Genomic DNA, 72,089 nt, shown 5'->3' with positions numbered 1-72,089 from the left:
AATTCTGCTACTGATTTAGCAAAAAGGCAAAGACCATTAATGTCATAACATTACTAACTAATTCAACACTAAATTAAGGGAAATATGATTATGTGTGAATATAGAACTTTCAAGGATATACATTACAACTGGAAAATAAATTAAGCATGGCAACGTTGTACACGTTTTTTCCACTGGAGTTCATTTATATCTTATATAATTTATATCTTAATTCTGTACATGTTCTACACTGGAACTACTGATAAAACAACCCTGTTTAGTCTTTATTTAACAAGGCCACCAAGGCATTACAAGCAAGAGAAAAAAAACTTCATTCTTGTTGTAAACTCCCTTGACGTTACATGCAATACTGTGTCTCCACACTTGTAAGAAACCTTTCTAGTTCTGACATGCTTGCTAGCATGCTAACATAGTAGCCCAATGGACCTAACTAGAGTAGGAGCGTGTAGCTGTGGGCCATGGTGGGCAGGAGACTGAGTCTTTTAGCAATATTTACAGAAATAACTGGACACTGTGGGTATATAAATGGATCCATGACTGTAAGAGGAAAAAAATGTTGTTTCTCAGCCAGGAGTGACAGCATTTGAAAGAGCTTTGGTGCTAAAAACATAACATTTAAAATTTGTTTTTAACTTCCACATTTGACAACATCAGTGCAAACAAGGAACTCTTAATACCTTTTTTTCCCGGTTGAATGACACTACATTATGTTTACTGCTGTTTTAGATGGTTGAAACATTTTCTACTGTAGCTTTGATTGATTGTAGCTGTCTACAGTCCACTGCAATTTTGCTTCTTTTACATTTGACTGTTATCACCATGCATACAAAATCATACCATTAATCACTGAATACATAAGCGACATGCGCTACATAAGGGGTATTTGTGTTTTAGCACTGACTCTACATTTTTCTAGATTGAAAATACTATTTGAATATACTTGCATTTAGATTGAAAGCTCATTCTTGACCTTCAGTTTAACCACAAGGTCCATTTAGTAGTGTTTCTTGAGTTACAGTTATAGCTGATAGAGATCATACCTTTGCAGACTAGGCATTCATATCATGACCATCTTATTCAACACCAGTCCAGTCGTCCTGGAATTGTATATGTTCAAACTTCCTTATTGTTGAGCACATTAATAATATTTTAAAAAGCAACTAAAACACTACATCCCCAAGTCTTTCTTTAATGCTTGAATTAACTCATCTAACCTTATATTTCCAATATGTTTTGCGTCAACAAACGATATGATCAGTTTCTTAAGCATATCTTAAGGATGTGCTGAATCCAAGTATAATATAGGATGTATGTATACACAAAAAACTGAATAAATTCAGTAAAAGCCTTTTGCTGTTCAAGATTATTGAAATGTTAGACTCATCTTCCAATTCAGAAATACTTGTGTGTGTGTGTGTGTGTTTGTTCAGGGGGATTTTGATAATTAAATTGAGTTAACTTTATGCATCGATTAAAGAGTTTAGGTTTACCTTGTAGGACGTACAGCAGCTTTAACTGAAAAAAGATTTTTGCTATTGTCTCAGTACCAATAATGTGCCAGCCCCGTCAGATGGGGATTACGCTGACAGTGCCATCTATATCCCCTGGATTGAAACCATCCTCTGTGAAGAGCACACTATCCTCAGCGTCACGGTTCTTTCAGGTACACCACTCCAACATCCCTGCCTCCATTCTACTGTAATCCCATGAGTTATCATCCTTTATCAGAGGTGAGCTTTCTCACCTTGGCGCTGCAGTGTGCAGCACGTTTCCTAATCCATCAAGGAGCTTTCTTTGGCTAACCAATACAGCGCTCCTACTGTGACTCAAAGTTACATGGCAGACAAGAATGAAAACACAGGAGAAAGACGGTAGTCGGAGTAGTTGTTGGTCTGTTGTTTTTCTCAGATACTCACCAGTGAGAATACATTGTTCGGAGTACATTTTTGGGTCATTTAATTGGACAAAACAATGACCTTTTAAGGTGCATTCAGATTTAATTTAAAGTGAATTTTAGAGATGGTGCGATTGCATGTCAAGGCAATGCAAAGCCATAAGTGGATGTAAAATTGCGTCCACACAAGTTAAAACGTTTCGACTTTTTCACACTTGTCCTAGTCGTCATGATTCCATTTTATGATTGTTCAGAGAAAAACATAAAGAATAGGCTCTGGAGGAAAATAACAGAAAGAGTTGGTTCCTGATGAGTTTTCAGATCAGAGGCTGAACTGTGAATACAGGAAGTCAGTGCGTCGGCACTGTACATGTTGACAGGTATTGCAAAACAACGCAGGGGTCAAATTCGTGGAACTAAAGCAAGTGTAAGTCTGAACAGACCTTTAGAGCTGCAGCAGGCAAATAGTGGCCCTTGGAACAAATCTGGCCCTCCAGCAACAATTTTTTATACTTTTGAACATATTAAGTTTTGACTTTATACTTTACTTATACTTTAATCTACTGTAGGTAACAAAATAAATTCAAGGTGTGTGTAAATACCAATGAATACAGTATTACCTTCTTACATCTGATACTTCCCCCACTAAATGAAAGGCGTCAAAATCATGTTTGTGCCATGCATTTCAACAGTGCATGGTGCTGAAATTAAGTCCAATAAACTTACCAGAAATTACATTTCTATTTGTGAATTCTAACAGTATTTAATACCACAACATAAGCCCATGCGACATAACAGAACACAAACAGGTGGCAGTCTCACAGAAATGGTGTTAACTGTTAACAGCGTGTGGATCAACAGTAAAGTACATCTAGTCTCGAAGTGCAACACAGAACATTTATTCGTGTTTGAGTCATTTTGAGCCAAATTAAAGTATTAAAGGAAGCAGTAACTCTGTCAGCCTTCACTTATTAATGGGGTAAATTGATATTTGCCTTCAGATCCAATCCTAAAGTATTTAAAATAAATTTTATAAGTAAATTATAGAATTAAAGAAATTATAGGCCTGCATTTCCACTGCACCTGTCAATGTTCTTCCCACAGTCAAAACACTTGCAAGTCAGATCAGTCAGAGTAGATTAGATCAGAATGACTATCCGTCTATCTGTATCTGTTTCCATGGTATCATTCTGTCTTTGTTCAATATCTGCAAGGATCTGATTGAGTCAGTTATGACCCTGAAAAGATGAAAATGGTATAGAAAATGAATAAATAATTGAGTAAGCCTGTAAGGTCGCCGCTATTGGAAGCATGCACGTAACAAGACAAAGAAGCTACTGCTGTGTACAAAGTTTCCAGCTGTTCCAAGCCGTAGAAAGATGTACATTTCACCTTGTTCTCTCTACATTTCACAGTATGACCTCACCAATTTAGGAAGATGTCCAGCGGTCATTCTCTATTAAACTTGGAGAAGAAATAGCGTGTGGTGTGGTCTAACTGATGGGAATCTGGAGTTCGGTCAGTTTTCTTAATTAACCGCCTTATCCTGAGAGAGTGGAGACTTCAGTGCTCTGCCCTCGCTGTGGAAGCTAGGAAGCTTTGGCAGGGAGGCTGGCCTGAGCCTTTCTCTCTTAATGGGCTACCTTTAATCCTAGTCCAAGACAGAGAAGTCAAAAGTCTCGTACAGTCTAGTGTACGTCACCACTGGACAAGCGCCAGTGGTGAGCTCAAAATACACCCCAGTTTAATCCCATTTCATTAAGTATTTCTTTCCCATTTACGCAAACAGCACAGTCCTCCAGACGGTGAGTCACATGGTTGTGAGCTCGTATACAAAGCACGGAGACAAGTTCAGAAGGTTCAGTTAGTCACTGACTAATTATTAGAAAGAACAAAACCTGTGATCAAAGGGCCTCTGAGCGTATTATGATTACTGGTGACAGCTAATTTAGCATCTCAACATATTCACTTAGCATCAGCACTACGGATAAAACTGGATACTTGATTAGGGGTCAGAGAATAGAATAAAATAGAATATAAATTAACATGTCATGTTTCTGTAACAGCCACTATCAAGTCCTCCTCTTAGCTGACACATAAGGAGTCATCGTCTCATGTGTCCCAGATTTGTGCAATATTTTCTTTGGTTCTCAGGTTATCTCATTTCTTTTACTTCTATTTGTGCTGAGTGTTTAATGCCAAGTCATGGAGTTTCATTTCCTAATGTCAACACCCACACAAACTGTCTTAACAGTCTCTGAGGTGGGACAACACCATGACTCAAATACACAACAGAGAGACACTATTTCCCAGCAATGGATTTCAACATTTTACCTCTGTAGAATACATTTTAATGTTGAGGGAACCATCAAGGTGTGCTTTTCTTTATGTTGCTTGGAGAAATTGCAAGCAGCAGTCTGTGTGTCTTTTTCAATACTTACAAAGAGGGATAGTTGTATCACCGCCAGTAGAGTGTGTTTTTAAAGTAGAACTGAAATGTGAATTCTCTTTTCTTTTTGAGCAAGGAAACGTGAACTATAATGATACTGCAGCTATTCTGTTTTTCAAAAGAGGAAAATAAACTTTTTTGGACATAGTAGTGGAAACTGCCTCTCCCTCTTTGTCATGGCCTTACTAGCTAGGTTGTGTCAACAAGCATAGCCTATATATAACATTGGTTATGTACCATTGTCAGTTTAAATTGTTAGTCCCTTTGCAACTTTCAACATTTTGGAGGGATGCTTTAAACTTGTATTATGCTGGGAAAGTGCAAGCTAGCAAGCAAGGCTAACTCTCTTGCTAACATTTTCACTGATTCCCATTCAAGGTTACTTTTCGTTCATGTTTTTTCAAAACCTGCTCAATCATTGGCCGCTCCTGCACAATCAGTCGCATTCATCCTACATTAAAGGAGGGAGAATGGTTCAGGCACACACCACATAACCTCAACATCCACAGTTAGACTCACAGACGGGGGACTTTTGTTGCATGTCGTACCATTCTCCTCCTGTCTGTCTTCTCTGACTGTCAAATAAAGTCAAAAAAGCAATCTTAAAAAAAATTCCCTTTCATGCGTTCAGTTGTGATAATAGCAAATGACCAGACTGTCAAAACTCAGCAACAACCTCAGCGCTCTGTTACTCTGATATTTTAATCACGTCATGGAGTAAATGATATACAGAGTCGCTGGGTAACATAGGGATCCCAGGTGCCCTAATCCCAGATAGGAGCAAAACAGCAGCAACATCAGTCCACCTGGTTAACTGCCTGTGTGTCCAGTGGAATTGAAGTGATATAACAAATTATTTTTTAGTGCCCACCTACACATATTGCACCAATCAAATTACCATTACGGAAATTGCACAGTTGGTACAAAAAATTAATGCCACCTGGGGAACACTAATGTGCATTCACGGTAGAAAAATAAGTCAAAACGAACACCAAGGAGGTATTTATACTGATTTAATTGCAAAATTTTTATTTCAGTTGGACTTTACATGTAAACCCAACCTCACCATTGATATAGCAGACCTTGCTTTCAAATAAACTTTTTTATGTACTTTTTATAAGCAATCCTTCCAGCTAATTTGTGAGCTGAAAGGAGACGTTAACATATGATGTTAATAGAATATTATTTTTGCACATGTGCAAAAGCAGTTTAGCCAGCCATTAGCCTGCCCAGGTCAAAAATTGTGGTTTGTACAAATGAGCTTTGACTGTATTCCCCAAAATCTGGATTTGTCTTCTACACTTCATTTATACTAAAATATGTGGAGCCAGAACACATGGCTCTGCTGTTGACCAACACTGGGGAGAGATAACAACTTGGGCTTGTATTTAGCTTTCACCTTGTGGTGCGTGTGTGTGAGTATGTGTGTGTGTGTGTGTTAGAAACTCGGTACCAGTCTGACGCCAGCACCACAGGGTGTCTGGTCTCAGCTCAACCCACCAAATCCTACCCTCCGTCCTCCCCTCCACCTAAAACACAGACGCACACAACAACACACACACACACACACACACACACACTCACACACACATTTCTGCCGGTGTGTTAATCCCATTGCTATGTACGAGGCAGTACCACAGGGACTCTCATCAGCCTACCTGTCAGCCCCCTCCAGATCAACTCTCATGCGGCTAAATGCAAACACGTAGGAGGCCCAGCGGGCAGCCAATACATCCAAGGGGCCGACGGCTCAGACCTGGTCTCTGCTCATTTTGAATCCAAAACAAATGCGTACATTCCACACATACATAAAGTTAGTGCAGCGGGTTCACATGCTTTAGATACATTCCACTGGAGATAAGAGATTTTTAAAAATCATCTTTTAAGCCACCGATGTGTCATATCTGTTTGTTCAACATCTCATACATTATGTTTGCAATAAAAAAATGTCTCCCTAATCTAGAGATACCAAAAATGTCATCAATTATGTTATCAAGAGAAGTAGAAACAATCTGTAGTCACTCAATTTGTAATGAATTGGAATCTTACCCGGGCAAGTCTATTCTGATACAGTACATTTGTTTTAAATGAAGTTTATTTCATGATTATATGCAACAGTTGTGTATTAGAAAGAGTTCCCATATTCCAGAGACATTAAACAAATACAAGATCTGTCATTCAATATCAGTGAAACAGATACAAGGTCTTGTTTGTCTTGTCTAAGCTTCCATTCCAAAGAAGAGAAAGTGGAGGCAGCCAATGCATGAGTGCAAAACAAACACAGTGTTTTCCCTCCCATTGCAGCTAGTGACAGGGAGAACAAACCACAGGGATTTCTAAATGCCTCTCTCCCTCTCTGTCTCCCACTCTTCCACCCTGTCTTTCCTCCCGCCTCCCCACCCTTCCCCTCTCCCCGCTCGCCTGCAGATGGCGAATGCCATATTAGATGTTTTCTTTTTGCACATCAAACCAGAGGTCACAGCTGCACTGCTCCTAAACCAGCCGCAGATGTGTCGACACAGTTACCTGACAACCAGTGCAGATGGAACACTTTCTGTGGATGGAACTGAAAAGCACAAAAACAAGTGTTGTTTAGCCAGAAACTACATTGGCTCCCCTGGGAGTGCCACTGAGATCAGAGAAGCAGAATAAAGACACATTTGCTAAGTTTTCGTTCAGAGTTTTGGCACCTATAGCGGCTGGAACACTGACAGTATTGAAGAACACATGAGACAGGGGAGCGGGGTTAACGCAGATTTGTAACACTTCAGACAATGTTGTGTAAAATAGACAAGGTCTCGCCTGAATATTAATGAATTAAATGATTTATTTATGTTTTGTCTTTGACAGAGCAAAGTGTGCATGCTATTAGGCTTGGCCTAGAGAGCACCGAGGGGAGAAGGCCTTGTCAGCATTATGTTTGGTCTGTCAGATAGATTAACATGTTAAAATATGTACATACTTAAAACACTCAGCGATTTACATGACCAGGCTGTCCCAGGGTGCCGCTGCGAGCGTGATTTCTACACCAGAAAAGGAAGACTGATATGTTCTCGAATACACTCCAATAATGAGATTTACATCCCAATTTTAGCAACCGCCTATTATAATCTGTGGTATGTGGAGACTGTTCGTGACTGAGGCTCCATAATGAACTCATTTGAATATGGACTGGACTTTTAATCAAATATGTGCTCCCACTTAGAGGATGTGTGGACATAATTTTTTTTTATTATTATTATTTATATATTTTCTTTCTTTCTAGGAAATTCCATGGCACTCGCCCTCTAATCACTGAAATATTTACATATCATAGTCAGTTCTTATATGTGTGATGACACCATAATACTTTGTGGGATTTACAGTTACATTATTATTCCTGGTTGAGACATTAAAAATGCATAGACTCGCAGTGTGCTAGTCATGATGGAAAACAGTCATTTTTTATGAGGCTCTTCTCAAGTCTCTCTCTTCATTCTCTTTAGAATAACAATAAATCTCAATGCATTTGATTCATTTGATACAGGCTACACATTTTCTGGTATTAAAATAATGAACATCACACAGCATATAATACCTGCATAGCTCCACAATAATATTACCAATTCTAACATTCTGCTTAAAATATAATATACATTTATGCACTCTGATCCACCAGTTACTGTTGCTATTCGAGCAATGTTCAGCAACGACATTCACTAGGATTTCTGATTAAGGTTGTCAAAAAGTCCAACCTGTTTAGTGTCAAATTTGCAATATATGGTAATAAATGTACAAAAAGGCATGGTGTCTCTGTTTTTATTGCCATAACAATCTCATGGCAAGGTCCATTTAGTAGCTTTTCTGGGGCTTTTGATTATACCGAGCAATCTTCCTCAGCAGATGAAGTTTGCCCAGTTACCATGTTTAAAAACAATGATGAAAATGAAAAAGTTTGAGACTGAAATTGAAATCGAATTTTAAAAATCTCAGTGTATGGTCCATTTAGTGATTTTTTTTATTCTATCACATAATCTTCTTAGCAACGCTTTATTACTTTCCTGGAAAGTAATAAAGACAAAATTGTAAGGCAGAGTTTAGTTAGTTCAGTTGAGGTTATGAGCAGTTGCTGATTTCCAAAGGAATTTACTTAAAATAATTACTCAGTTTATACCCAAGAAAATGTTTATTCATAATGTATTTATTATTGAAAATTTATTCTTCCTGTATGTTGATTTTTATGCTTGCTGATAGACTCATTTTCACATTTTTGGTTGTGTAGCTGACCTTCTGTGCACAGACTAAAATACTCTCTCAATTAATTTGGATTGGAATTAAATGGACATGTAAAATAGCGCATTAAGTTTCGTGTTATTGTTTTACTGTCCAATTGCTCTTTGGATTAAAAAAAATACAGAACAGTGTGTACAATAGTACTAATGAGAGAACTAACTGTGTATTTCTTTTCAAAGTCAGCTTTAGGTTTCAGCAGTTTAGTAGCAGGAGGACATTGTGCCAGTGGCCACATTTTAAAGTTACTACACATCACTGATAGTTATTTCGAATCTGTGCATGAAATTAATGGGTAGCTACAAAGTGCCACACAAGTCACACTGCAGACAAGCATAGATGTTTCAAGAAAGTTAAGTACACATGGCACATGATGTACAGCAACATGATTATGGCTCCTGCACAACTGCACAGCACACAATTTTGCAAAGGAGGAAGGTTCCCTACAATCAGTGAATCTGTTTTTTTTGGTGTTTTTCTTCAAGGGACTCTTCAAGTCCAGTCCATCAAATGTTCAGGAGTTGAAGTTTAAAAACAAAAAGGAAAGAAAATAAAAAGGCGGCAAATAGCACTTTGGCAGAGTTGAGAAGTGCTTCATGTGACAAATGGTTTGGTGGAAATAAAATAAATCAGCACTGCAAAGTTGTAGAGGTGACAACCCGTGATTTCTTTTTAAAATCTTTTTCTCTTTCATCACTTATTGTGTGTTTGTATTTGTGTTGTTGTTTCTGGCCATGTTAAAATGGCATGACTGTAACGAATATAGGTTTGCGTCATCGATGTCTGGTAATGCACTTAAAGTCATTTCTTACCGACTTGTCAAATAATGACACTGAGAGAAATGCATATGATCTCAGACACACTGTGCTGACGGTGTGCATTCATTGATGTCCAATGGAGCCAGACTGGATGTAGTCCTTGACCCCTACAATCCCTGAGGGGCGAGGGTTGGAGCCTGGCCTATTGGTGTTTCCTCTCTGCCAGTCAACACTGCCTCAGTTGCCAGGAATACAACTCTGACTTCAACTCTGACCCCTAACGCTGCTCCGCGGCCGACCGACCAGCCAGTCAGAGCGGCCCGGGCCAGGCCTCCAGAGGATCGAGGTCTGGGTGGTCTGGCTGGAGACTTTGGTAGAGGAGAGGCTTACTGATTTTCTCTATGTATGTGTGTATGTGTGTGTTTGTGTGTGTGTCCATGCGTGCGTGCGTCAGTGAGAGACTCATAAAACAAGCATGCATATATTTGTGTATTTATATGTGTGCGAGATCACATGCAAACTCTGTTCCAGCCGGGATCAGATCATTTTCCTATTTAGTTCTCGCTCTCTTTTCTTTATCCCGAGGCAGACATCCTAATTACAACCAGTTTGGTTAACTGGAAACGTGAACCCAGGAAGCAAGACACTGCCAAGAAGGTTTGTCCTTTGATCGGCTGCACCGGCTGAGTGGCTGGTGGTCTGGAGTACAGCTGGCTTGGGGGCCACAGTACCCTTGACTGTCATGGTTTTACCAAAGGAATTAGTTCAATACGGAGATAATAACTCAACATTTATTGAGTTAGCAACACAGAAAGACTTTGGCATCGTCAACATGTGGCATGTTCACTAAATGAAGGCCTGGAGATCATGGCGGTGATGGGGTCTGACAGGACAGGAACACGAAGATATTCAAAAAGCATCATCCAACAACTGATTGGTTCAAGGAACACAGACAGAAAGATGGTTGGCCAGATATGATGAGGTAAGAATCAGTGAAATGACTGAAGGGGAAAGAAAGCAGCACTTACCTTTTGAAAATCAGTGAACTCCAGTGACCTCTAACTATACAACAGTTAAACTCAGTTGGAGCCTTTTTTTACAGATAGTATTTTACTAACTTTGCATTTCTGCAGCAGTGAGGAAGCTATTTTATTGCACAACTTGTTTAGTGGCAGCTTGTTCTGTATTTATGTGTTTCACCTTTTCCACAAAAACGGCTTCCATGACAATTGTTGTTAAAAAGCCATAATACCCCTGAATATTGCTCCATACTGTGATAAGTGTAGTTTAGTGCTGCTAATGGGAGCTATTGCCTCACTAGTTCATTCATTATCATGGTATTCACTGAGTGTATTACCATTAAAAATGTCAATGTATTCATCATATCTAGTATGCAAAGTGGGAGAGATTCAAATATGCTCAAAGTGGCAGTGACGTAAGGACTCAACAAATTTGCCATCTGTATTAGTCAAAACTGAATGGTATTATCTCAGTCCTCACTCTACTCCACATGTGTAATGAGGGCTGCTGGAAACCTCTCAGACTGCTGAGAGCAGAGCGGGCGCACGTCTCCGTCCAGCTAACTTCTAACTGACATGCCTTCTCACATCCCCCACCCCTCCTCTTTCCACCAATTAGCTCCAGTATTAGCATATGCACTCTATTTGCATGAGCAACGACTAATTCCTGGTGTCATCGCACAGCTGTCGGAGCGGATTAGCCAGGCTAGCAGTCAGAGAGATCCCTGTCTCATCTTGTGTCTCAATGTTGGATCAGGATGCAGCTGCATCGGAAAAATAAAATAAAATACATTGACATCATCTTGTTGTAATCATCCACGAGGAGCTTCACTGGCACTCTTGACAAGATTTCAAGCCTTTGTGGATGGCTGGATTTAGCCCTATCAAGGCCAAACGTGAGGACTGAAGTGTGGATTTCCGCTGTCATCAGCAACAACGTGAGCTGCGTCGTGCTGATGTTGAGACAAAGTTTGGGTATGCTGGAAGTATTTCCTGTTTGCTTGCATGATGAATAAGACCGGTCTGGCCCTCTGCCAGGGTAAACACAAATGAAGAAATATTAGTAATAACAATTCAAGTGTTTGTGCAGGGAGGTTGCTTGTAGTGTGTTTGTTTGAGTCTACTGGCTGATAGGGGTGAGAGTTTCAGAGTGTGTTCTGACACGTTTCTCTCAGTAAAACTGTTCAAGATTTATATCAGGATGAATTTTCTTTAAACAGCCCTCCAACTGTCATGAGGTTTTTTTGTATGGAACCTTGAGATATATGACTGTACTGTATAAAACCTTCATTCTCAGCATCTCACATTAAACTTTAAACATTTGGCTCCATCATGGACAAAACGCTGTCTGAACTCACACATATGGTATCCTACAAGTTAAAAGACTATAGAAAATGCACATATCCAATGGCATCATACTTGGAATAGTAAGTCACTGTAGGTGAATATAATGTCTGGCATCGCAAAGTAACTGCAATATCTCAATTATTCAAGAACATCTCTCTATTATAGAAGCTCATTTCTGCCAAGAAATGGGACAAAAATACATAAAAAGTGTGGAATGATGAAACCTATGACTATAAGTTTGGCATAGTAATTTAGTATCTCATAATTTTGACTTAGTATCTCATAAATTTATCCCATCATTTTACTTAATAAGTTACAATTTTGACTTAGTATCACATCATTTTGACTATCATAATTTTGACTTAGTATCACTTTTTTTCTTATAATTTTGATTTAGTGAGTGAAAACTTACTACCTTATAATTTTATATAAATGTCTCATAATTTTGACTATTACAATTTGATTTATAATTTACAATTTTGACTTTTCTCATAAGTTTGATTTAAATCAAACTTCTTATTTACTGTCAGCATGACATCTGACATAACATCTCATTATTTTGACTTACCATAATTATTTGTATTTCTATCATGCAAAGTTTTTTTTGTCTATTTTGTTTTTCTTTTCATGGCAAAAACAGGCTTCCATACTTTCATGTTATCCTCTCACACATCCACACACATACATGCACGTCTACATGTTTTCATTGTGGTTGTCAAAGCAATAAGGGTTTAAATAAATAAGTGCTGTTATTAATGTGAAGGGAGTGCTAAACGCTACTATGACTGATGACGTTTAGGGTAAGAACAACAGCTTGTAGGCCAGAGGACGACCTTATCACATGAAAGAAAAACAAAGATATACAGGGATATCAAGGGTGAGCCCCCTTGGCTGAAGAAAACACTAACCTATTTCCTGTGTTTGATATAGTATGTAAGTCATAGTGAAGATGAAATATTGTGCTTAATGTAAGTTTCCTTTTGAGTCAAAAAAGTTTTTTCCTTCTTCTCATCAATTCCTACAAACCCATGTCTATTCATGCTGTCATTCATGGGGTGTAAGATTATGTGGCAAATAAAGGAATGTGGCAAAGAACCAAAACATATTTTTGCTTCATAACATTATTATTTCTTTCTGCTCCATTAATTTGTTTTCTAGGACATTTCTTTTTTTATTTTTGTGTTTCTTTGGCTTGTTTTATTCTGGTGAAATTATGTGTACTTTTTCTGCTTCAGGCCTCTACAAAGAATTTCAATTAACATGAGAAAGAAAAATAAATGGGAGACCAAAAAGAACAAACAGAAATGAAAATAGTGTCCGGTGTTATAGCCTTTTTTGTTCATCCTTAGTATTGTAATTTTATCAATCCAAACAGTGGGTGAGAAAAGAGATTTTCTTAAAGTAAATCCGAAGAATCAGGGTTTAGTATGCTGACCATGAACTGCAGATTCCCTGATTTGAGTCCGGCCAGGGACCTTTGTTGCATCCCTCGTTTCCTGCCATTGCTCTATTGTCTGTAATAAAAGCATAGAAACACCAAAAAAAGGAAGAGTTCAATAGTTAATGAGGTAATCCACACTGTGCCAGCTGTGTGTAAAATACACAGGATTTTGGAGGGGTGCATGTGTGTGCCTCTGCCAATGAGTTACACTAACAAGGTAAAAACACACAGGTGTATGTTCCCCTGTGTTTTTACCTTGTTAGAACATCGACAGTGTTGATCACTGCCTGCACAATTTGCACATATAACCACGATATTCTTTATTTTATTATCATTGGCACACCTCACTTTACCCATAGTGCCCAGCTGCCAGCTTTGAGCCAATTTGATTACAGGTTGGGTCTTCCATAAACGCATCGGGTCAGGTCCAGATTTTATTATATAAATCTATATTAAATTTTTTAATTGCAGGTAATGGATCAGGTCTGGTGCTGGGGCAGGTACAGGTTTGCGAAACTGTACTTATGCAGGACTCACAGCTCATAGAAATATGTAACCTTTGATAAGGAGTTAAATTGTGAGCACAAAGAGAGCGTAGCAGTAGCAGGCCATCGGTACACTGATTTCCCCATAGAGCCTCGGAAGTTGAACCTGCCTACAGCAAAAATAAAAGCTGAGATATCTGTGCCAAAGCTTGGTGAGCGTCTTGGCAGATGTGAGGTGATATTACAGGAATAAGTCCTCTCTCATTAACGTAACTAGAGACGGAATGACACAATCCCCTGAGCTTGTTTAACTTGGATCTCTGTGTCAGCACCATGAAGGATTATTACAAGGCACAGTAGTGTCTCTCCATGTCTCTCTGGGTGCCATCGCACTGTAATGTCTGACAATTAAGATCTAATCTTTTCCACCGGCTCTCACAGCTAGCATGCCAGCCCACCGCTGATCAAGGTAAGCAACAATCACTTTGATTCCTGAATTAGAGCGTAAGAACTGCCATTCCCATCTACTCACATTATAGAGTACACTGCAACAATCTCTTATCCAACTAATATTATACTTGGCACGAGCTTCAGGTTGACGTGCAAAATAACGAGAGCAGGAAGCGAAAGCATTCCTTCCCTCTCTGCATTTGGAATGTTTCAGTGTTTTTTACCCTAGCCTCAGCTTTTGTTCTGGGCTTTGCCTTCAGTAATAAATAATGCATCTGGTTCATTAGTTTGTTCACTCTGAGGTGGACTGGAGAACTCTGTTTCCCCTCAAGGTCATAAATCAAGGAGAAAAAGCTGTCAGGAATAGAAACTCAGAGTCACAACATGCCTTCACTGGCTCAGGATTGCCAAATGTCAAATTCTATAGCATTTGGGTACCCACACGTCTTCACAGGCAGGTCAGCTCTCCACTAATGATCAAACCCGTGACAAATATGTGTGTGAGATATTTGGCAAATAGGAGTTGTGTTTGATTTAGCTGGCTTTGAAAGCTGTATTTCAACCTTCAAAAGGCTGGCAAGTTGAGTCTGGCAAGAAAACATTGAAGTTTTCCACAAAGTGCTCACTAATGATGACGGGAAACGGACCAGTGAGGGGGCAGCTCCTCCTTTTATTAGCTGTTTATTCCTCTGATTATTAAAGGCACATTGCTCCCTATATCATATGACTCCATGTGCAGTGTTTGTAGCTACATGCTGTGATAACACCCCTCTTCCCTTAGATGCACCGATTTGTTGTCCCTTGATAATCATTTAGGAAGTGTTTGCCTTTTTTGTCTCCAGCTCTCTGTCTGGCCCCTGCAGCCACTCGGCCACATCACTGCGCTGTCTCAATTTTATATTAGGACCAATGTGATGATGCCACTCTTTCCACGGTCAAAACCAAGCTGTTCTCTCGCTCTGGCTCACTGTTGGTTAGCTTTCCCACTGTGAGTGTATATTGCATGCCTGTATGTGTGGGTGTGTGAGTGCATGCATTTGTTAAATTTATTTGGTAAGCCGGCTTTTTCAAGATCATTCTGTCATAGACATTTTAAATCAAAATGATTTTTTTTAATTTGAGTTACTTGCCGAACGCATGGGTAAGTCAGGGCAGACATCCAGCAACCAATGCATCATACAGCATGTATTCCATTTAATAAAACCTTTGTATGTATTCCATTCATTCAGCGGGAGTGACTCTGTGTCCAAGTTCACTGAGTGTGTGCTCGGGGCGATGATGATCAACTGACGCGGTCCGGTCACATTGCTCTCCATGATTAGATCTTACCCTAATGAACCCTTTCTGGGAATATCCTCAGAAACAAGTCACCTGACCGTCAGGATAAACTAAATATATGTGTGTTTACTGTGTGTGTGTGTGTGTGCTTAGAAGGACAGTATTTTGTGCCTGATTTTCTGTATCTACTGTAAGTGCGTGAGCTTTTTTGGGTCTGTTTGGGTGGCAGCAGCCCAGGGAGTTTTTGCTCTCATTAGGAACGCCTCAGGCCAAGTCAGCATTACTCCATCCATGACAAAAATTCTACACGAGAAATGCACAAAAAATAGAGCCAGCTGCTGGAAACAACACACTCCCGACAGCCTGAGCACAGTTTAAGGTTAGAAGCATTAAGTGGGAGCTTTGTGTTTGACCAAGTATTCGTTTCCCGAACAACTTTTTATAATCTACCATGAATTATTATCCGCATACGGCGCCTATATTAAGAGAGCAGGATTTAGTGTCACGATTAGTCATGTAAATTCACAAGAACCAGAAATGAAATACTGTATACAGTACGAATATGTTATTGTTGTTCTTGACGTGACCTGCTCTTACTGAACTGCAGGGATGTGAGCAGTATAAAAGGTTCAGCATGCTTGAAATGAGTTGTTTAATCAAGTCTAAAAGCAAAAATGTTTATGCACGTTCCAAATGACCATACTCAAAGGCGGGGTGAGAAGCCTGCTGTCATATCTTCCTCCTGGCAGCATCACACTGCCTCCCTGATCTCTCTCCCAGAATTCTTTTCTCTTTTGTGTGTCTTTGTAGTCTCCGAGCGATTAATTGTACAAATATGGACAGCAGAGCACACTTTCAGAGAGTCTCTTCTTCACGGTGTTGCACTCTGTTGCACATGCGAAAAGCGATGGAAGGAGTCATTTTAAGAAATTAAAAAAAGAAGAGGGAGAGACAGAAATTCAATCCCTGCCTTATCTACACACTGGGCCAGAATGGTTGTGGTGAGAGGGGGCGTGATTGTTGATCATTTCAAAAAGTTACAAAAATTGACAGAGGCAACCCCACTAATTTGGACACTGAAAAGGTGTGGTGGTAGGAGGTTTCAGATTGCTGTTAATTCAATTTTTTTTAAAAAGCACTTCTCTTGAAGCATACTGAGGCCCTAAATATATCTGAGCTCTTTCTAAAAAAAGCACTTTGAGGAATTCTCCTCAGAAAATCTATTATTTTAAGTACTGAACACTTAACCTATCTTGGCTTTAACAACTATGGACCCTCCATGAATTGTGTCCTTAATAAAATCTGAATTGAATTGAATTGAATTGAATTGCTCTAAAAAGTGTTTAGCCTGCTCATCAGCCAATGACAGCAGCTTTAGTTAACTTGGATTCACAATGTAAAACTACATCCATAGAAACTTCTCTAACAACTCCTGTAGCACAATCCACTTCTCTGCTGTCTGCCCATATATCACTTTGTTTCAAACATTCATATTTTTGCCCAAATATGGCTACAGCCTCTGCTTGTTAATTGTTAGCTGTTAACCTTTGATGAAACTATGCTTGCTTAGGTTGGCCCTGGCTGACAAACACAAACAACAAACTATAGTCCCAACAAAGTGGTGCATTTACTGTCATTTTGGAACATATTAAGCATACAGAAGGACAGTGGAGAAGGGTCTTGTCACAGGAGAGATTTGAGAAGATGTTTTGATACTTTTCTTCATCATGAAACTGGCCGCAGTCCATTTTAACTTTTGTGCATCCAACTGTTCTTTGAAGGAATGCGTTTGGGGAAATACACTTATTCGCTTTCTTTCCGAAAATTAGATGAGAAGATCAGTACCGCTCTCTGATGTCTGTGCGTTCAGTACGGAGCTACAGCCTGAAGGCGATTAGCTTAACTTAGCATAAAGACTGGAAGCAGGAAACAGCTCCGCTCTGTTCAAAGTGAAAACTGTGCCTACCAGCACCTCTGAAGCTCCCTAATTAGCAAGTTGTAACTGTAATTGCTTAACCCATACACCAACAGATGTAACAACATTTGTGGTTTTAAGGGGAGTGATGTGCTGTAACTATTACTTTACAGGACAGAACAGCCGGGAGCAGTTACTTCCTGGAGTCCTGTTGTCACAGCGAGGTTTAGATAAACTGTTACAGTATGTAACAGTTTGATTCCACCGGGCACGGCTACGTCGCGATCCGGCTGCGATGCGGTCGCTGGAGTTGATCGCGGCCACGCTAGACAAAGCTTGTGATCCCACCAGACGTGTCACAGCACGTTTCAGAAGTGGCTCTCCGCTCTGCTCCGCCAAAAATACGCGCCTACTCTATTTTTGACGGAAGCCGCGTCGGGCTGCACAGAGCAGATCAAACCAGGCAGGAAGTCAGATACAGGAACGACATAGAGCATCCAGTCAGTTTTCAAAATTAAACACCCTGTGCAGACTTCTGATCATATATCACATCACTACATCAAAATTATGTTATAACCGGTGGCAGCAGGCCAGAGGTCAACTGGTCAGAACATTTTTGACACCATGGAGGATGAGAGGTTCATGAGAAGTGGAAAAACACAAGATGTTATATGACACCACAGGTCATTTTATAAGGACAACACCAGAAAGCACAAGGCGTGGAATTCAATTGCAGGGGTTTTTGGAGTGGAAAGTGAGTATAATCTACTAATTAGCTACCATATAAATACATGATTTTTAAAAATATTCTCTGGGGGCATTTTATGCCTTTATTATAGGGACAGTGTAGATATGACTACGAAATGAAGGGAGAGTGTCATGGACTCTGTTATGTGGGCTTTTTGTGTTCGGGGTTTTTTTTGGCGTTGCTCTGTGTGTGTTGAATGTGCTCTGGGTCACATATTGTTTGCGATAACTACATTTGCCATTTGTGTTTCTTTGTGTAGTGCTTGAGCGTGGTATTATTTTTCCTTTGAGTCCAGGGCTCTTGTTTCCTTTAGTTTTATCTCTGCCTTGCTTTGGTTTTATTCTTGACAGTTTGTAACCTCTTGTGTTTCTCATGTGTTGCTGTAGTCCTGCTAAGGTTGTTTTCTCTTGCACACCTGTTCAATGTTTAGTCTCATTAGACTTGCCCTGTGTGTTGCCTGCCACACCCTCGTTGTCTTCAGTGTTAATCAATCCTTGTGTTTCCCTCCTTTTCAAATGTCGGCCCCACTCCACCTGTGTCTTGTTCTGTTATTAGTTCCTTGTGTATTTATATCTGTCTGTTGTTTGAGTTCTTTGCCAATTCTGGGAACAAAAGGAGGTGTGGTACAGGACACACAGAAAGTTCTCCACCATTGTGGAATATCTGAAGGAGATAAGATCATACCATAGAATTTAGTGGGTTTTTTTTTTTAATTAAAACTATCATTCAAGAATTATTTATTTACCTAATGATGTAAAGTAACCCAGGGATAGTAGCTCATTCTACATACTCCGGTACAGTAGGTGGCCGTATGCACCTTATAAGAAATGATTGCAACCCGTCTCTTGTCAGTTTGTGGTTAATGTACATCCTGGTGTTTGCAGCTGCTGTTTTTGCACCTCGTGTTTCAAGCCAGCCAAGTTCTGTTTTTGCCTTCATCTGCCTGTAACCAGAGTCTGGCAATAAATATTTATTTTCTTAAGTTCCTGTTGCTTTCTGCATTTGGGTCCACCTGCCTGACAGAGACAGATGGGGGGCAACTCGCAACAAAGGTCCGCTGCCGGATTCAAACCATGAGCATCGCAATTATGTGGCGTGCATCTTAACCAGGAGGCTACAAGAACAAGCCGTTAATACGTGATTTTGCCCGACTTAATGAATGCAACTCGTACAGTCAATTACTTGTAAAGGACCATTCAGTAATTATCCATTTTGGATACCCATTTAAAAAAAAAAAACTGTTCAATAACCTTGCATTTCACAGGACACGGCATGTGAGATATTATTTGTTACTTATGATGATTTAAATTTCTGCAAGTATAGAGGAGTGTTGAAATAAACTTCCCTTAGCTATGGTGTCACAGGGTTATACCAACTACCCATTGTCAGTGCTGTTCAAATACAGTCTACTGTGGTGGAAGTCCTTGCACTTATGCAAATGTGAATTGCTCATTAATGGCTCTACAGAGTGGCATGACCTCTTTTCCTTTGGATGACAAAGTTTGGGTGATAGTTTTACAACCACACTTTCAAATGTTGTAGGGGGGCTAACAAAAAAATACTTGGGAAGACTTAAGTTCTCAGACAAATGATTTTTCTTAAATAATATTTTCAAAAAAAGACATTATAAAAAGACATTATAAAGACTGAGGACCTTTTCATAAATACAACAGTAACTTGTCTTTGAGAGCCTAATCACATATCAGCTTTTTAAATCCCTTTCCTAGCATAACAAAAAAGAGAATCTGAAAAACAAAAGAGAGCTATTTACAAATTAATATGTACAATTTCTTTCAATAACCTTTTTTGGTCATGTTATCACACCATCCTGTCTTACCAAGACACACAGGAGGGTTAAAGAAGGTGTGAAAGACCTCCCTCACATTACAAGCCTCTCTTGATGCCCTGTTTCCTCTCATGTTTCTTACTGGTGCCATGTGTCTCCCCAGCTGCCCCTCCTCATCCAGCAACCTCTGGTTTTTGCTAAGGAAGTTGGGAAGGGTGCATACAGCCACCACAAGTGTGTCCATATTTTTAGGGTGCAGGTTGATTTTGCGATGAAATATTCTCCACCTGAAGGCCAGAGTGCCAAAGGCAATTTGCATCACCATCCTTGCTCTTTTAAGTCTGTAGTTGAAAATCCTCTTTTGATGAGTGAGGTTCTGTCCAGGTTATGGTCGCATCAAGTATGACTTGAGTGGGAAAGCTGTGTCACCTACCAGGACGCATGGCACATCACCCAGGTAGGGAGGTACCGGGTGGCACATGAAATGTTCTGGTCTCTGTTCCTTTCCCCAAATCTGATCTGGCATACATCCCACCATCGCTGGTTTTTCCAAATCCACAAGCACCAAAAGCACTATGGAAAAAGTCTTCTTGTAGTTGAAGCACTGACTACCAGACAGTGGTGATGCTTGTATGGTTACATGTTTTCCATCTATTGCTCACAGGCAATTTGGGAAATTCATTTTTTCCCAGAAGCCTTGTGCCACCTCCTTCCAAGTGTCTCGTGTTGGCCTGGATAGGAACCTCTCCATCATCGCTTTTTCAATGGCTGCACATACCATATGGACAGAGTTGATTACAGTTGTGCGTAGGTGATAGCTGAATGCTAGGCTGACCAGTGAGTCCCCAGAAGCCAAGTATCTGTGAGGGAGGAAACGAGCAAATATAAGTTACATGTGAAATTCTTTTTATTTATTTAAGCATTAAGGGATGCTTTTGTGAAAAATAAGGGAAAAAAAATCTGCCAAGTGGATCAGCAGCAGCAGCACTCAAAAGGACTGGAACTATGCAAAGATAATCCAAAGTGATAACAGTATTAGTGACTTTAGCAACATTAAAATTTTTCATGGTGTTTTGCAAAGGTGGTGAAAGATTATAAATGAAAAGTTCCTAAGCAAATTGTTCCTATGACGTAAAGGAATCGCACATCACAAGACTGACAGGACCATACATCCAAATGCTGCCCTCCAGCAGTGACCCTCAATGGGAAGATAACAGCACTGGGGGGTCTTACTACACACACCTGTAATACAGAGCGAAAACTTGCTAAATTGTAAATAGTTACTGGTTTTCAAAATGTGACAGTGTGAATTTGTTTTGTAAATGCCTTTTTTTTTTTTGCTAAAAATATGTAAATTTTTGTAAATCTAAATTTTATACTTCCATAGAGACTTTAGGAAGTTAAATAGTTATTTACTATATTTATTATTTTGCAGTGTTAAGAAATTGTTTTTCTTTGGGTGAAAATTTTGTGTATTAAAAAGTTTCAGTGATTTCTTTCTGTGAAATTTGCAGCTTACCTCATTCCATCAGCCAGTCTCTGCTTGGGCTCTATGGCAGCTCTAATTTGCTGATTGTCTGGTCAGTTCAGGGTCAATGAGGGACAGAAGTTCATCCATCTGCTCTGAACTCATCTGAAAATATTGATGATGGCGTTGGCTGTCCAGCCTGGCTCAGCCACAAGATGATAAAAAATCCCCTTGTTGTCTCCTTTGCTGGTTGGGGTGATGCACCCAATATTGGCTCCTTTTCCTTCTTCCCCCTGCACGCCTTATAATTATGAGGATCAATGTATATTTAACAACTAAAACACAGCCATAAATCTTTCATCCATGTCGTTCATAACTGCACTTTTAACTGTATTAACTTTGTCTGTAGGCCACAGCACAACAGAGCAGGAAATAGCAATAAACACAATTAAAACAGACAAAAAAAGAAACCATTTAAGTACGTAGCCTACTTACCCATGGTAGAAGAACAAAAATCAAGGAAAAAATCAACATCTGGGCAAGTTAACAAAATCGGGCTGGCAAATTGCTCCACTTCCAAAATGCTCCCAGTGGGGTATGTAGCCATGCAGAGGACAGGACGAAACCGCATCACAGACGCGACGTCATAGAGCTGCACCCGGTGCAACAGAGATGTAACTCCCCCCTAAAACCTTAAATTGTCATTTTTATATTTCTGTTGGTGTACGGGTTAAACAAATGAGGTAAAACATGTTTATTAAGAGGAGTTGGTTGAGCAGGCTAGCTCTTCCCCCTGCTGCCAGTGTTAAGGTTAAGCCAGGCTAAGCTAGGCTAACAGACATGAGAGTGGTATCGATTTTTCTTTTCTCACTTTCAGAAAGAAAGTCAGTAAGTGTATTTCCCAAAATGTTCAACTATTCCTCTGAGAGGAAATTATGTCAAATTCGATGAAGGTGGTTAATTTATATTGCAGTATGACTAATTGTGAGAACACAAGGAGAAAGCAAGTGCACACAAGCTAACCTGTAGTTGGGTGCATTCAGAGGACAGGAGAGAGACAGAGATTAAGTTACTGTGATAGTAGTGTGGGACTCTTCAGTCTTCAGAGACACATTGTAGCTTGTAAACATTTTGTTGAAACTCGATCAATTGGAAAACGATAAATTCTTTCCCCCTCACATCCCCAGTTCAGTAAATGCATGAATAATTTGTGTTAACAGCAACAGAGGGAGCTTCAAACTCTTAAAATGCACTTCCAGGTGTGTGTCTGGGAAAAAAACAGAATAGGAGGTCAAGACACCTGTTGTATCCTCACTTGATGCTCATTACCTGAGTTCCCTGTAAAAAAAAAAAAAAAAAAAAGAGCCGGGCTGTCTAACATGAAGCGCTACAGAGAATTTGATCTGAGCCAAGCCCATCTGTTAGATCCATGAATTATGGAGCAGACAAGTGGTGAAGGGGATGTGAGCACTGACTAATCAGCCTGCTGATTGGTGAGAGTGTGTACAGTATGTGTGTGACCGTGAGATTGTATGCATATACACGTCCGTCTGCAAATGTCTCGAAACACAATCACATGTGCACAGACAGGGGGCGTATGAGCGGCTCGCACACAAACCGCCGCCTGTGCAGCTGCCTCCCTTCGCCGTCGTGACCCCGTACGGCTGCCGACAGCAGGGAAAACAGAATTTGTCAAATCAGAGGCGCCGCTGATGAGGAAAAACACAGATCTATATCCCACACGTCTCCCAGCCAATCAGAAACAGACCTGCCCTGGGAACAAAGACAGTAACAGAGCAGCAGAGCAGTGTTGAGCACGCGTGTGCACACAGACACACACACCAGCCAGCAGCAAAGAGCAGAGCGGTCCAGGGGCGAATGCACGCCCACGCTCACTCTCTGGCTGAGTCCGGCGGGGTTTCAGGTTGCCTCTGGCTGGCGTGTGTGTGCACATATGTGTGTGCGTATGTGTGAGAAAGAGAGAGAGCTTCGTTCCACTGGCCGGCTCTCAGCTTTCACCCTGCTCAATCCGCTTGCCATGTGTGCATCTGTGCATGTGTGTGTGTGTAAGCCCCCGGCAGGTCAGGTTCCCTTCTCACCATAAGACACAGAATGCAACGACAAATAAGAGTCTGATTAGTTCCTTCCTTCCTCAACAGCACAAAGCCCGACCTAATCCCTGAGCAAACACACTGTCTACGGGGAGATGAAGGGATGTGGATGGGACGAGTGAGTCCAACCTGTGGAGTGTTTGTCTTCAGGATAGAGGGAAGAAGAAGAAGGAGAGTGAGGGGTGGATTGATGGAGGAAGAGGGAGCAAGGGAGGAGTGGATCAAGTGGGAAGGATCGATGAAGTGAAGGTAGAAGAGGGGGTGAAGAAGCAGGAAGGATGATAATACGAAGAGAGGGAGGGGTAAATAGGAGCAATGCAAGGAGGAGGACAGGAAAGGCTAGACAGGAGAAAGATGGAGGAGTGCAAGAAGAGATGGAGGGATGGAAAGCAGGGGATTAAACATGCAGGAGCTCAGGTGAAATTGTATCACTCCTGCTGACCTGTGCTGAGGCTCAAAACCTGACAGGGAAATGAAACAGGACTTCGGCTTGATTAATGCACACCCCTGTTTGCCAAGGCTAATACTCTCTGTTCAAACACCCAGTGGTATGTAGGGTGTGTGTCTTTATGTGTGTGTAAATGTTTTAGGTATCCATGCATGTCTGTAGGCAAACAAAAAAGAAAAATGACTTTGCGGCATCTGTTTCCAACCCCCCTAAAATCCATCCCTAATGTCTTGTGCAATCTCATCCCAGTAATCTGGTAGTTTTCAGAACGAAAGTATCTGCAGTCCAAATGTTCAACATTTTTTGCGGTAGCACAGAGAGTCCAACACCTACATTCACAGCCGCAGTTCTTATACAGTAGCAGCAAATGTGCCCCAATTTTTGATTTGTCAGTGATGATGTTAAGTGACTGCAAAGGTCATCAGACCTTTTTGAAAATGTCTCTCTTGAATTACAAGCACTTTAAAGGGTGGAGAAAGAGAAATCCTAGGAAATTAGCATAAATTAGATAGTAAATCAACTCAATCAAATCAAAACATGTCTTGTTCTAGTTCACAAGCAGGCCACTACTTTTAGAACTAAATTATAATGTCCTTCAAATAATAGAAATAAGCCTATTTGAAAATCACTCCCTTGTTCACCTATTCAATACTCCATATATAATACACACTTAGTGGTTCACTCTATAAGTAAATTGGGATTTCGGACACTGAATTATAAATCATCATCATTTTGCATCAACACTGATAGCTGTAGAGTCCAACAACTCATATCTATGAAATGCAGATCATTACATTGTAAGTGCAATGGACGCTACTTTTTTCGTTCCTTTGCGGTCAGAATTTGGACCCACAAATAAAATGGCGGACAGTAAATATAGTGCTGTGAAAAGTGAGTGATTTCAGATATAGCCTCTGTGTTGTTTTCAGCTCATTTGTAGCAGCAGGATGGCTATTAAGGTAGTTATTTGGACATTTTTAAAAAGGAAAGCATATATTTGTGACCTGTTTGTAAAGATTAATGTCTTCTGTAGGAACCAGTGGGCCTGGGGTTGAGAGCCTCAGGCAGGATAGGGAAGTCGAGAAGTATTGAGATTGGTTTTGTTTTCATGGGATTTGTTTACATTAATACAAATATGGAATGTTGCTAGTATTATCCTTTAAAGGAGAATGCTGATTTTACATATGAAGATCAGTTTATTCATCATGTGCTGCTCAACTTGTGAAGACAGTTTTATGTTGTCTGTCAATCTGCTGGAGCTTTGTGAAGTCTGAGAAAATACCACTGTTATGATGTCATCAGGATTATCTTGGATAGGGCTTGGAGACTATACAGATTTTGAGCAGAAAGCCTGAGTTTACCAAGCCCCCAGGAAGACACAGAGGCCAAATAGTGTAATTACAACATCATGTGATGTTCAACATCATGTGATGCACATTGGCCCAAAAATAATTTTCCCGCACACAATCATTGGAAAAGAAGCTGCTGTGAAACAGTGAATACATTTTTTTGAGCATCAAACCCTGCGAAATGATTCATTTTACTATCAGAATTTGATCCATTCAGTGAGAAGAGCTGCACGATTAAATTTTATCCCCTTTCAAGTGATTTGAGAGCCAACCAGGAGAGCCAGCTTGGCCAGCAGAAGTCTCTAGTGCACATGCTCTATGGGCCCAAATATCAGGAAACGTGAGTTAACATACAGGTAATTTCCTTACAGCAGGAAGCTGATTTTTTGGCTTAATGCGCCACTGAGCAATTTTCATAGTAATGAATGGAGCTCCATCTTATATGCAGTTCTTCTTAAAGGTCCAGTGTGTAGAATTTGGTGGCATCTGGCGGTGAGGTTGCAGATTACAACAAACTGAATACCCATCCCTTCACCTTCCCCTTCCAAGAATGTAGAAGAACTTACAGTAGCTGCAAAACATGGCGGCCTCCTTGGAAGAGGACCCGCTCCCTATGTAGATATAAAGGGCTCATTCTAAGGTAATGAAAACACTATGATTCTTATTTTCAGGTGATTCTACATGAACTAAAATATAGTTATGAATATTATATTCCATTTCTGCAAAGTCCGTTCCGCTAGACACCACTATATTCTGCACACTGCACCTTTAATGCTACATCCATGGAGTTTACAGGAGGCCTGGAGTCTTACAGATATGGGCTGTTATATGACAGGGCGCAGCTAACAAAGAGCTGCTATGCAGTTGCTTTTTTGGAAATGTAGGATCTGTCATTCATGGAGCTTCACAAGAAATAAAAGTCAAGATATGATTTTTATTCCTTTAATGCAACCTTACTTTTGAAATAAAACATATTTTGTATTTTCTTCATTTTACTGATAGACTGTATTTTATTTTGGAGTATATTTTTATTGGTCTGTGAAATAAAGATGAAATATATTTTTCTTTGTGACATTGTGGGCCCCAAGGCAGCTCCTACTTTCTGAATTTAGCCTCTTTTTAATGGTCTTTATTGACCATTAAAAAAAGAATTATCTTCATCTGCGTCACACTGTGCTTGAATGTGTCCTCTGTGTGTTGACGTGTTTTTGTGTGTCCACTTGCACATGCTATAAGTGTGTCTGTATTTACTATGTGCTCGCATGTGCAGGTGTGCGTGTGGCAGGCAGCAGTCGTTAGCAGAGGAAATGAATAGTCGCCACCGTCGTTCATAGTTCCCTAATGAGGTGGCTGGGCCCTCGCTTCTCCTCATGTCTCCTTGTTTTATACGTTCTGTGTGGCCAGGTCTCCTTCTCATCTCATGTCCTCAGAACACCCAGGGGCCTCATTACCCTACCGCCATTGTTTATTTGGAAGGAAGAAAAAAAAAGAAGAGAAGAAAGATGAAAGAAAGGTCTGTGATCGACTGTTTCCTGTCGCACAACCTTTCACAAGGCCAGGTTTGCTCTTGGGACCTGCATTTAAAAACACACCGCACAGTCTTCAAGTGTGTGTGTGTTTGTGTGTGTGTGTATGGGCTGTGAAACTTTTGATGGAATTCACTTGATCAGTGCCAGATTGCTTCTTGGTGTCATCTAATCCTTTCTGAGGGTTATTGTTTTGCTATTTTGGGGAGAACCGGCTACCCTCCTCTGTGAAGTCTTCAGAGTGCACTTTGAAGAAAGATGATGTCATGGCTCGAACCAGAAGCCTCATAAGTTGTAATTAAAAATGAACTGCCTCTGATCACATTACAGGATTATATTGTTACACAAGTACATAGTTCAAAACCTAACCGGGAGGATGAGCGGGGGGGGGGGAAGAAAGAAGGAAGGAAGGAAGATAGAGCAAGAAGGAGGCATATCCAAGAGACCCAGGCAAGTGAAGGTTTTATTGAGTAAGTTTTAAAAGAAAAATCCCCTTCAATAAATGTTGATAATGTACATTAGTTTGCAGTTCTGGGCATTTCTGCTTCAAAGTATAAAGTCCTATTTTCACACAGTTTTTCTAGACTTGCCAATTTCGCCAAAGTTTGACAATCCATCATAGATGAAAAAAACAATCAGTGAAACTTGTGGTCAAAAAAGTGAGACATGATGGATTTTGAGTGTGATGGGTCATTCTTGACCTTAGGAACACTATTTTTTTTGTTTGTTTGTTTGTTTGTTTTTAAAAGATGTCACTCAAGGTCCACTTGCTAGCCTTTTCTGGAGCTTTCAAGCTTATCTCACGGTCTTCCTCCGTGGATGTAAAGGTGTATCATACAGCAAGGACTGCACAAGTTTCATAAGAGTGCATTTACACAAAACGTAAAATCATCACATGATATAGAAATGTATTTCGTAGATATATCATATCATATATTTATGAAATACATGCTCACATCCAGACTGACAGGCTGTTCAAAACTCAAGAAAAAGCTATTAAGTGGACTTTGAGTTAAGATTTATTTTTTTGTCAAATTGCATTTTGAGTAAAAGGAATAGGTGCAAACGTAAACAACCCCCAGAATTCATGAACTGGCTAGCTTGTTTGTTAGTTCAATTTCATAGTTTTTTACTTAATAAAACTTTATCAAACTAGCTAACTAGTTTGCTAGCTAGAATTTATGAAGTAGCTGGTCTGCAAGTTCACATACAAGCTACAAACTCATCATTAATATATTGTCACGTTCTAAAGTTGTTATGGCAAATGTATTAGCAAAGAGTTGCCTATGTACACATTCAGCAGATACTGAACAACATTAGCATTCATTGAGGATCATTTTTCTACGATACTTACTCCCCTTTTAGCTCTGGTTTGGTCCCCACCAACTTCTGATGGAAAAATCTGTCTCTTTAGCTGCTAGATATTCCCCTATGTTCATCAGCTAGTTGCTAACTTTGTCTGTTTGGTGCTGGGCAGGTTGCCTAAAGTTACTGGCCATATAATTAGAACAATGAGGTAAAAAATGCTGAAACACTGAAGAGCTGCAGGTAACTGCGTCGGATAGTAATTCTTTGTGGCTTTGTCACTACCATGACCCCTTTCACATTACATGTAGTCATTCATATTGTTGATGTAAAAAATATTGATTAGCGCAGCTTTAAATGAGAGTCCTTTGGGGGAAAAGTTGTAAATAACTAACAGCAGAGTGTAATGATGTTCAAGCCTGGATTCTCGTCCTTCATTTCATTTTCTAAACTCTTTATTGTTATGCATGGGCTCTGCTGACAAGTAATGACAAAGGTTTAAAAGGGGCTGTTAGATTAGAAGTGGCGTGGTGTAAATTAACGGCATTGTCAGATGAAATAGCAGGCATATTGTCCACCGTCACTGTTCAGAGGTCACCTTGGAAAAACAGTGGGACTGATTATAATGATCACCTTCAGTGAGCCACTGAAAAGGGCTGACAGGACTGACTCATGATGTGCTGTTTTACTGTTCTGTTTGCACAAAGACAAGAAACCAAGTGAACGTATTCAGCAAGTTTTGTTGTGGTGTGATCTATTGTGTGAAGTGTATTAAATGCAAAAACCCACAGGACACTCATTACAGGAATGTTCACAAAGTTAGAATTGACAATGCAGACCAAAGCGACATTATCAGAGAGTCGGATATCGATTTTCATGAATCTTTCCTCCTTTTTTTTTCTCAGATAAAAGCCTCACACATCTCTGGGAATGCAGTAACGTATGAGTCAACTGGATTTAATAGGAAGATTAGCATTTCAATAGCTATTCAGCACACACACGTTTAAAACATTTCAATGAATAATGAACCATGATCAGGGGCAAGGTAGAAATATTGCACTGTAACAATCACTTCAGATATTAATTTGGTATATTTAAAAGTCTGAACCGATACTGTTTACAATGCCAGTAAAGACCATTTAAAATGTTTTTTCAGCTGTCCCTGCAGAGATCAATGCCTTGCTCAAACAACAATTCAACTCTGTGGTTCCAACCTCATTTTGCTTCTGTTTCTCATAAAAGAACACAACAGGGGGGTTAGTGAAAATTTGAAATATATTGTACATCTTTGTTTTAGAGGCATGAAGTCAGATGCTCACTTTGCCAGGATCTCTCCATGCCCTCCTACCTTCCCACCAAAACCTATGAGGCAGAGAGGAACATGTTCCGTGTTGTCCTCCTCCTCCTCCTTTTCCTCTACCTTCTGATATTCTGTTCATGCTTCTGCTGTGTTTGGCAGGGGGCCTTGTGGGTTCCTGTGTGTGTGTGTGTGTGTGTGTGTGTGTGTGTCTGTGCATGTGTCTGTGTGTGTGTGTGATAACAAGTGCTGGGCAGTAAAACCATCGTCTGTAAATCATGTCAAGCGCCAGGTGACTGGCGGTGCCACGCTCCTGATTTAAAGCTGCTACATGATTCAAATGACGTGTTGTTTGGAACGTCACCCAGTGTTACAAAGCCACCTTTCTAGTGGTCAGACTGGAGGTGGTGCGTCTGACCAGTTTTGTAAATTTCCAAAACCAACAACGTGAAAGTCTACACCCACACTTTTAAATGAGCTGATGATGTCTACTTACTGAAGGTGTGAAAAAGGCTCCACGGTTCCAAATCTTTTGTTCAGTACTCAGCTGCTCACCATGAATAGGATCCTGGTGAGTGTTTGCATTTTATCAGCATTTGATAGCGTTGGCACAGCAAAAGGGTTTGCTGTCATTCAGAGCTTTGTTTCACTCCTACATTCCTGTCCTTACTATTCATCTGACAGAAAGAAACCTCGCTGTTTTTCCATTCTAGTCTTCTCCTCCGTGCTGTGCTTCAAACACGTGCTCATCAATTCATGCAGCTGCTTCACAGTACAGGCCTTCCAACTGTTTAGGGAGCACAATTGATTCTCTAACTAAAACCCTTTTTTAGGAATGAATAGTATTGATTTGCATATTCTCTGATTTATATTTGACCAAAATCAAATAAGACCAATAAAAGGAATCTAATGAAATCCTGTAGAATAGACAAAAAGTAAATTCTATTTCCTGCCTTCCTATACATTTATAGATACATCCTAAACATCTAGTAAATGACACATTATAATGACAATTGGTTATCAGACTTTTCAAAATAATGGTGGCATAACAAAAATTAATGAATTAATTAATTTAATTAAATAGAAATGTGATATAAATTGCTGTATTATTAATGCACTAACCCTACTTAAAATTATGATTGGTTTCCTTAGTAGAGACCTGACACTTAATGGTAGATCATGCTACATAGATATTGATTCATCTGGTGTTTTTTAACAAAATTATTAACTGTATATTTAAAAAAAAAAAAATAATAAAAAAAAAAGTTTTTCTTTACCTGGAAAATATGCACAGGGATTGGGGGACTTTTTCCAGCTTGCAGATCTCCCTCAACAACCTTCACCAATCAGCTGTGACAGCCTCTGTGCTCCTTGCCAGGCAAAACCCAGAGCAAAAAAAAGTCTGTAAATCATTTGTAAAAGCTTGATTGCCGGGAGCATTCGATAATAACTGAAAGCAACTCAGATGTGTGTATCAACATTTGAATCAGCTCTCCTCTCTTGTCTGGGTTTTGGCAGCTGGGCAGTCAGATGACACTGTTTAGACAGATTTTAGTGGGTACACCACACTGCAATTGTAAAACTGCGGGGTACAAAATTGAATCTTGTGTGAAGTGATGGACACATGTCCCACACATGTCCCACACATGCGCAGTGGAAATTACGCCCTCGATTCAGCAGAGGCGTACCACTCGGAAAGCTTTAACTGTGAAGAAATTGCAGAAAATGTTGAGGCTACCTTGTTGCTTGACAAAAGTTGGTAAGAATCACAACAGTTACACTTTTGCCTTCATAACCTGTGCAAAATATGACTTACACTGTCAATCAGGATAAAGAAAAACCTCAAGAAAAAACTCAAACTTCAATAACAGCAACAAAATAGGGGTTTTTTTTGGAGGGTGGACTGACATGCAATAGATGTATACGCATAGTGAGCCTCATATCTGTTAGGCGAGAAGTAAGAACAGTTCTCATGTGAACCTCCAGTTCATAGCCCCACCCAGTAACACACAGCCTTTGTCCTCAACTTTGTTTAACTTTGTTTAGCTAGAAAATGCATTTCAGGTTTGGGTTTCTGCTACAGCTGGTCAGAGTCTCTTATGAACTAATTTTTCTGAAGCATGTATGAAGCCTTCATTCCTGTCCCTCTCAGGTCTTATAATTATCAATGAGGCACATGAAAACACATTTTTCCTCATGAACTTTCAATAATTCAAAAAGATTCAAGTAAAAATCCAGGTTACTTCTTGCTGAGGCCAACGAATATCTATCAAATCTTCTCCACATCTGAGACCAGTCGACCCATCAGGTCTTGAACCAAACCCAGGCAGGAAAAGTGTGAAATTTAGCCCAGTCTGACTTTACTCATCAGTTTCTGTCAGGTCCTGTCAGGTTTAGGAGTAAATGTCAAGCTCCAACCTGGATGGCTGCTGAATATTTTTGTGAGTGTTTCTGGGGGGGATTCAAGGAAGTGTGCTGTCCTGCTGGAAGGGCTGACTACGGAAACATGTTCTCCTTCTCTCACTGTGCTACTTCGTATTGGGAGGAGGATGGAAGCAATTACCAGCGCCAGCAGCTGAGAGAGGGCCAAGCCTCTGCACATCAATCAGCATTACTCCTCCACCACTATGTGTATGCGTGAGCTGGAACGTGTGAAAGAGCACCTCCCAGTGGTGACATAATTCATAACACCCAGCCAGTTAGAATACCATCACAACCACAATCTGCTCCAGGGTCCTAAATCTGAATGGAGGGCCTTTTTTCCCTCTAAATTAATTTTCAGCACCTAATTGCTATGTTCATTACCAGGGTACAATAATGTCAAAAAAACACTGTCCTGATTTAATTTCCATGGCTGAATGTGAAATGAGTCGGAAAAAGAGGCAAAGCACTGCGTGTGCTGCTTGGTTCATGTTGGATGGCAAAGCAGAGGCAATTTAGGTTAATGTGGAATGAGGAGGAGGGGAGAGGTTACAGAAAAGCAGGGGTAATTTGGTGTGGCAAATTGATGAGTCATCTATTGTTCAGAGTCTTTGATTGACAAAAGAGTCAGGCAGCATTAGCGTTAGAGGAGCCGGAAACAATTTTGGCATAAATTTGTCATTCTGACACACTTTGCATTGCAATACTCTCTCTCTCAGGCTTTATGTCTCTCCCTCTGTTGTGTGGTTCTCCTGTGTTTAGACTAATTAGAGTTCTACTAAGCACGAGTGTGTCAACTGTGACATTTCCACTGTTGGCGTAGCAACATTAGCACTGCTCTCCCATTATGTCCGCATTAGGGACATCACATATTAGCCAAACTCTCCTCTGGCTGCGCTTATCAAAAAGGAAGGGAGGGTGTTTGGTTGGAGAAAAAAAAAAACTGCCAAATGCTTTCAAAATTTCATATTATCTCCTCTGAATTCTGCATTGGCACTTCATTTAATGTCCCTAAAATTGCACTGTCGAAACATGAGTGGGAACAATCATCCTCCCCTGATTAGTTCTCTGCTCTTGGAGCGTGGTTACCCGAGCACCATCACCTCATGCATACTAAACCAAGAAAAAGTGCAACAGCCAAATGTTTATGCTTTGTGTTTCCAAGGTAGAACAAGTTAAAATAAAAGCCTGTTTGTTGTGCATTTTGTCTATGGAGGATTGTAGCGAGGCGAGGGCGTGTGCATCATATCCAGGTCGTACTTCAAGGCCAAACTGGAGCGAGATGAAACGGAGAGACAGGGCGCACTGTCCTGTGACGAATGATTGTTAGATATAACTAAGCCCTAGAGGTAAACAAATGAGCCGGTTTTCCATGGGGTAAAAGGATTTGAGAGTCTGGATGTCTTATGATGAGAGACAGCAAAGTGTTGCCAGCGCTCTCTGAACTGTGTGGGAGCACTGACATCCATATAATGCTTTTTGCTGCTATTGATTATGCATTATTAAGTTATTGCCTGATACCGAAAGCTGATATGATGCTGCAAAATGTTTCCACCTTTCAACTCTGCACCTCCTGGATGAGGACATACATTTCTCCTAGCCAGGCTCCTCATACATTATAAAATTGTCACTGTAGAGAGGAGCATATTGCTTTTAAAGGGAATGAGATGAGCTGATTTGATTGGCTATGACTGGCGCCAGCCCACACCGCACCTACTGGTAATTTATTCCCCTTTATTCAACCTCTCTTACAACCTTGTGTACTCAGCATCATAGATGACGCAACACATCCAAGGCTGTGGTAACATAGTGGTGAAGAATAATGTGTGTGACATAATGTACAGCATTATGGATTATAGGGACACTAAAAATTACATGACTGATAATCCTAAAAGGAATCAGTGCAGGATTACAGCCACTTCTCTGGAATTTTATGTGTCACACTGCTCTCCATTACATTTAAAGAGGAAAATATAATCAAAGTAAGCTCTTAAAAATCCCTATTCACCAGCAACTAGAGATCAGGGCCCAAATGTATATAGTATGTCAGAATCCTTTTTAGGGATCGCACTGAAAATTTAACTAGGATTACAAACACTCTTACCTCAGAGTAGGACTCCAGAGATATTTAAATGTCCTACTCTTTCACTAAGGAGCAGGAGAGTGTGATGTCACTGTCACAAAATAATAATGACGTATTCTAGTTTTCCTGATAGTCGCTGTTTGTAGTATTAGATGGCATTTATGTGTATAGGAAAATAATTAGGTAAGTTAGCTATGTTGTATATGTAAAAATACAATGCCAAAATTAACATATTGGTAGGCCACTTGTGCGGTTTCATTTAATTTCAAATAGGTCAACTGACTCAGCTGCATGAAATTCTTAGTCACACTATCCAATCAAATAATATTACAATGCCTAGTGCCTTACATCTTCAGTATTATTCTGCAATGCCGTGTGCACAGCATTGTGGTGCATATGTCCACGGGGAACATGTAATCTTCCCCTCGGCTATCCAAATTGCCTATTTAACTACACAACACTGTTAATTTGTGCTCTATACAGGACTGGGAAATCATAATATCACCCCATTTTGGTAAATCCATGTTGACATGTCATTTGAATCTGAATAAATAAATATGCATCAATGTAGAATGTTCACATGGAAAAAAGGAAAAGTTATGGAATCAGTGCATTATCTGAGATGCTGTATGAATGAAGATTGATTGATTTTGCGACAAAATTGTTGGTTGTTGCAAAGTTGCAATTTTTTGCCAAAAAGCAGAAGGCTGCAAGGACCTTGATTTTTGCTGGGGAAGCACGTTTTATCATGTCAGTAACAAAAATTGTTCCGTTTTTGTCGAGACAGTTGTCAGTAGCTCAAGTGTCATCAAGTGTTCTCAAAACATCTCTCCACCTACAATATCTCTGTCAGAATGTCATCTCATGGCAATTCCTTTCAGGCGAGGACATGTCTGAAGCACCTTAACATCAGCAGAGACAGGAGTAATTTAAGATTAGATTAGAAGTTAATAAAATACCTTTACTCCAAGGCCCAAAAGTAGGACCAAATGTGTGTCACTCTGAGAATTTCTGGCCAGTTAGGAAAGATTTCTTTCTCTGAGACTCTTGATGAATACACGTCCAGTTCTGGGCTGAAATCTGTATTGTACTATTAATCAGTGGCTCTTTGGCAGATGCTTCATTTTACAGTTTCTATTAATCACTGACGCATTGGTAAATAGAAAAACATGTGAAGAGTAATGTCATAAAATACTAGAAATTATTACCATCAACATAATTTTATTACACGACATCCATACTGTCTCTGTCTGTGGTAGACACTAGAGAAAGATGTGTTTCAAATAATTATGGCAGACTGTGTGTTCTGTGAAAAAAACAACAGGCAAAAACCGTAGGCGACTGTGACTAACTAATTCATTTGTGAGTAGCACCTTGAAAATAATGTAATTCTTTCTGACATGCTAATAACTCTGTTCACTGAGAAATCATGTTCCATGAAGGCAACACCTTTTCAGTGAGCCTGCAACTGCCCTCCAAATCCTGTCCCTCACATTTCATACCTCCCAGCATCTGCTGTTACAGTCACATTGACATTAAAATGACTTTTGTGTGTTAAATAACTTGTCATGTCATACGTTATACAGTTCCTGTTTAACAAGATGCAAAAAAAATCTGATTTTTTCCCATTTTTATACTTAGTCCTTTCCTTTTACTTTTTTCATCTCATGCTGTTCCACACTTATATATTATTCTTATTTTTCTCTGTTATACCATTGCTTTAAGTTTTTATTCTTACATTCCTTTATATCTCAATCCCTATTACCACAATCTTGAGAAATACATCAAATGAAAATAGCAAGATGTTTTTAAGACTATGTTTCATTATGAATGTAAGCGTCACATTACAGCTGTAAAAGTAGTATGGATGAGCCTGATCCATCATCTCCTCAAAAAATCTCTTAAGACTTAGATTCTCAACTACTTACAACCTACCCTTAAGAATAATAAAGCAAAGCCTTCACAATCATAACTATTGACCCACTCATTATTACCTAACCCAATATAAAAACATAAACAATGCAGCACACTCCGAATTCAACATTGATTTGTCTGTGTGTGTGTCAATCAATCAACGTGTCGTTGTCAAGGCTGTTGCTAGCCTATAACACTTGCGGCTCTTTCTGACAGATCTGTCAGTATGTTAACGGTTAGCTATCATGTCAAAGAGAAAGTTGGTCTTTTCTTAAGAGCTCCAGGAGGCTTACTCCTTCCTTCGTAAGATAACCGGTAACAAAAATGCTGCATTCTGCACACACTGCAAGAGTACATTTTCAGTCACACGTGGTGGAAATGCAGATATAAAAAATCATATCAAGACGGCCAAATATAAGCAGTGGCTACAAGCAGGAAGTACAGCGGGGCAAACACCAGTGACAGCCATCTGAATACTCCTAGTAGGTGTGCTAAACACTAAAATAATTGCTCCCCATCCTGATGAAAATGCCTATGGCGCGTGCATAATTGCATACCTGTGCACATGCATGAGAATGCAGTAACGTACACTTAATGGTCTCAGTTTGGGAGTTTGAAAATAGGGTCATCCTACCCACGTCAGCTTGGTAAGTTGTTCTCACTTAACATACACGCATCTGACATTGGACAGCGTCCCGGGAAATGTCGCTGGTCAATCTCATTCTCACAGACACTTAGAGGATGGGACTATAAATGTGCATCAGCTTGTAAGAGATGTTCATTCCCCTGTGACAAAATAAGCTTTAAAATAGTATCACCACAGGCAGAGGCTATTTTAAGATTCTTTTGAAGAGTGACTGGTGGCTGTAAGTGATAATAAAGAAAAAAGACCAGAAGACGACCACAGAGAGCAAGAAGTAAGGTTTATTCCCATGGTGTTAAGCTGCAGGTTTTTTGATACTTTGGGGCTTTGTTGACAACCTCCAAAACTCCTAAAAAAGACTTAAATTCTCCACCAGACAGCACAGTCTGGGTTTGAGTAGCACCAAAACTATTAACGCTAGCACTGGCTTGAGGTGCCGATACTAAGCCTATCAAGCAGTTCTGGTATCAGCCTAATACAGTTCCCTGTTCCACTTTGTTCATTTACAGCTGTAATTAACGTGCATAAAGCAACACTTTGCCACCTTGTGCATGTACCTCACAATGAATGCATTAATGTGAAGGCAGTGGTAGGCCTTTACTGGGAAACCAGAAGTTTGCGGTTAGCTATAACAATACCTAAGGCTTACTCCATTTAGTTGCTCTAGAAATTTTCTGCACTTTTTGTCCAGTCAGTTTGATACGTAAGAGGAATGAAATACATTTTATTTTGTGTTCAATGTACATGTTGCTGAGGGAGAATGGCCCAGGACAGATAGACTGACATTACAATTTTGAGCAGCTGGAGCTAAAAATCACTGTGGAGGAATGACATTGTTTGGCTGGTCAGTTTTCACCTGAGGAAGAAAGACAAATGTCAAACAACAAGCAATGCATAGGGGTTTGATGAAAAGATGTAGAAGCATGTCATTATTCTGTGGGAAGCCTCTTCCATGAGAACACAGTGGACAGTGAATGCAAGACAGGTCTTGAACAGTGTTTCCCTCCTGTTCAAATACATGTTTCCTGTACTGTTGACCTTCATGGTTGAGGTTGCGTTAGGTTGTGGTTAGGTGCCATAGAGTTAACCGGTTGAGGGTTAGGGTGAGGTTGGGTTGAGGTCAAATTTCACAAAAATCATCTTATCAGGGCGTGGGATATGTTTGGGCTGAGGATAAGGTAAGGGGAAATAAAAATCAATGGTCAAACAGACTTTGACCTCAACAAGAGCACTGGTATCGGATTGGCACTCGATATTGGCCAATATATTGGAATTAGTATCAGATAAAGGATAAAGTCAATCGGTCTATCCCTAACGGGAACCTAAATAACTGAAGGTGAATTAAAATGCAAGGTCCTGAACTCATCAGAACATGCTATATTATTCAATACAATACCTGGTGGACAATGGGAGGAATATTTTGCATGCGTTCAGCCTCTTGACGTGGCGTCATGCTGACTTTACACTCTTAAATTACCTTCATGGTAGTCAGCGATGCTTTTATCATTTCTGTAATCTGAGGCAATGTGATCAAGAAGGACCAGCTTATGGTGCTTGTTAGTCTCACAGAACCCAACGGACATCTGGGAAAATCTGTGGAGAGGTACATACATTATTCTACAGTTATCAGAGTGCAAATGAAGCACGCTCCTTTTAAAAGATAAGACATGTACACGTAATGCATTTTTGATACTCCAAGCACATTTTAAATGTGAATGTATGTACATTAGTTAGTTAAAGTAAGACAGAGGGGTTAATGTGTAGTGTGAATGATGGTAAATGAGCACAGGAGATAAGAGCCGTTCAGACGGGAATGTCCTCGTGCGGGTTTGTCTGTGTGCACACACACACACACACACACACACACAAACACTATCGTATTTCCATCACTTCAGAGGACATTACATTGACTTACATTAATTTCCTGGAGACTTATCCTAACCTTAACCATGGCCACCACATGCCTAAACCTAACCCTTACCTTAACCTTAACATAACCCCAAACTTACATTAACTTTAAACCAAGTCTTCACTCTTAAATTAATGATTTACACTAATGGGACTTGCTTAATTGTCCCCATAAGGGAGGCGAGTCCCCACAATATGACTGTGTAAACAGATTTACGTCCCCACAACGTGAGGAATACCTGGACCACACGTACACACACACACAGCCATCATTTCCAACCTGATTAGCTCTACAAGCAGCAATATCCTGAGAAGACAGAGTGTTTTGTTCTACCCATTAGCAGCTTCACAGACAAGAAGCAAAGCAGGAGATTAAGGGCAACCTCTCTCTGCCTCTGAGAGAATCTTTGGTGAGTACTCTTTTCATATACATGCTATTTTGAAGCTATAATGGATATCAAATGGAATATTTTTCTATTACGCAAATGATCTAACATGAGAATTTGCCTGCGCTTATCATCAATCTAGATCACAAACTTATGCAAGATTTAACTAGTGATGGTGTCTGCAGAAAATGTGCTCTGATGCTGGAAGTCTGGGACGAATCAAAACCACTGAAAATGCAGTGTGAAATTGCATGTTTATTAGCAATGAAGTCAATACAGTCTTCTCGGGCCCTAAAACATTGACTTCAGGGAATATAAGGTAGAAACAGGACAGGAGCTATAGTTAGTATATTGTACATCTAAGAGAATATGTTGAATTAATTTAAATTCATTTGATCTAACAAAAGGCCAAAAATGGACAAAAGAAAATTATCTCTCTCTCTCTATATATATATATATATAGAGAGAGAGAGAGAGAGAGGTCAATCCATAAGCAATCTATAAGATGTACAGTATTTGCATATTAGGATCCAAGCATCACTGATTAGCAAAGTTAATAATGAAACATAAATTCATCTTGCACATACATGCAACTGTTGACAAATACATGTCATAGCATGCATGTGCAAACAGAAGTACCTCCTTAACATAATGCTTTCACACTAATTTAATTCTTCAATTCAATAATTTCTCTCCAAACTATGTGTTCGTCACCACAAATTTGCATATCCACTCACTATGCCAACCTATTTCACTATCATTTTGGTAGAAAAAAAATTGCTGTCACTAGACATTTGCATAAAACCTGCATATGTCACCTCCAAGTCCCCCCCCCCCCCCCCCCCCCCACTTACCACAAATCAGCATAAAATCTCCTGTTACCTTAAATGCCCATAAAAACTTCTCTGTCTCCTTCAATTTGAATATAATTACCTTTACTCACCACAGCTTTTCATGAAAATATCCTAAATTTGCATCAAGTTGCATGCATCACCAAAATGCAATTGCAATTGTCACATTTTGGACTTTTTGGGGTGCTGACTGACTCACTCAGTGATGAAGTTACACCATTGGTCAGCCAGCCTAGTGTTGGAGTTTCCCCATTGGCCATTGCTCTTTCAAAATGAATCAGCACAAACTGTTTCAATTACATCCTCAGGGGGTGTTTAAGCTAGGTTTACGCTCCACTTAGTGTCCCCTGGCATGAGGGTGTGTGTGCCAAATTCGGTTTTGTGTGTAAAAATTCAAGGGGTTCTTCTGACCTCCTTATTCTGAGAAATACCTACCCACAGCCAGTGGATAAATATTGTTCATTAAATACAGCAATATAATGTAACCCTTTTAGATGTCTTCAAGTAAATACATATTTAGTTTTACAAAACAGACAGTAAAGTACAAGTACTTTCACCATGGCCTCAAAGAGGAAGGACATCTTGTTTTAAGGAATAGCTTCACATTTTGGTTATTATGCTTATTTGATATCTTGCAAGAGTTAGATGAGAAGATTGATACCACTCTCATGTTTATATGCTTAATATGAAGCTACAGCTAGCAGCTGGTTATATTAGCTTTGCACAAAGACTGGAGGAGGAAACAGAGGAAAACAGCTAGCCTTGATTTGTCCAAAAATAACAAAGTCTGCATACCAGCACCACTAAAGCTCATTAGCATGTTTTATATTGTGGAAAACTAATAATTTGTTGTTGTATGTAAGGTTATGTGGCAGACTATTTCTTGAGCCTATAATGACTGGTGAAATAACTGGCAAGAGGACTCAATTGCACGACTCAGAGACAGAACTCTTGATCAAAAACAATCTTTACTTTCAAAGGTTCGGTAGGGAGTAGGGAGTCAGTCAGAAGATCATGCAAACAAATCCAGCAACTAGAAGACAAAGGCAAGGTTCAGCTAAAACAAAGCACAGATCAAAAACACAAGGAGAACTAGACACTAGGAAAAAGACTAGAACACTTGACACTGGGTACAAAGATGAACTGGCAATGAGAACACACAGACTAAATACACTAGGGAGGGAAGGATAATGAGGGACAGGTGAAACAAATTGGGGCAGGGTTGGCAATCACACAGGCGGGAAACACACAATGGCAGGAAGAGAAGTATCTGAAACAAGATATGGAGGTGAGTATTTCAGAATAAAACAGGAAATGATGAATGAATGACATGAAACACTGAAAACCATAATATATAGTATAATATTCCCACCTGGAGGCAGGAAACAAGGGACTCTCCTTCACAGGTTTGACAACCTGGAACGTTGTGTGAATCCTCACGGATCTGGGGAATCCAAGACAGGGAAAGGCCAGGGAAGGTCTTGGGTTGACAGCCACTCTCTCTGCCCAGGTTGGTAGGTGGGAGTTGGGGTTTGCTGGCAGTCAGCCACCACCCAGTTCAGGGGACAGCTGTACATTAGTGTACATTCGTCTGTCTGACCCTTTCCTCAATGCCCTACGTCACTGACCCCACCACGATCTCCCGAAGAGATCGGGATGTTGGTGGGAGACATTGCAGCTGAGTTAGGGTAACACAGGCGAGATAGAGGCGAGATCAGGTTTAGTGTTCTTGAACCCAGGACAGTAAGATAGGGAGAAATTGAATCTGTTATAGAAAAGAGCTCAAATGGCTTGTCTGGCGTTGAAGCCATTTGGCAGACTGGATGTACTCCAGGTTGTTATGATCTGTCCAAACCAGGAAAGGACCAGTCGCGCCACTCCACCTTGATGGCCAGCAGCTCCCTGTTCCCAATGTTGTAATTTCTTTCAGCGGAAGAGAGTTTCCAGGAGAGGAAGGCTTAGGGATGGAGTTTGTTATCCCCTTGTGACTGCTGGGAAAGGACTGCCCTAATGCCCACATCTGAGGCATTGACCTCACCAATGAACTGTTGAAGAGGATCTGGGAGAGTGAGGATGGGTGCCAAGGTGAAGCTCTCTTTCAACCTCCAGAAAGCCTATTTAGCTTGGGGAGACCACTGAAACTTGACATTGGAGGAATGTAGGGAAAGTAGCGGGGCAGCAACAGTGCTATAGTTTCTGATAAAACATCTGTAAAAAAAATGTTGTTTTCAAATTGAGGGTGTAGGCCACTCAGTAACCTAGGGAGCAGGGTGGGACGTCACAGCGGCCAAGAAATAATTTTGCACATAACCCTTCATAAACAGCGAATGATCACTTGTACTTTTTCACACAACAAACAAGATGTAACAAGTCAATTCATGAGATTTAGATGATTTTTTAGGGCAGGTTTGATCACCTTTGGACAGAAAGGGCAGCTGTTTCCCCCTGTTTCCAGTCTTTATGCTGAGCTAAGCTAACCAGCTGGTGGCTGTTGCTTCATTTTTAACATATAGACATTAGAGCGCTATCAATCTTCTCATCTAACTCTAAAAGCAAATAGCGCATTTTCCAAAATGTTGAACTATTCCTTTAATAGTATATGTGTGACATTATTCTGTGCACTGCTACAGACACCACATGAAAAAGCGGATCATTCATGGATAATAAAGTATAATACTTGCGTAATAGATTGATGTAAATTTTGGGACATGCTATTTCTTAAAACAGCATTAAGTGATTTTTTTTGGCCACTTGGGAAAACCACAACAAGCTGTAAACACAACATTTGACATATTATTAGCATATAAAATATTTGTGGGGCCTAGTGGTTAAGATGCATACTATATAACCACAACATCACTGGTTTGATTTTGACAGGTTACCTTTGTTACCTCTACTGTCTATCAAATAATGGCAATGTGCCTGTTTAGACATCCAGCAGACACACAGCAAGATTAGCATTCATTTGGAGTTGTATTTCTGTCCACCTGGTGAATGTAAGTCTAATATTGACTCTCCTTTTAGCTCCATTTTAGTCCCCAAAAACAGCTGAGGGAACACAGTATCTGTCTCTTGAGCAGCTAAAAGCTTCACTTTATTCACTAGCTAGTCAATAACTTTGTCTGCCATTTGGTGCTGGGCGGGTACTACTTAAGGAGGCATTTGCTATAAATACATATAAACCCTGCTTGAATACTTAATGCTTCTAGAGAATGGAAGTTGTTTAGATGCTATAAATGGTGATATACTGTATTCATGTTGCTATTCATTCTTACAGACCACTACAGAAACACAGACAAAAGTCTATTTTCTGCCTGCAGGTCAACAATGTCTACTCATGCCATTGATCTGTGGAGTTTATATACTGTACTTGAAACTCAATTGTTTATTTTTAACAGACAAAGCCAATAAAAACAGGCTTTGCTGGCATAACAGGCAACAAGTGTACAATAATCACCAGTGTGCAGTGGCCTTGGAAATCCAACCAAATTATAACAGGTCCTCTGGTAGTGCTTGGTTGTCCTCCTCTCATCGACATAAGGTTCTGAAAGTCAACAGTCAAATTTTAGAAACACTCATGTCTTAGTAGGACTACAGAGAAATATTATACGTTCACTTCAAATCCAGCTACAGTGCAGAGTGGTGAGTATTTACTCACCACTCCTCCTCCTGTCCTCCTCAAAACACACCTCCTCCTGTTCCACATATTTTCATCTTTGACAGCCTTTTTTTTCAATCCTGACCAGTTCCAGTTACTCACTGGTATAGACGGGTCTGAATTTATGAGCCCCGCTTGGCAGCTGACACATCACAGGCCAAATCAAATTAATAAAATCAATTAATTATTCTCTCTCTTTTAAATCTCACATTCAGCAATTGGTGAAAAAACTGAAGTTGAACTTGAGTTTTTATTTTAGAAACAAGTCTTGCTTTTCCTTCGAGCCCAAAAGGAGACTTTTTGCTGTTACCTTTGTGTCCGTGCTGGACTGTGGTGATATTATATACATGCATGCATCTTTGCAATGCCTACACACACTGGATACTGTCTACCATGGAGCACTGAGGTTTATTACAAATTCTAAAGCCGTTACTCATCTCTTTCTACACTTGGGTTGGATGGTCTGCCTTGTCCGCCCATAGATTGGCATAGATTGGCATATTCTTATTTATATAGCTATTCTTAGTGTGCTTCCATTTTATCCTTCAGGAAAGTATGGTAAGTTATTGTCTTTGCTCCCAGGACTTATTCCTACTATCTGTCCCTAAAGCCTGTACTGAATTGGGGGAAAAGGGTGTTTAAGTATGCTGCTCCCTCTGCTTGGAATCAGTTGCAAAATTACTTGAATCTTCAGGAGCCGGTTTCACTGGATGCATTTAAAGTAATGCTAAATGACTTGTAGGCAGGCACATCTGGCTGTAGATGTTTTGACTGATTCATATTGTACCTGATATTGATGACTTGTAACAAATATTGATGAATATTTTTAATATTTTATGATTCTGTAATTTATTCTTTATTTTCATTGTAAACTGTTAATTGTGCTGCTGCCTGTCTTTGCCATGACACTCTTGTGAAAGAGATTTTTCATCTCAATGAGACTTTTCCTAGTTAAAGATTAAAGAAAAAATAAATAAAAAATAAATAGGCCAGGCTGAAGTCAATCACTTTGACTCTATAAGGCTCCTTCAGATAGTGACCAACATCATATTTTCCAGTGTTTCTGCGTGTATATTACCAGCAGCCTTCAAGTTATCAAGTGCGTTGGCAAGCTGAAAGGTTTTCAAAGTCACAAACATTCAATCAATGACAAGGTCAACAGTATTCCACCACTATCCATTTTCATATTGTTTATAAATGCAGAAAGGAATGCAGCGGAACATACCTGATGGACAATAGCTCTAATTTCTTTCAGAGGCAGTGGTTGGAAATATCTTTGCTACATGAAGTCAAAAAAAAAAAGACTTTGGTCCAGATCCTCGAACTCCAGATGAATATGTCCTTGGTCAGTGAAAACTTGTTTCCACTGAACTAAGTTGCATTTGTCTGAGTCCAGCAGTTTTGACAGTGCAGCAATCTGGAGATACATAAGAAGATTTTATATTAGCTAGAGATTTAATACATGAACACATATGTGTAGGTTTTTCCTCTATGGTTGTCCAGCATCCCAGCATCCCACTCTGGTGAACAGGCTACCATTACCAACATCTAGCACTGTTAACCAGCATAACATCACAGTATCGCATGCTGGCCACCAGTATCCCACCACCACCAACATATGCTGTTCTTGCCAGTATAACCAATATCTATTAAGCTGGCCATACTGGTAACCTGTGCTATTTTTTATACTTACAGATGAATGACTTTCAACTTGAACCTAAATTTGAATGAGTTAAGTACAACTCTGTACCTCTCAGGCTTTCAAAAGTATTCCAATATAGGAACTGTCACTTCACCTTTAAGCCTGCCTGGTCAGAATACTGCCTGCTAACAACAGAAGCAGTAATATTGTGGGCTTATTTCTAGATTTCATCAAAATATAAGAGAAAGTCAGAAATGAGACCACGGGCAAATGCTTTGAACAGGGCAGAACAATCACGAATCTCTGAGGAAAATCTTTAGAGTTGGAGAGCATGAAGCCAATTCCAGCTTTGTTTTTCACTTCTCTTTGTATTCTTTCAGATCTGTGTGGCCTCAATCCCTTTGTCTCTCACTCCCCACTATTTCTTCCACTTTTCCTATAATTAATAGGTTATTAATATTTCAGCAAAGCACAGAAGAACACACACTCGCTAAAGAAAGAGTAGTCACATTAAATTTGATTTTAGCTATTGTTTATGAGTTCAAAAGTGGTACAGTTTTAGAAATTACTCTTGAATATCTCTACTGAACTTTAAAGAGAGTGAATGGTTATTGAATGTGACTGTATAGGGGCAGGAGGCTGAACTGATTATCAGTGATATAAGAGGGAATAGGATGATAGAAATTTTCTGCCTTATGGTGGATTCAATTCTATTACCAGCTGCATAATGTGTAATAGAGTGTCCATCAATTCCAATCTATGGGTCAGGATACACAGTAATGCAATAGCTGAGAGCTTGATCAAGGGCATGTGTTCTGTATTCTACATGCATGTGAACCTGGAATACTACATGGACAAACTCATCTCAAGTGGGAGTTGAGCTTCTCTCTAGAGACATAATTAGAGGGAAAATTTTTGATGATGAGAAACGCTTCTAGGCGGATTTTCAGTGCAGTGTATATGGGATTAACTGTACATTACATGGGCTTCTAATCCGTAGGCACACTAAGCCAGGAATTAGCATGCGTGATTAGCGTTTTAAGCCAGCTATTAGATGAGAATAATACTGTAATTCACCTAAAATGGCTTGCAGTGTTTTGACTATTCTATAGTCTGCATGAACTATTCCAACAACCTAAACAGGAGACATAAACAGACTCTTGGAGGAATCCTAGTGGAGCAATACAAGCAAAAATTAACTACAGTATTTTTTTTTTTATGTTTATTTACTCAAGGAAGGCTTTCCAGTGTAACTTGCTTTTTTCCCCCTGCGGCACTCTGATTCTCACTTGCAGTGTTCAATTTTTGGAGCTGCTCAGTACAACCAGGCTTCTTCTTTTGGCCTCTGAACAGCTCCTCAGGAGCAAATGGGGCTTATTAATGTCAGCTGTAGAGAGATGAGAGAGCGTTTCTCATTCTCTTCTCAGGCTACCAGATGGTCTTGATCTGAACTGGCTTCTTTCCGGCCGCAAATCTTCCTACAATCCTTAATACTAATGCTACCTCCATATAGATGGATTTGAAAGGGAATGCACAAAACCAAAATTAAAAAAGGCATCTCTTTTCCTGAAGCAATGTATAAAAGAACATCTTGTTTTGTTGTATTAGTTTTGGTTTCTGCATTATTTTTTTCATTTCTAGACACAACAAGACTAGGAGTTGACAGACAAGCTAGCAGCTCTGTTTATCGCATTCAAAATCGTGGTTTAGTGTGTTAACATGCAAACATTTACATTACCAATAAACACAAAGTACAGCTGAGGGGAATGTCATTCTTTTTGCAAGTATTAAGTCATAAAAGCAAATTATTGGACAGGGGATCACAAAGTTATTAAATTTATCTTGAGGGGGACATGAATGTTGTAACAATTTTAATGGTAATCAATCCAATAGTTGTTGAGATTTCACTCAAAACTCCAAATGTCAACCGCATGGCGGCGCTAGAGGAAAGGTCAGGGGTTCACCAAGATCTGTAGGATTCATCTACTGGGGACGATTAAAATGTCTGTACAAAATTTCATGGCAGTCCATCGTGTAGAAAGTTGAGATATTTCACAGGCTAAGTGAAAATATCGACCTACTGATGGTGCTAGATGAAAAATAAGAGGATCAGTAGAGTCAGAATTCAAAGTGGTGGACCAACAGACAGACATTTCCACCCCTAGAGAAATGCTGCTAGTGTGGATAAAAGTGTCTACAGAATTGTTCTTCATCTGTGGTAAGGAAATATATTTCAATGTCACAGAATTTTCTTCACCAAACTTTATTTTGAGTTGCAACAGATTTTTCTATTAGGAAAATCGAACTTTTGTAAACAACAACCTTAAGGTCATTCTCAATGCATTTTCCCTTTAACCTCTTCTTGTGCAGCCTCTGACAAACTCATACCACCCCCTTGTATTCTTGCTATTCTTCTGATTCCTCCAAGAACATTGCTAAGTCTTGTAGACTGTATCTTTAAAAATTCATCCCCTGGCCTCCATGTTCGTCGAGCCGCTTGTCTTGTAGATGCCCTGCTCCTGCATCAGTATTCCACAGATGGAGCTTGCTCTCCCTCTCGCTGTATGATTGTGTACCTGTGCAGGGAGTAAGATCTACAGGCAGATCAGCTGCGCCCCAGAGTCCTGCCACCAGAGCAAAGCTTAGCCTTCGATTCCTAACATCCGATGGACAGGAAGAGGAGAGGAACAAGATGGAACTGAACTGCTTTCAGGCCATTAGAGCAAAGGACACGCTAACAGGATGTGTGGGTACGGAGTCAAAAAAAGCAAAATATGCTTTATTATCCTCAAAATATTAGGCTGTAGACTCTATGAAGCTGAAAACTTATTAAATCAATGCATATTTTACTTTACTGTTATAATTGTGTTGATCCTATGTGAGTATTATCTTTACAGTAAATAAAGAAAAATCTACCAACTCATATCTATGTTGTATCATGACAGTAGCAGAAACAAAAATGACCTGGAGGCAACAAGGGTATTTAGATAAAAATGCAAAACAATTATTAACACTAGCAAGCACTAAAGTAGTCGAAGTATCAACCAAACTGCAACAGTGAGTCTCTCCAAAGTCAGCAGGCAGCAGTAACAGTATCCTCAGGCTAACAGGCTAACAAGCACTGAGTCTACTGTCTCACTCTTGCCCCCGAGCGGTCTCTTCGATTTTCTTCAGTGTCGAGGGTGGCGAGTATGTACGAGAGTTGGTATCACTAGCAGCTGAATTAAGTCAAGTCAAGTGGAGTCTAGTATACAGAGTTTGTAGTACTGAACAGTCTCAGTGGTGAGCACATACAGCTATGGTAAGCACTAAGGGGCAAATTTGACAGTCACCACCTGCACTGCAAGCTGAACATTGTCACACAGCACTCAAGAAAGCTTTTAATACAGTTTAAGGTTCTATTTTTATAGTTAGCACCACCATCAGTGGGAATGAAGACTGCAAGTTTGAAAATGAAGAAAATCTGGCGGTGAGGAGTTACACCATGTCAACACAGAAAGCGTTGCATGAGGAGCACGTTTAGCAGAGCAGCAGCAACAGCGAGTGCTCCGTCTGTGTGTCTACATTGGAGGCGTTCAGGCACGGTGTTAAGCGTGGGTCACCTGCGTTTTGGAAGCACTGAGAGCCCAATATAAAATGACTGTAGTGACATGTGAGGTGGAAAAATAGACTTGAAACCTAAAAATACACTTCGGGTTGCGGTTAACTCGTGAGCTGGTATGTGGGCTGTGTAGACGGCCGTATTGATTAATATAGAAGCGTACTGTTCTGCCCGAAGTGCGTGACACAGACGGCTGAAAAATGCAGCTGACATGTTTTTAAGTGTAGACACAGTGGTAGAAAGACGTGAGCTTACCAGACCTCTGTAGCCCGCTCATTATCTTTGCTTAACACTAGCGACTGGAAGCTACATTAACCGCCACTAGCATAACACACCTGAATCTCTGAATGTACTGTTGGCGGTTGAGTTGCATTGTGGGTAATATAGGCACCAGGTCTTGACAAGGAAGGGGGAATAAAAAGACCATATGGTGCAGTACTGTTTTTAAAAAAAGTTTTTATCATCTAGGTTTGTGAATAGATGTATACTCAGGTCTCCAACATGAAAGTTAGATTTGCTACACACCCATCCTTACAAACTGCAGAAATAACAACTCCTAAATCAGCATGCATCTTTAATCAATGCATAAAACATAACTGCTTCTAGCAGCAGCTACCGCAGCCCCCGTGATGAATGAAAATAATGATGGTGGGACAGAAATGTCACTCAATGGAGCACAGCGTTAGCTCAGACAGAGCACTGAAGTCCCACTTGTATTAGCTGTTTGGCATCAGCTATTTCATTCATACTTCACACACTGGCTAAGCTGTGTGGCTATCAGCTGACCAGTCACATCCAATCATATTTGTGCAGGTTTACAGCACAGCCAGGTGTATCACTGTCACTATGCTGATGTGCTTGTGCCAATGCTGTTTGCTGCTGCAGCTCCCTTCTTTTTGGTATTATTGATCTAACTAAAGCTTAGTGTTTGTGTACATATTTATCAAGATGAATACTGTTCCCAGCAGAATTCTCATTGTTGCTCGAATTCTTTGAAAGTTCCCTCAAAGAGAAGAGCCTTTTCCACCAAAGCTAACTATATAACCATTTACTATAAATAAAGTCTCTCTTATGAAACTAGTGATTGGTTAGGGCACAATAAAGACCCTTCACAAACAGAAAATGGCTATCATGAACGGGATGTGAGACTGAATAATGAAGTGAAGTAAAATGGCAGTTCAGTTTCATTATCAGGCTACTTCCTTTCTGCTACTGAGTGTTGGTACTGGGCGTAAATAATTCCCTGGTTGTGTTAGGCAATAACTGACAGTGTTACAAGTCAATGAGTGGGACTGCTTTATGACAATATTGGATGAAGTTAGTTCATGTGCTAGAATATCCAAGAACAGACATTCCCATCTGGCTGATTTAGCTGTAAATGAATTGAATTTCCTATATACCACAATACTGTATTAATATCAATTATACATATATATATACACAAATGTACATACATATGAACATGTGCATTTAGGTGTATGTATGCAGGAATGGATGAGTGAATGTACAATGTATATCTGAGGTTGTTCTAATCTATTAGCACTGATCAGCTTCATTGTGCTGTCATGCAATGACAGTAAAGGCATTCTATTCTATTCTATACGTTCACCGATAAAAGGTTTTATCCATATTATCCTCATATTCCCTAGTGTGCAATATATGTGAATGAAAACAAAAGACGTGTTGGCCAGACAATTGTAATCCATACTTCATTGACAATAACAGCACATAAAAGCATAGAGAAAAGTATTATTGGCTTATTTTCTGCCCACTAATGATTCCGTCACACTTAAGCAAGCAGCTAATAATATATAACCCCTCCTACTCACCCCACAAAAAAAAACAAAGCCACAGAGGCAGGGGCCGTCTACAGTACCCTTGCAGGCCCCACAGTGTTGATAATATGCCAAATGCTGTGAAATTAACTCGCTTTCCACCTTTAATTTTGTGTGAACCAAGGCACCGCTGTTGAAGAAACAGATGAGAGTGCACCTGTGAGGAAATGTATTCTGCACGTTTTTGTGGATGTGTGTGTGAGTGGAGGGAAGGAAGGAAGAGGAAAGAAAGAAAGAAAGAGATAAATGTGTTCCATGCCAGACTGTGTTTAATTACATCCTCAAGAATAGAATATGAAGGCATCAATTATGCCCACTCACCTACCGAATGTTCTGCATTAGGTAAACAGGAGGATACTGTTTACTCTTGACAAATGCGCTCCAGAGAGCATGAATAATTGTGAAGGGCACAACCTCTGCCTTACAGAGATTAATATTTATGAAGGCATTTTTGTCTTTTAATTTTCTCTGAGAGCTCTGCAATAGCCAGGGTTTATAGGTGTTTATTGGAGGGAATCAAACCTCTGTGGAAGGATATGATGGTATAATCTAAAATGTTTTGGTTTTCACTCTTTATTTTCCTACTTAAAGCAGGCATGTCCCTGGCCTTTGCTTGGCTGAACCTGCTGATCGATCTAAGCTAACATCACATTTTTATTATCTGAGATGAGAAACTCTCTCTGTCTCTGCCTCTTTCTGACTCAGTGCTTCTGATATTTTACCTTTATTCAACCTCATCTCAATAGCACATCTCTTTTTTTATCTGAACTTTCTTGTATAGAACTTCTACCCATAGGGAACTCATGCACTATGTATGGCATCAATCAGAGAACAAACACAGCACTTCCCTGCCTCCTCTGCTCCTCTCGGTTACCCCTGGAGACATTGTTTATCCAGTTTATATGTTGGGCCGGTTGCCTGGCCTTGGTGAATCTGTTTGTTGCTTCCCCTGGCAAAAATTGCGGACAGCGAAGCATCGAATGGAGGCACGATCAAAACTCATTTCTTCTCACTGTTGTATTTCAGTCAGTCAAATTGCCAATCAACGGTCAACCTGACACACAGAAACACAAATGGAGAGAAAGGAGGTAAGGAAAAAGAAGGTAATGCCCTTCTATGTGTGTACAGTAAGGTGAGATCAAGACTGAAAGAGCATAAAAGTTTTGCTTTTCTGACACGCTGGCAGGTGGAACAGGTTGTTAAGTTTAATCCATCATGCCAACGGTAAAAGGGTAGCACATACACTCACACAGAAACAGCAATAGTGTTAGGCAATATATGGTGGTCTCTCACAGTCGCCATTCTCTGCCTCGCTCCAGAGTCAATAGTCCAGATTTCATAGCCATATAACTCCCGAAGGGACCAAATGAAATCAGATCATTGCAGCTAAGGTTAGTTATAGCTACCAGTTGTGTTCACAAATAATTTCACAGACTTATTAGTGATGTGCTTCTACATGCTGCCCATCATTAGCTGTAAACAAGTGAAACCTCATATTCTTCTTAACAGACTTCAGTTTTAAGAGCATCACTTCCCTCAGAAGAAGAGGCTCTTTTGTAAATGTGTGTGCGTGTGTGTGTTGTTGTTGTGGTCAGTTCATTTCACAGCATGCGAGAAATATGCAACTCAACACTAACATAAATTTGACTGATCACCCGGGCACTCCACTTTTATAGAGGCAGTGAAAACGTCTGTTTCACATATCATCTCAAAATCTCCCATAAACGTTCAACTGAGCACATATCCAGTTATTTAGAGCACCTGCACTGAATGTACAAAATATTTAGGACTCCCTGTTATTGAATCAAAGCCCCTTTTTGCACAATCGCATCAAAGCTTTGAAATCCTTCCTCCTGCCTCTCTTCATTTCCCTCCAAGACTTTGTCTTGGAGAAGTGGGAAAAAATAAGACAAATCATTGAGGGATAATGGCTTTTACCTGGATTCACCTCATCAGTGTGTTTCAGAAGAGGAGCATATTCAATGCATGTTAAATGTGCTGTATATATTTGGCACATGGCTAGTACCACTGCTGTGTTTGCTGGCTACTTATTCCCCATCAATGGAGAGCTGTCTCTCTGGAATGATGAGTCTGTAAGGGGAGAAATGTCTGAGGAAATGAAGGTGATCATCTGGAAAAGTTATGCTGGCAGTGATTAGAATTCACTTTGCCTTCTTCGGGATAATTACACTGATTACATGTCAATAAACGTTCCCTTCATTAATTCCAAAACTCGTACACTGCAGACTGCCTTTGATTGTGTTGCTTTTTATGTTCATTAGTGTTTCTCCCTGGAATACGATTGATGGCACAGTGGAAAAAGCCTATAAGGCAGCATTTAGAGAACAGTGTCCTAAAACTCTCTATAGAGACCCAGATGCCCAATTCTAAAAATATTATTGTCATGAAAGATTTGGACAGACAGATACTACAAGCTGATTTATAGTTCTGGTTGCTAATAGATAATTATATGAGAGTAGAATTACATTTGACATGCAGTCACTTTTATGCCTGAGTGTGCTATGGTATTATAGATTGATATGATTGAAATTAATGCCACAATATTAATAAGAATTTTGTTCTGCATCAATATTTATAGCAATTTGTGCAGCTCGCCAGTTCATTCTTGCTCTTGGAAACAATTCACTCCAGTTCCTCACTTGTTCTGGAGCCTTTGACCATATCACATGATCTTCATCATATGAGTGCGGACCTTGAGTGGAGATTGTTTTGTCAACTGTTGTTTCCAAAGGTCAGTAAGGAACTGGCAAGCTCAACTTTTAAGCCAACAGGAGGAGACAAAGTCCAAAAAGTGCTCAGAACAATGAAAAGTTCAAACATCTACAGTTTGAATACAACTCAGAATACATTTGCTGATGAAGACTGTGTTATACAGTTGAAAGCTCCAGAGTAAGTGGATCTTAAGTAGATTAAATATAGCATACTGAAGAACACTGAGAGTCTACAGTCTTGCTAGCAGCTCCGTGAAGCTGTACTTACACACAGCAGTGCTTTGAGCGAAATGCTAACACTAGCATGACAACACGCTAACAATGACAATGCTAAGATACTAATGTTTAGTAGACATGATGTTTACCATGTTCATCACCTTAGTTTAGCTAGTTAGCATGTTAACATTTGCTAACACAAAGTAGCTACTACTAACAATGTATTTGTCAAGTTTATTAAGTGCACAACTGGACATTCAGTTATTTTTTATGTCCTGGGTGTTCAAAATGTTGTTTTTTGTGTTTTATTGTCTTCAAATGATGTTACTAGGAATATCTCCTGAAATCATGTAAAGTATATGAAAAACTCAACTGGCTTGCTAATGCTCAAATACATATAATTTATGATGTTTAAATCTAATATTATTAAATCTAAATGCCAGACATGAAAATGAAATTCTCGTATATCTTGGTTGACAATTTGAGTCTTTTTTCTTGATTCAAGACACTAGATGAGTTTCAGGTAATTGTTTTTGGTTAATTAATAAGGTCATTACTTTCCATGGGATAAAATTAACTAACGCTCTCAACTCACACAAATACAGACGTTAGCACTTTATGTCATCTGGAATGAGTTGTTAAGGATACAGACTATATAACAAGCGTTACTAAAGAGTGTGTGGGCCGTATTAAATGCTTACTCATATAGAGCTCTTCTCGCCTTCCTGTCTTAAACTTCTTAAATCACAGACGTCTCAGTAGCAGCTGGAAGTCGCTTCTATTCAAATGCTGCAGTTCCCCGGAGCACACATGGCAGATTGTTAATTACAACAAGTCTGGGGGAAAATTACTTTATCGATTTGCATCAGACCCGCCACTCTGAGAGAGAATACAGAGAGGCTGAGCCAAATTTGACTGACTCTGATCTTTATATAAAACAACCTCTTCTGTCCAAGCTGCCGTAGCAAACGTTTTATGTCAGCTGTGACAAATTTACCTTAACCCCATGACGTCTCAGTCAGTTATGCATCATTGGAACTTTGCTGTTGAGGTGAAGTCACCCAGCTTTGGGGCGCAGCATTCCTCCATATGTCTGAGAGTGTCTGATATGGCTGTTCAGCTACAGCACCTCTGGGAGTGCTGCAAAAGTTCAGAGAGGGAAAACGAAGGTTGTGCAAGAGGAGTTGGGTAGCAAAATAGAGTGGGATGAAAGAGGAAAAGATTGAATAGAGGGGGAGTGAGAGAGAAATAAAGAGAGGTCAGAGACCCAAGAGGAAAGTAGAGGGACAGAGAGAGAAAAAGAGAAAATCTAATGTGCCAAGGCCAGAACCAGATAGACAGAGTCACTCTGGGCAATGGAGACATCAGGACTGACAGAACTGGCCAGGGTCCAGGTAAGAAAAAAAGGCAGGCTGTACAGGGAATTAACTGAATGGCCAGGGGCATGGCTTCAACAGCCACGTCTGGAGAACTGACAACTGTAGATGAGCCAAGAGACACTGAGGAAATATGTCAGGCAATCAGCTAAAGCTGACAAGCGTAGCCGTGGTAGCTAAAAATCTATTGACTCAATAGGACCTGACTGCTGGATATGTTTCTCCAGGAATGCTCAGTGAGGTGGGGGCAGTGTGGTCATTCCACTATTAGTTTTGCTTGTGTTGAGCAATGAATGCAAATTTCAGTAGTCAATGTGCAAAGCTGCATAAAAGGTAAACTTATCAACCTCCAATCTTCATGGCTATGCTCTAATTGCTCTGCTTTCCAAACACTGATACATATATCTGCACCTGCCAACATGCTGCTGCAAGGGCACACTGATTAACACATGCACAAACACATTTTTTTTTTAATCTGTACTTTTTTCTGTATAAGTCAGTCACATTGTTACATGAGAGAGCACATTTCAGAGAAAACAAGCACACAAACCAAAGTCTTTAATCTATAATTGATCTGATACGGGTGTAGATGTTTGGCCCGTGGCTAATAACAACCGCATCATGTTCCTGACATCAGCCAATCCATTTGCCAAGACTAAAAAGATCTTTTTTTATTCCCTTTGATGAACATGTACCATAGCCAGTCTAGATAACAACACATGTGGAAAGCCTCATAGATATTCAGCAGAATGCATGATCTGACATCTAAGAAATTAGCTGCTTAGCACGGTCAGCTATTAGTATTACTAATCTGATTTTGTGGATGCACTTATCTTTCTTTTGAAACACTGATTTCATATCCTAGAATGCTTTTCAAGGGGTACAGTAGTGTTTTGGACCATCAGTCGTATTTTTTACGCCTGTTTAAATTCCAAAGGACAACCTCTTTGCATTGTGAATGTTGATGAGCGCTGATTAAACACGCTCCATGCAAAAACACCTGTGACAGCTACCGATATTTACTGGATCTTTAACTACTTCAAAGCAATCTTATTATCTCATTATCTCATTATATTTGCATTCTGGTGAGCCTTCGTTTGCTGCACAGTGCTAAATGAGTCTTATTAACAACTGCCTCTGTCCTTGAGAAAAGAGAGAAAGAAAGGACAGGTTGATGGGAGGGATAATCTCCACCATAGCTTGTCTTTAAGTGGTGATTTGTTTAAATTTACCTGGGATGTTATTCACAGTGTGTTGGGAGGCATCATATTGATATAAGCACATTATGTGTGAAGTTCAGTACATAAAGTCGGGATATGACAGACTGTCAAGGTTAAATACTTCTTTATCATTGTCACTGATGAGTTAATTGAAGTGTCAGAGTATATTCTTTTTATGCAGATGGAGTGTCCATTTCTGATGGCATTTTTAGCCACGCTGTAATGATGGCAATGTCAGTCAGTCGGTTGATCCACCACTTTGGTCGAAACTGAAATATCTCGACAAATATTAGATGGATTGCCATGAAATTTGTATCAGACATTCATGGTCCCCAGAGCATGAATCCTTTAATGACTCATCCTCTAGCACCAGCAGCAGGTTAAAAAAACTTTAATCATTCAGTGAATTATTTAAACCTTTACCTGATGGATCGGCACAAAATCATTTACAGACATTTGTGGTTCCCAGATGATGAATCCCAATGACTTTTGTGATCTCCCGACATTTCCTGTTGTGGTTTTGAGTCATATTTCCCAAAATACTATTGGATGGATTACCATGACATTTGGTGTGGACATTCATGTACTCCACTGGATAAACTGTAATGACTTAGCTGATCCTTTAACTTTTCATCAAGGGCCATCATCAGGTCACCATTGTAAGTAATACTTTGGACCAAATAGCTGCTAAATGAATGACATTCACACTTTGTGTTTAGTGCTAATTAGCAAATGTTAGCATGCTGTTACACCAAACTAAGATGGTTAATATGTTCACATCACCTGATAAACATCAGCATGTTAGCATTGTAATAGTGAGTATGCTAACATTGCTATTGCATTTAGCTAAAAGCACTGCAGTTGGCATGGTTATAGACTCATAGTCTTTTTAATTTATTGAAACAGATGCTGAGCAAAAGAGGAAAAACATATTTTACCTAACTGGACATGGCACAGTGTATTTGATTCAGACAAATGTACATTTTAATACAATGCCCTAATGTAATTAGAATGAATAGTGTATATATCCACATGATACACATTGTAGATTATGATGCCTCTCGGGATATTTTAAGTAAACTCTAATGGAACATTGTTCCGCAGTATTTTTTCATCAAACAGCCTTAGGTCAATAAGGTGAAGCATCCATTCATTGCCTCTTTTTATCAATTACAAGTTTCTGAAAGCAACTTTCAAGCGGTAAACAGAACCATATGTTTTGAATCAGGATCATTAATTGTCTTGTCTCCTTTTTGCCAGGCACATTACAGCACTACAGCGGCCTGGCTAACACAGTTACATCAGTAGTGGCCTGGCTAACAAACTAAGCATCTGCCGTCCCTCCCTATTCTCTGCCTCTAATGTCGTTAAGCATGATTCAAGACACTTTGTTACCATCGACTGTGGAGTAATGATGCATGGTTACTGATCACTTCAACAGTTTCTGTCTTTATAAGCCTGCTGGGTTTCTGTTACCTCTCGAACAAGCCCATTTTTCTAACCAATAATCCACCAAACGAGGAAAAGCTGGTGTAATTAAGTATTGATCACACGCAGCAGGTGAAGTATTAAAGTGTGGCTCTTTGGCCGGACATTTGTCATAAGGTAAAACTAATGAACTTCTGTGATTTTCCCATGAGTCAGTGATGAAATATGAGAATTACTGGCCCAGGTTAGGTTCATATATTTCCCTCTGTTTGATGAATCTTAAGCTTAAAGAATGACCTGTTCTGTATATCCAAGGCTAATATAAATTCCTGAAAATTAATCTTTCATTTTTTGCAAACTCAGTTTCATTTCCTAAAAACTGTATGCGTGTCCTTGGCCCCTGTGCTCTAAATAAAATCCTTGTGCTTTGTGCAATATTACATTTTGATGAGGTGAAAAGACTTATAAGGAGGAGCCGAAACTGCGCGTGTGTGTGTGTGTGTGTGTGTGTGTGTGTGTTATTATTGAACCGACTTATCTGCCACAGTTTTTATAAAGCCTGTATTTTCTTTGAGTGTGGCCTTTACACCATGTTCATGGTTGGGAGTGTTTTACTGCTGATTGGGTCAGATTGTAAGTGTGTGTTTTGTCCTTTTATACCTTTACACACTTCTAATTTGGTTTACACATTGATTCAACAGACAAGCTTAGTGTATCTAACAACCAACAGAATGTGACTTTGCGCAGTGTAAATGTTTTCTTGGGACACAAGCTTTGTTGACCGCTCACTGGAGAAAATTATATGGCTTATTTCTGAAGCATAAACAAGGTTTCAATCTAGCATGGTGATGGCTGAGTATCAACTGTTACAATAAAACAGTACAAAGACACGAGGAAAGTTAACATCTCAACAGGACAGTGCAGGCTCTGACTCTTAGACCTCAAGTAATATTCTGCACAGATGAAAAACTGATCCATCACTACAAAGAAATTAATTGAAACTAGTAATACAGGTTGTGCCAATAAAAAACATAAGAGTAAAGAAACTCAAAGCAACCATAGTCATCACATATGAAAAGTAGAAGAGTGCACTCAGTAGAGCGCAGATCTCCACCAGGTGTGTACAGCCAAGATGACGGCAAAGATAACAAAAACAGAGATTTATTCATCTCATATCATGCCTAACTTTAGTGGATCATAACATATCAGGTATGGAATTAATCTGAAGATGCTCCGGTTCAAGATGAGACCAAACTTTTCTATGAATGTCAGTTTTTGAGTCACAACAAAGCCTGCAACAGACTAGGTAAGCCTTGTTTTCAGTCTAACTGATTGCTGGAAATGTCTTTTGCTATGCCGTAACGCATATTGTAAAATGGCAAGGACTACTGAAAAGGCAAAAGTCTAAGCTTTACAATAGGCTCACAAGGAATCTTATGAATATTTATTGGAATTTACAACACAACTCGCTCTTAAGGTACCGAAATTTGGCACTGATTGATCTAACGTGGCAACAAGGCATGACTGGTTGTCCCTCATGGAAACAAGGTTTTTCAAAAATTGTGAATCATCGCAACCACGAGAGGACCCTGAGCATACAGTCATAAATGTGCACAAAAAATATTAGGTTAATGGGTCCAGTAGTATGTGAGACAACTACACACACAGACACACACACACACACACACACACAACCAAACGCATGATCCCATCGAGGTTTACGTCTGGTGGAGATAACAATACCCCAATTAAAATGCATTTAATGTAGATCATGGGCTTGAATATGACATGGGAGCTGTAGTTTTTTGTGCGCTAACAAAGTAAATTTGATAGTGTAACTTTTTTTAAATTACAAATGTTTTAACTTCAGATAGCAGCTGCTGTAGCGGATGCCGATTTGTCTTAGAATATGAACAGTAAAATCCAGGAATTTCATTTTTTTCAGAAAGTTAAATGGAAGAAATGCTGAACGAGAGATTGCATTTAATCACTGAGGCTAGAGTAAAAGAGGCTAGCCCTGATATGATGCCATGACCTCCGCTCTCCAAAGTGCCACCTGCAGGCAATGAGTTTTACAACGGCAGTTTTTCTTTCCAATACACTCTAAATGAAAATATCCACTGGACATAGGTTAAGAATTCCTCTGTTTTGCTGACCGCTGGCACTCCTCTCCGGGTCATTTATACTATGATGTCACATGCGAGTTACTGTCACATAATAATTATGTGAGAGTTTCCTGAATCAAATGAACTAAGGTATGAATTGGTGTGAAAACCACATTGGAAGGGATGTCAGCACAGCATTGTAAGTGCCTAATAGACAAATACCCTTAAAACCTATCAGTCAACCCATTGGTGCCATAGTATCTGACAGGAACACCATTCCACCACTTAGCAACCACCTAGCAACAACATGACACTCCCAAAACCCTTGCAGGTCTAAAACACCATTGCTGTTACTCTCTCTCTCCATAGATGACACAGTTTGCATCATCTTGCATGCTTTTTGATGCTTTTTTGTTTGTGACATTGCATAAATGCTGAATGCTACAGCACTGCAACAAATGAAATATCTGGATGTACCAAAATATTTGTTTTGATGCTTGAGGCTTCCCAAAATGGAATAAAATAATTATCTTAAGTTCTGTAAAAAGGTTGGATATTCCACTTCAGATGTGTACTTCTGTGACAGCTCAACATCTCATTCAATACCAAACAAGATTACCACGATTCACTAACAAATTGCCTCATATTTTTCTACAACTTTTTAAAGCGATTAAGAAGATTAACACATGCTTGCAACTGTGTTACACCACAAACCCAAATGTATGTGTATTCACTAACTAAGATGGTCCCTTTTGGATTTAGGCAAACAGAGCAGCAGCAAAATGAAAGTGACACAGTGGGGAGGGCAATAACATGCATGTTCCCGCATTACATCCTGTACTTCATGACATGTTTATGTGTGTGCCTGTGGAGGGATGTCTGCCTCCTGTCTGCTTGCTGTGTATTTGCATGACTGCGCAGGAGTGTATAAGTGACTGTGTTTGTGTGTGGGTATGCAGATAGAGTAGACAGACTGTTCCCCTGCTGTTCCCCACAGAGACTGTGATTAGCTAGTCTCTCCAGGACAGAGACCTCAGCCAGCGTCTGTGTTGCTGCTCCGCGACCTTATTGATGAGCTGCCATGAGCTATGACAAGTCTGCCTTGTGTCACAGCACGCCTCCCGTAGGAGAATCATGGGCAAGACAAGAGGCCTGCAAAGAATTCTGGGTCCCTCCTGAGAAAAGAGCATGAAAAAAATGTCTTTATCACCCAGATACCATGACAAGAGAATTTAGGAATAATAATTTAGCGCAAGTTTGACCTGGATAATTCATAACTGAGGAGACAACAACTGGAATAATACTTAAAATATGGCAGGTGATTTTCTATATTTTTCTTATTGTCAACAAATCTCATGTGCAGAGCCAAACCAACAATGAATTGCTCTTTCTTACAAGTATTGTGTGTGTATCCAAAGCCAGATATATCGTATTCCTCTGTGCCGCAGACCGCCATTGTTGTCCAAACACTATTAAAAACACATCGATGAGCCACACCATTGCACTTCATTACAAAGAGTTTGGACATGGTAGTTTGTTTAGAAATGGCTCCAAAGACTAATAACAGCGATCACGTTTTCAGTCAACCTTGCACTGAAGCTCTTTGAGAAATTTACAGTGTAGTACAAAGTCAAAGAGCTTGTGACATGCAGCACAGCAAGCTAGCAGTATGAGTTACAGCCATCATTTAAAGTGGCAGCTATCAAAACTGTGCAAGTAAGACATTTTTTTTCTGCTGTTCACATTCGTGGGCAATTGCTTGTTAAAACATTACCATGACGGCTTGACAGGGCTGCATTTTTGTAGATTGCTTTCACAGTCTTTATGCCCCCTAGTGGAAAAACACTTGGTGCAGTTTAATTATTACTGTAGTGTTTTATCCTGTCAACATTACATTCCTTACTTAGAGCAACAAGAATGAAAGAAGTAGGACTTGTGTTACGGGGACATCTTTACTCTCAGTCCTCAATATTTACACTACAAGAACAGGCACTTCTATCTGATGTTGCAGAAGTCTTAAAGTGGCCGCAGTACCCATTTAACTTAAGTTTTATTCAGTCTGTACATTATTTATAGTGTCTTTGTTCCCTGTGGTGAGGGGATCTACAGTGTTGTTTTTAAAGTGTCTCTCATGAAGAGAGCTATACTGTATTGTTTTCTATTTCTACTGTCTCCTGGTTACGTGGAGGAAGGAGTGCAGGTGAGCTATGGAAATATAGAAATTGTACTTCAGGGAGAGTCCAGGACAAAATAATGAACAAACCAGTATGGGCTAGAAATAAAACCACGATAACAAATACATTTCACATAAAGAAATTAAAACTAGAATGCTAAACTCAACTCCTTAACTACAAAAAAGTGCAATAATATACCCCCTGATGGTCTGTGATTGGAGAGAAAAGACCCTAAAGCTGAAGCCCATAGAGCCTGGGGAGCAACACGGCATATATTAACACATTTTAAAGAGGACATAATATGCACATTTCCATATATACCTACAGGTATATCTTTCCATGAGTTCATAAAACTACTTTTTAGATATATATTATGATGGATTTTACTTATTTCTCCCATACCTTATATAAAATATAAGCTTCTCAAATACACGTTTGAGTCGAAATTTGATCCGAAATATGAATTAAAAACATTAAAAAAACCACTCAAAATCCAAGCACAATAAATATAAAATAAGCTAATAGCCTGTCTGCACAAGTGTGTTTTAAGAAGGGACTTGAAGGTTGAAACTGAGGTGGTGGTCACATGAAGAAAGAGACAAGCAGGAAAAAAATACATAACAGCATTTCATTGCATTTCTATCATATTTGTGGGTAGGCTACTTTTTTCCACACACTGTATCAATTTACAAGCCTTCGGGTGATATAAAATCATTATCTGAACTCACTGTTTTGTACTGATGTTGATACAGTATCCAGAGTCGTCAGAGATATTGGAGCTGGCCGTTGCTGCCTTGGATTTTCATAATTCTAATAATTTGTAAGGAGATGTATGCTGTAGGCAGCTGTATATGGGATGAGAATATGCTACTTTTATTAGTTTTCCCTGTTAGAAAAAGGTTTTGTCTGATGAAATGGATTGCACAAGGAGTCCAATGTTTGTGTATTTTTGCCCACTCTAATTCATGTTTCAAACCATTTCTTGTGCTACACCAGCTGATTTAGGCAAGTGGGCATCGCCTAACATATCCTAATTGCAACCATATGCGTGTGTGACATTTAAAAGGGAGGACAAACCTTCATGAAAAGGGTGCCAACTTCTGTTTACACAAAAAGCAAAAATGCTCCCCACAAAGTCTGTCCATACTGCAGATAATGCATGCAGCAATACTGGGAAGCAGTTTTGAATTGAAGTGCCTTATATCTGTTAGTTACCGAGGTCATTGTGAAGTTAGCAGCCACTTCGGTTCACGCTATTCTCTTTATCTGTCTGTGCTGAATATCTCTCCCCACAGTACAGCCCTCCTCTGTACACTTGTGAACACCTTATCTGGGCAGCACTGTCTTCACAGAGGCACAGATGTTGATATCAGGCTATTGCATCACTCTCTTCTCCTGGAGACAGGTAGGAGAAAGAAAGTACTACAAAAGGACCAGGAATAAATCATCTGGCTTTTGTTATTCTAATTCATAAGGGTAGAGATTATGGGGTTGGCTGCTAAAAATACAGAGTACGTTAGCAAAACATGGTTATAAATGGTGTCATATTGACTTTAGTTTAAGTATTCAATGCAAAAATTAAGAAAAGTTTCACTATGAAAAATGCTCATTGTAATGAGTAGTGTTATTGTTTGATTTTCTTTTTTCATGACAAAATGAGACAAAACCTTCACACTAAGTAGTCTTTGAAAAAACATAATACATTTTTAATCATTAATAAAAACAAAATGCTCCTGATAAGTAAAACTGAGAATAAAAAACTGTCTTATTCTCATGATGAATATCTTATTCAGAAGTCAATTTAGCTACCTGACCAAGGGCAATACCATTATAAGATTCTTAATGTTATGTCTCTGGCAGTAGATTTATCTGGTGTTATTGATTCTTGGAGATTTACAAACTAAATTAATCTACAATAAAACAACAAGACAGCTGGACAAACTACAAAATTGCAGGCTAACAACCTGTCATTTACAAAAGGCTAACGTGACATTATCAAGTGCTGTGGATGTAACGTTAACATTTCGTTCAGCTGACTGTCTTTTGTGTTGCTATCAGAGGGAAAGAGTAAATTCTATGGTTTATGTTGGCAGTCCACCATCTTTTTCTAGATGTCTGTTAAAGAAATAATTCTATGTTGTTTGACGTTTTAACCTCCTCTCCTCTCAAACTAAACCCAGACAACGAACAGCATTTTAGTGAACAGGTCAGTGACTTTAGCCTCTGAAACGGTTCAGTTCAAACAGCCAGAGTTTGGAAATGACAGCTGGATTTACTGAGGAGAGTCAGTCTGTTGTATTACTGCAGAGCAGAGTGACATGGACAGTGTGTGTGTGTGTGTGTGTGTGTGTGTGTGTGTGTGTGTGTGTGTGTGTGTGTGTTTGTGTAACAAGTACACAGTGTCTTTTAACTTAATGGACGCAATAGACAAGAACAACACATGTAACCATGGTAACTACACACAACAAAGGGCCCAACCAGTTAGCTTCCACACTCACATTTAACCATAACCTGAACTATGAGAAACATCATTTTAAAAGGGAGATAAAATCGAATGTACAGATTTATCAAGGTCAGGCTCACCATGAAAACACATTAAATAAGAGCACATGTGCAGACACTGGCCTAAGATAAAAAATAACCAAGCAAATTATACAAAATGTATGTCGCATTTCTCTGTAGATTTACTGATACAAAAGCTAAATATATTAAGAGCTAAAACAGATAATACTCTTTTCACTTATTCAGTATAGACAGGAGGAAAACAGATAACCTAAAATAGATAGATAGATAACCTCAAATAGGGCTGCTTTCATTGCCACTTATCTAAAATTTATATTAGGTGTAATATGGCAAAAAACAAACATCTTGAAGCTCAAAGCAAAATGTCAATAAACACGACCGATGCTAGCGACATGCTAGCGACATGCTAGCATACTGATTGTAGATTTAGTTTGGGTATGTTTACCAGGTTCACCATCTTAGTTTAGCATGTCAGCATGCTAACATTTGCTAGTTGGCACCAAAGAAAGTACACCTGAAGCTGGTTAGAAAAGTTAATATATTACCACAATTATTCCAATTAATCCTGAGGTTGTCATGAACGTCTGTACCAAATTTCATGGGAATTCATTCAACATTTCACTAAAAACCAAGTCAATCTCATGGTGGCACTAGAGGAAAAGTCAGAGGCTCACTAAAGTCATTAGGACATTAGGAACCACATTCATTTTTACACAATTTCATCACAATTTGTTGAGATATTTCAGTCTGGACCAAAGTCATAGATCAACTGACTGACCAACATCTATAGAGTCATGTCACTAAAAACTATTGCTGGTATTGTAGATGCTATTTCTCTATACTATTTCTTGTTTACCTTCAGTAGCATAGTCTTGAAAGACACACTGAGGAAATAGTTAAAGCGGTCGTTAAACGCAATTCTCCCACAGTGAGTAAAAATGATTCCTGCCTTGCTGTCTCAGCCAGTTAGGACAGAGCGAATCTGTTCAAAGGGTGAGTCAGGTTGAGTCCAAACAAGCTATTACAAAGGGAGTGGGGATCTATTGCAAAATGAGGTGGATGAAAGGAAATCCCAACCCTCTTGTTAGCACAAATAAGGAGATACACAACCCCTTTATTTTTGGGAAAATTTGAGGGAAAGCAACCAATTTCCCTTCCCACCCTCCCATTTGTTCAAGATGAACAAACCAACCACTGCCTTCTTGAGGTAGTTTTGTGAATGCAGTCATTATTGTCATTCAAACTTCAAATGAAAATAATGTTGCCTCTGTGAGCTTCATGCAGTTATTCAACTAAATGTAAGGCTACTGAACATTCTACAAAACTGCACTGTTGTTTGTCAAATTATATTTGCTAATAACTTTTTATGCTTGATACAAATTTCTCAATTCATTTTAAGTTGCAGCCACTTCTCAGCTGAACGCCTTGTACTACAGCTGGAAAACAGAATGGATGTCGTGACAAAGAATAAATAAGCACCCCATTTAACGCTCCTCTAACCATATTTGCAACATTCATCATCATCATCATCTCTTTTACCTTGAAGCAAGTATTTTGCACAAGAAAATGAGCAGACACAAAAGCCCCCGTCTGTGAATAAACCAAGTCACCATGTTGATGTTTGTTTTCCCAGCAGAGAATGCAGTAGACTACAGTGACACTAAACCTGGTCGACTTTAAGAACAAATGGCAGGAGCAGAGCATGCACAAGCAGCCAAGGTCCTTTCTGCCCCTGTGGCTGCTCGCTGATCGCAGATGATAAATGGCTGAACATGGCCAAACCCTCATTTGGCTCTCACAGCATCAGGTGATAAAAGCAGAGCCCTTGTCAGGGATGGAGTGTGCTCTGCTCTGCAAGGACAAGGCCTCACACCCACAGAGACACTAGAGGAGAATGGACTTAATATTCACTGTGGGAAGGCAGCGTTTTGGAACTAGCAATAGAAATGCATGAGATGTGTCAAGACACAACTCTTGCAGAATTTAAAAGGAAGTATACACTATAATCATACATGCATGTGTACCTACAGCATCTGTTTATAGTATAGCTCACCATGAACCCGCCAGAGAAACATTAACGCAGATGAGGTCATATTACAAATGCTCATCAGGGACTCACATTAACCTGCAATGACGACAACTGAAGTGAAAATACATCATTTTACAGGTTCTCACTAAAACATTAGTCTTGACCAGTTATGGATTACACATGGACAATGATGAGGTATTCACAGCGTAAACATTGAGGCAGTATTGGGGGGGAGGCAACTTGGCAACTGCAGCAGACTTTTGGACGATTGAACGATTAATTGTCTTAGTGGGCTTAACCAGGCTAATCACTTATCAAACATCCTTGCATAATGTGAATCTACTCTGAGTAAGTGAAAAGAAAAAAAACTTTTAATTAAAGGAAGCGAGCAAACAAAGTAAAAGCCATGGCTAATTATACTCAATCAGTTAGCAATCATAATGTTGCATGTCTCAATTACGGGATTTCAATGCCCTCATCACTGTAATCGCGCACGGCGTGTTTGGATTTGAGCAGCCAGCCTACTCTGTTTAAAAATGCCCACCCAGCTTCCTATTATAGCATGCTGCCTTTGGGATAATTGATTTGGTTTAATATAATAGAAGACAGTGAAAAGGAAAGTCTCAAAGGAAATAGGACTGTCATCTGCCTTCCATTGTAATATAACACATTGTACCCTCACCTCAATCTCCTGATCTCCAAAACTAATAAAGTTGTATTTGCATACAGACTGACACCACATGGAGACACACTGTCTACACGGCTGTAGATGTTCAAAATGATTATTTTGTCTCCAAGAACATGTCTATTTTTGTGCATGTCATCTTTCAAAAACATTTTATTTCTCTATGCTAACGACAGAACAGGAATGTTGTCGCAAAAAATTTCAGTCTAGTATGCCTAAGAATCACATTCATATTGGACAATTCTGCACCTCACAATTTACATCCACTGTCAACATTCATCAGCAAGGCAGGAGGCAGTGTGCTCTTTATGTTGCAAGGCAGAGAGTAATGATGTAGAGGTGTAGCGAGTCTGACTTTGCACTATATTTGAGGTGGAAAAAAGGTACATATGGAATAATTTGATCCTCCTGTTTTAAAATGTATCCTCAGTTTTACATCCGAGTGGATAGATGGGAGTGTCTGATCATCTTTATTGTGCTGACTTGAGGTTATTACTGCTGCAGCGGCAGGGAAGGAATATCCATCAAATTACTTTGGTGGTTTTGAGGAACTGGAGCATTAATCGAGGATATTTAGTCATATCGTTATGGTCATCCTCTGCAGTCATTGTTGAATGCTCAGAATGGGAGTCAGTATATCTAAAGAAATTACATCATTTGGTAAAGTGTTTGCATAGTTTAAATATGTTGCCACATTGCTGAGGCATAAATTGACACTTTAGGATGTTAAATTGTAATTACAGCAATTTAAGGTTGGACCCAATCTGCGACAGTTGCATGGAAGCATTGATGAAGTTCCAATGTTTAAACTTTTTCCCAGGAAATGGGAGCATATTTTGATAAGAATTCTTGTGAAATACCCTGCAATTTGCAATTACTTTTGCCTTTTTTATTAACTGCAACCATGATATTTTAGTGTTTTTCTTGCCTAACCTCAACCATCGTTTATTTCTCATAACCATGCTCTTTCCCCAACCTTGATCATACCGTAGTTGCTTTGCGCCGCTATTGTAGAGAGCAAAACATTACCTTTGGACATAGACATTGCCTTTTGCAGAGCGTAAGGCAGTTTGCAGTGAAATGTCACTCACTTATCCATAGGAAAACTAGGACATATATTTCACTAAATACAAAAAGGGCAGGATACAAACTCCATCCTTTGCTTTCAGAGTCTGTAAATTATAGAATTTGATGTCAGTAGTTTTATTTAGTATCTATGGTTGCTCTGCAGCTTGAAAATGCTTTCAGTGTCCACTCGACATATATATTTAACATATATTATCCACATACTTTAAAAACTGAGTGATGTGTCTGGTATGAAGATAGTGATTTTCAGCTGAATTGCTGCCCTCATAACTATAATATCTGGCTACTGTGCTCTTGATTTATATAGTTGAGGCCATCTGACAAATGTATTTTCGGCTCTTTTCTTGGTTTGGTCAAGAATGATTGGCACTTCAGAAACATAATCCAATAATTAGATTTTTTCCTCTTTTTTTATGGATTATATTATTTCATCTGTTTAACATATGTCGTATATGATATGATTATTCTGATTATCCTTTTAAGCCATAGGTTTTCTTGCTAATTATTCACGCCAATATTAATGTCAATATGTCAATGCTCTAATTTACCTCCTGTCAGTCCACTGCTGCATGCCAAATATTAGCCATCTGGTACAGCAGTGTGTGGCAGTACAAATCTATCCTATCTGTACACTAAGCAGCTGATAATGAATGATGTTTAATAGGCAGTCTGCTGAAGCTTTCATGAGCTGGAATTTCCATAACTCATTATCCTGCAGGTTTAATAACTGTAATCATAGTAATCCATGGAGTACAGACGCATAAATCAAAGATTTTCATATTTAAAGGATGTAAGAATTCTGTTAACAATTGTTTATTATTTTCTGATGAATGGGTTCTGATAAGGCCGTCATTTGTCTTCTGCGAGCTGTGCTACAAAGGGAAAGGAGAAAACTGAGCCAGTCTAGAAAATAAAGTAAAAATGTGTTTCAGGAACAGGTCTCACATCTTTCAAAAGACGAGTTAGGTCTCAGGTTTAAAGGGCCATATCAGTGTTAATAATTCTTTAAATACAAATCATTCACATTGAACATTACTTGCTGACCATTTTAAAATGGCTTTTTCAAAAACTGTCCTGTCATGTCTGAATTAAGCTTTACACCTACATTAACTGATTTTTTTTGGCCACTTGGGAGCAGCGCAAACAAGTTGTGAACACAATATTGAAATATCATCTTTTAAGTTGATATATTGAAGTTGATAGCAAACAGTTGCTTATTTACACAGCCAGCAGTTACGGAGCAACATTATCATTCATTTTGGAGTTGAGTTTCTGTCCACCTGGTGAATGTACGCCCAATATTCACTCTCCTTTAGCTGTGTTTTTGCTCTCTACCAACTCCTGAGGGAAATATCTGGCTCTTTAGCTGCTATAATGCTCCACTATGTTCACCAGCTAGTCTACAGCTAACTGTGTTTGTGCTGAGCAGGTAGTGTGTTTTGTCTCTGAAAACAGCTACCTGCTCTAGCTGGAAACTACACTATGAGAGCAGTGAGAGTGAACCAAAACATTCAAGTTGTGGGCCGGACAACCAAACAATTAGCTGAAACTCGACTAACTAAAGCTCCGTAAAGCTGAGGAGAGCTGAAGAGTCAGGTGATACTTCTCTGTCAGTTCATCACCACGAGCAACGCCTCTGATATTACACATTGTCATTTGATACACTGTTATTAAAAATATCGATTATAGCACTTATACATAAAATACATTAATGTCTGAATGACAAAAAGCCATCTCTTTAAACTCTTGATGAAGCCAACTTTACATATCCGGTGTCTGAAAAGAGCTTTAGATTCTCATTTAACAGGCCTTCTTTATATCAAAACCTAAGGTTCAGAATTACTTTTTAAAAATCTAGTCAGCTACTCTAGATAAATGAAGCTTACCTCAAGGCAACCAAATATCTGAAAACTTATTTAAATGTATTTAGGCTCAGTTCAGTTTAATAATTCCCCTTGCTTATAAATGAGCTCCAGCCCAGGAGGAAGCAAGATGCTGCTGTATTTTATATCTCTTCATCTAAGGAGTAGTAATGATATTTTTATATCTTCATCTGATGCAGGAAAATCTTTAATTACAGAGGCACGTGGCCCCAGAGTGTATCTGCAAAGCAATGAATAGGTATTAACCTCAGCCATGCTGCCTCTCAGGCCTCATTCACAGAGAGGGAGATAGCGTGATCAGATGGAGAGAGAGGCAGGAGGAAATATGATGATGAGAAGTGGCAGAGGAGCCCGTTGTCCAGTCAGAGGCTGATATTCATCAGCCAGCAAGGTCAGAGGCTGATATTCATCCAAAATTAAATCATCACCATTTTTATTATTTCATTATTAATTCTCTGGGGGGCTGTTTCAAAATAGGGAGAAAGAATCATTAATGTGTACTTTGACTTTTCTAACAACTTTAACTTAAGATGCATTGCAAGACATCAAAATCACATTGTAAGTGTATTCCAAGAATATATGTACTATCACAGTATGATGTCCTAATCACAGTATGTGTTTCATGCATCATGAATGAATATATAAGCTTTACAATTAGCCTCAAAATACTTAACCCACTGTGAGGGTAAGTAAGCCATGTTCCATCTTTACACATAAAAGAAATTGGTCTATGTGTAATCCATTTTCAAGTCATACACTTGGAGATACTGTACAACTGTCTTATAGAGCAAAAAGCTCCATATAGACCTACTGGCTTACAAAATAACCCACGTGGCAGTTACAGAAATGACCTATGTTTGATTTATAACATTTCCTTATCTGAAACCTCTATGGTTGATGGTTGGTTAAGTTTCTTGTAGTCAACTGAAACTTTTGGGCTAAGGTTAGGGAAATAATGTTAAATAATGTGTTTTGTTGTCAACAAATCTCATGTGCAGAGCCAAACTCTACTTAAAACTATTGTGTGTGTATCTAGAGTCTGATATATCTTATTCCTCTGTGCTGTAGACCTCTGATGTCCAAAAACTATTAAAAACACGTCAGTGAGTCAGACCACTGCACTAGGTCACAGGCTCCTTCGGCACAAAGATTACAGTCATGGTAGTTTGTTCAGAAATGGCTCCAAAGACTTATAACAGCAATAACATTTTCAGTCTCAGGAGAACAGTTCTTTGTTAGGCAGACACCACCGTGTATATGCAGTTCCGTTTATACTGATTCGCTAGCTTGTTGTGCTACATATCACAACCTCCTGACTTTGTATTACATTGTAAATTTACCTCGGTACAAAGATGGTGAGGCGCAGTTAAAAACCTGGAAAAAAACTGGTAAGTTGTACTCAAGTTACGACTATTTTGCTAAAGTGTTTTCCAAGGTAAAGAACAAACTTGGTTAAACCTGCAGTGTGGAACTTTTACATAGAAATGAATGTCTGTTACATTCAAGCCTTTGCCAAACAAATTCACACAATGCTGATTAAGCCTATCACTGCCAGGTAAACCTCTCTGTATTTCACAGTATACCAAGTTTTTAAATCTCATGTCGGGCATGACATTCCTGCACTGGCCATTTGGCCGTTAATCATGCAGCTCTTCTAGACTTTCCAAATGTTACAGGACCAAATGGATCAAATTCTGATAGTGCAATGACTCATTTCGCAGATGTTGTGGGACGCTCAAAACAATTTACCCACCATTGTACAGCCATAACAGTAGGTTACGATCAGCGGTGTATGGGCACACTGGGACAAATCTCGGTGGGCCAGTGGATCATCAAAACATATCTGTTTTTACTGGCCCTCTCTTTGCTCTTTGTCATTCGGGGTGCGCATGAGAATGGGCTGCATTCCTGTGTCAGGCTTTCACTGCAGAGCGCCTCCCTTTACTCTCACTGCTAGAGAGGGGAGATAGAAGTCCCACTTTAAGGTTAGGGAAAGGTCAAGGTTCAAAGAAACCAACATCGACTGTTGGTAGGAGCGTGTCGGTTTGTCAGGGTTTAACGCTACTTTTTAGCTTTCGTGTGAGGACCAATTTAATGTGCATGACCACAAGAGGTCACTTGTCAGGAAAAGACTGACATTTTAAGTGTTAAAAAAATGACCCATGTTATCATTTTTCTAGTGAGCACAGGCTCTTAAGTAGATGTTTGATGTCAGAACTACATGTTCTGCTTAAAACCAAGTAGATATTAGTAGTATATTGTTACTATTTCTGCATTTAAATTACTTCTCAACATGTTGTTGAGGTAATTCATCGCCTGTCTAAACAACAAATGTGTGTAGTGTAGT

At 39.5% G+C, this 72,089-nt stretch overlaps 3 long non-coding RNA genes across 4 annotated transcripts; all 3 read right to left on the bottom strand.

Moving 5' to 3' along the window:
• Window positions 1–19,712: 19,712 nt before the first annotated feature.
• LOC121882580 lies at window positions 19,713–22,604 on the bottom strand. The gene is made up of 3 exons (XR_006092120.1): window positions 21,803–22,604; window positions 21,359–21,608; window positions 19,713–20,699 (listed from the first exon to the last, which is right to left on the bottom strand). It is a non-coding gene; the product is annotated as an uncharacterized LOC121882580 (long non-coding RNA).
• A 17,894-nt stretch (window positions 22,605–40,498) lies between these two features.
• LOC121882552 lies at window positions 40,499–41,113 on the bottom strand. The gene is made up of 2 exons (XR_006092110.1): window positions 40,922–41,113; window positions 40,499–40,819 (listed from the first exon to the last, which is right to left on the bottom strand). It is a non-coding gene; the product is annotated as an uncharacterized LOC121882552 (long non-coding RNA).
• Window positions 41,114–45,527: 4,414 nt separating this feature from the next.
• LOC121881979 lies at window positions 45,528–54,636 on the bottom strand. 2 transcript variants are annotated; one of them, XR_006091985.1, is made up of 3 exons: window positions 54,231–54,636; window positions 48,706–51,339; window positions 45,528–47,505 (listed from the first exon to the last, which is right to left on the bottom strand). It is a non-coding gene; the product is annotated as an uncharacterized LOC121881979 (long non-coding RNA). The 2 variants fall into 2 exon arrangements; XR_006091984.1 differs by lacking the exon at window positions 54,231–54,636 and adding an exon at window positions 53,935–54,169.
• Window positions 54,637–72,089: the final 17,453 nt, after the last annotated feature.

Source organism: Thunnus maccoyii, chromosome 17, assembly GCF_910596095.1.
Source record: "Thunnus maccoyii chromosome 17, fThuMac1.1, whole genome shotgun sequence".
NCBI lineage: Eukaryota > Metazoa > Chordata > Actinopteri > Scombriformes > Scombridae > Thunnus > Thunnus maccoyii.
Note: the sequence above shows the minus strand (reverse complement) of the source record. Positions and strands in the feature narration are given on the sequence as shown.